The following is a 60,948-nucleotide window of genomic DNA, read 5'->3' on the forward strand; positions in this document are numbered from 1 at the left end:
GAAGTTGGGCAATTCAGGTGTAGCTTGTGAAAGCAACATACATGCACAATACACAGTATTTGTTTTTATCTCAAATCGGGATCTGGCCAGAAAAACTGAACTGGCTTTGTGGTCTCCCTGCACCAATTTGCAAAAGACTTTTAAGGGCAAATAGGCAGCACTTGAATGCACACATCTACTCCAAAATGTCATCTTTGAGTCCCCAGAATACAGACTTCAACAATTTAAAGGGGGATTAACCAGAATTCTCAGCAATCATCTGGGTGGGGTGACGAGGTATTCATTTTATTTAAATCTGACATTTAGAGATGTAGAAGATTGTTATTGTACCAAGCCAGCACCATGCTTTGGTGAATCTGTTGGATCCCCTATCTCCCCTTGATTTAGATTTATTTCCCATATATTAGTCAGGTTTCTGTAGGGCTTCACTGGTAACAACTTTCAACCTCAGTTCTATAAAATCCTAGTGTAGCTATGGCTCCCTCTAAGGGTAATTTGGCTTTTTAGCTTAAACAGATACAGATTTTTAAAAAAGAAACAAGAGCACTACACAGGTATAACCAGTTTATACTTCTTTCAACTACATGAATTGATTTCACTAAGTAGGTTAAATGCAAAATAGCCGCCAAGAAAATCAGGAAAACAGATTCAAATTCTATAAAGAGAGGCACCATGGCCCAGTGAAAACGGCATGGGACCGGGAAACCTAGATTCCAGTCCCAGTTGTTTCCTTGTGAATAGGCAAGTCCCAACCCCTGTGCCCGTTTCTTCAGATGTATAATGGGGACCCGACACCTATGTTAGTATTTGTTAAGCGCTTACTATGTGCCGAGCACTGTTCTAAGCGCTGGGGTAGACATAGGGGAATACTCTAACCGTCTCTCACAGCGAGACCCCATATGAAACAGCAACGAGGTCTGACTGTGCCAACGACCAGGGTAGATACAGGAAAATACAAAGTGAGTGCTTAATTCCCCAAAAGCAAGCACTTTGAAACTAGCAAATATGACTTTCTAACTTCCAAACTAGCAACGACATTCTTTAGGATGTTCACTACGATAAAATGTATTATTTTCCCAATGATAGCAAATGTGGTATTTAAGCGCTTACTATATGACGGGCACTGTACTAAGTACTGGGGTGGATACCAGCAAGTTGGGTTGGATTTATCTCACGTGGGGCTGAGTCTTAATCCCCACTTTGCAGAAGAGGGAACTGAGGCCCAGAAAAGTGAAGTGACTTGGTCAAGGTCACAGAGCAGACAAGACCTTCTGACTCCCAGGCCCATACGCTTTCCACTAGGCCATGCTGCTTCTCTAAGGGGAGGAAAAAAAAAAGTTACATTCCTATACAATCACTGGACTGTCAGAGGATCTCAAGCAGTTAACTGAGTGCCATATTACATTGCAATTTTAGGCCAGTTCATTTTGTCATGAGAAATTTCCTTTACCGAGATTAGATGCCTTCTGGAAAAAAACAAAAACAAAAAAACAACATTCTCTCATTTAAACCAACTTTGTGACTTTATTGATGGGCGACAACTTTATACCCCTGGATATCACTAAACTGTGTACAATTAGGAATTCAACATTATAGGAGAGCAGACAGCAAAATTAAACAAAGCAGACTTAGAGAAATATCAATCTTCATTATTTTGTCCATTTTAAAATCTTTTGTACACAGAAGCACAAATGCAATTTGAAATATTTTAATAGCGATAAAGTTACAATCACCCATCTATATAGACTACCATTTTAACTCCAAATATTTTTTCTGCAATGTGGGCTTAAGCAGCTTCCCTTCACACAATTATTAAAATCTGCTTCTCGCATTAGGAACCAGTAACTCTATTTTATACATTTTCTTTTGAAGTAGGACAGTTTCTTCTCTTGACAACTGGCTTACATTTTTCCATTTATGAAAAAAACTAAAGGGGAAGGTGAAGTGGAGAAGAGATATGGATTTTAAAAATTTATTTTTTAAGATAAAATTCACTTTCACAGAAATTTACAAGTTCAGTTGCTGGTGCAGGGTTCTACTATGCAATCAGACTGGGAATCAGATGCAAATACCTTTAATTATCTTGGGAATCAATTTTTTTTTCTTTTTCACGTAAAAGCTTGGTCTTTTAATTTTATAATCAAGTGACAGTCTTTTCCACCAAACGATTTCAATTTGGAAGTTAAAACAAACTAAACTGTGCACAAACCCCAAGAAGTTCCTTTTCACGCTATCCCAAAGTTGCAAAGGGGAAAAAAGTTTCACTCAAAGCGATTAGAGGAGGATAAAAAGTTAGTGAGAGGTGGCGTTCTACAAAGCGGGTATCTTGCACACACAGCGTATCGAAGGAGGTTTCACAGCAGATCGACTCGGCGGTAGTACAGGAGGTAGGCTGTGCGTTCGGCAGACGGCTTCACCACCTGGTATTGGTTGATCACTTTGACTGCCTGGTCATCAATGCGGAGCCAGCCATTCAGACCGATTTGGAAGACGTCTGTAGTGTAATGACCACCCGTTGCACTGTTTCCATGATGATAGACCACTGGAGTGACAGATAAATGATCAATCAGTAAAATGCAAATATGATCTCAAAGCACTCAAAGCTGAGTAAAGCACGGGAAAGAAGTCGACCTGATTAACGTGTTTGTCAAAGAAAGATGGAATAAGGACAATCAAATATGCGTTTCACAATACCATTCCTCACCAAAATAATAAAATAAAAATAAAGAGATCTCGGTGGATACACTAAGTTTCTGAATAAAAGATTAATATAATTAGAAAGCCAAAGGACTTTAATGGGCCAGAGTAAACAGATTTAATCAGCTTCAATTTTTAAACATATTTCTTCAGGGTTTATCTATTAGCTTGCTTTCCACCGAACACCAAAAATGATAAAAAGTTTTATTTTCATACATAAACATTTGGCTATAACTTGCACATAAGCCAAATACAGACAGGACCCCTTTTTTTTTAAAATGGTACTTATTAAACATTTCTTATGTGCCAGGTTCTGCATTAAGCACTGGGGTAGATACATGATATGCCTAAGATGTAGTAAACTCAATTTTTCCTCTTAAAGTTCTACCCAGTGTAAAGATTAAACACTGAAATGTACTGAAGTAATAAAAGGGAAATATATTGAGCTCATCTCCATTTTATAAACTAGGGAAAACATTATGCTGGTTTGGCCTGCTAATTTGTTGGGTTTTTTTTTCATTTGAAAGGCATAAGTTAATATTATCAATAAGAATAATTTCTTTAATTAATCTGATCAAGATAGAAACTAAAATACCTTCCTTAAAAATGTCAAATTATAAAACTATTTAAAATTATTTAAAAACAACAAAAGCACCCAGAAAAATAGAGTTGAAGACAAACTTTTTTGTTTATAGGAAGAAATACAATGTATACGTACCGGCAAAGAGACGGTAAGTTCTGTGGCCTTTAAAATTCTTACTTTTCACACCTGGAGAAAGTAGCTCTGAAAAATGAAATAGTGGTTTTTTGAGCTACTATTTTTTTTCATCACTAAACACAATTATAAGTCACTGACATAACCTCCTGAAGAATGAAACAAACAGAAAAAATACAAACTTTCTAACATAAAAGGCAGATAGGGAAGCCTTTGACTGGTACTTGAACTGAGGGAAAAATTTGCGACATTGCTTAATATTTTATAATTGCAGCACACAGTTTCTATTAACATCCAGAAGCTTAACAAAAATTCAGTTGATCAACAATCTTTACTCCTCCAAAATATATTTACTATCATAATCACAACAAAGCATCATAGCTACAACTTTTGCAGCACTATATATGTAGCAAAAGTTTCATGAAGTTGGTTGAATTTACATTTTACTTAAGTTCTGGAATGGCTGGTAAAGAAAAAAATAAGGTTTTACATCACACTGATTTAAAAAAAACCACACTGGTGTGGTTTAAAGGAAAGAAAACACTCTCCAAAGTTCACAGTTGCACAAAAAATGGGCTACATACATACACAGTGACTAAGTATTAAGCTTCTATATGGAAGAAAAGTATTAGAAAGCTTTAGAAACTTGGGAAAATAACCTCTCATCTTATTACCTTTGCTAATTTCCAAGTCAACTGGATAGTCAATATTCTTGATCAGTTTCTGACATCCACCAGTCTTCTCATATACGAATCGTTTAAGGTGTAGAACCAGAACAGGAGGAAGCTTTTCCAAGGTCACTCTCCGGCTAATCTCAACCTAAGATATGCACAACATATAGACACATCAGACACATATCAGAGGATAAACAGAACCTAGTTTTAAAAATATTTAATTGATAAATCTGCAATATTAACTAAATACCTAAAGACACCCAAGAGGTGATTCTAAATTAAGATGAGTCAAAGACCAAAAGTAATATAAAGTAGGAGTTGGAACACCTATTAACATACCTTTTTATAAAAGTGATTACAACTAATTCATGTTATGGACTTCATTAGGGGCCTAAGCTCCCTCATTCACTGCACACATCCAATCTGTCGCCAACACCTGCCGGTCTCGCCGTCACAATATCACCAAGATCTGCCCTTTCCTCTCCATCCAAACTGCTACTGTGCTAGTACAAGCTCTCATAATATCCCGACTGGATTACTATGTCATCCTCCTCTCTGATCTCCCCTCCTCCTGTCTCTCCCCACTCCAGTCTATTCTTCATTCTGTTGCCTGTATCATCTTCCTACAGATACGCTCTGGGCATGTCTCTCTCCTCAAAAACCTCCAGTGGTTGCCTATCAACCTTCGCCCAAAACAAAAACTCCTCACTCTTGGCTTCAAAGCTGTCCATCACCTTTCCGCCTCCTATCTCACCTCCCTTCTCTCTTTCTACTGCCCACCCCGTACACTCCGCTCCTCTGCCACTCACCTCCTCACGGTCCCCCATTCGCACCTGTCCCGCTGTCGACCCCTGGCCCACGTCCTACCGCTGACCTGGAGTGCCCTTCCTCCTCACATCTGCCAAACTAACTCTCTTCCCCTCTTCAAAGCCCTACTGAGAGCACACCTCCTCTAGGAGGCCTTCCCAGACTGAGCGCCCCCTTTCCCTCTGCTCCTCCTCCCCTCCCCAACCCCCCCCCCGCCCTCTGCTCTTACTCCCTCCCCTCAGCACTGTGCATATTTGTATATATTATTTATTACCTTATTTATTTTGTTAATGAGGTGTATATCTCTATGATTCTATTTATCTTGATGATGATGTTTTGCTTTGTTCTGTTCTGCTTTGCTGTCCACCTCTCCCGTTTAGACCGTGAGCCTGTTATTGGGCAGGGATTCTCTCTATCTGTTGCCGAATTGTACATTCCAAGCACTTAGTACAGTGCTCAGCACATAGTAAGCGCTCAATAAATACTAGTGAATGAATGAATCTATTAATAGCTAACCTTGGCTTCTGATACTGATACTGTTTTCTCATCTCTCTGGCCACTCATTCTCAATCTGTTCCAAGGGCTCCTTTTCTACCTCCCTCCTCCCTACTGTGAGAGTCTTTCAAGGCCCAGTTCTTTGTCCTCTTCTAATTCTCCATCTACACCCACTCCCCTGGAGAACTCAATAGCTCCCAAGGCTTCAACTACCATCATGTTCCCAAATCTACATCTCCAGGCCTGATTTCTCTTCTCTTCAGTTTTGTATTTCCTCCTGCCTTCAAGAATCTCTAACTGGATGTCCCACAGCCATCTTAAACTGAACATGTCCAAAATGGAACTTCTCATCCTCCCACCCAAATGCCAGCCTCCCAGTGATTTTCCCACTACTGTAGACAGCACCACCAACTTGTCTCACAAGCCCGTAGCCTTGCTATTATCCTCGACTCATCTCTCGTTCAACCCGCTTCTTCAATCGGTCACTAAATCCTGCCACTTCCTCCTTCACGAAGTGTCTAAAATCCACCCTTTCTTCTACATCCAAAATGCTACTACACTAATCCAAGTACTTATCCTATCCCACTTTGACAACTATAGCAGTCTCCTTGCTGACCTCCCTGCCTCTTGTCTCTCCTCACACCCATCCATACTTCATTCTGCTGCGTGAATCATTTTACTAAAAAAAGTTCAGCTCACCCCCACTCTTCAGGAACCTCCAGTAGTTTCCCATCCACTTCCTCATCCAACGGATGCTCCTTACCATAAGCTTTACAGCACTCAGTCATGCTGACCCCTCCTATCTCACCTCTCACCTCAGTGATTTCCTACTTCAATCCAGCAGGTTCACTTTGCTCCTCTAATGCCAACATACTCACTGTACCTAAGTCTTGTCTATCTCCTCACTGCTCACCCCTTGTCCATGACCTTACTCTAGCCTGGAATTCCCTCTCCCTTCATATCTGACAGATGATCACTCTGCCCACCTTCAAAGCTTATTAAAAACACACCTCCTCCAAGAGGTCTTCCCGACTAAGCCCTCATTTACTCATTTCCCCCACTCCCTCACCCTTCTGCAATGTTCTTGCACTTAGATTTGTATCCTTTATTCACCCCATACCACTTACGTACGTATCCGTAATTTATCTTAATGCCTGTCTCTCCCTCTTGATAGTAAGCTCCTTATGGGTGGGGAATGTGGCTACCAACTGTTATACTGCACTCTCCCAAGTGCTTAGCACAGTGCTCTGCACACAGTAAGCACTCAATAAATACAGTGGAATGATTCCAAAAGCCGATACCGAGAAAACCACCGCACCAGGCAGAACTCAATCTAGAGGCTCCCACTAAGCATCTCTACAGTGCTGGTTTTCCATTTTCAAGCTTTGGTTTGTCTCTCTTGAGATGAGCTAGGTCACCCAATAAAATCTTCAAGTATCTGCTTCAATCAGTTTTGATAAATGAGACTGGTCAAGATAAACACAATAATCCCAATTTGGTATTCTCATGTACATCACAGCGTGGCTCAGTGGAAAGAGCCCGGGCTTGGGAGTCAGAGGTCATGGGTTCGAATCCTGGCTCTGCCACTTGTCAGCTGTGTGACTGAGGACAAGTCAGTTAACTTCTCGGTGTCTCAGTTACCTCATCTGTAAAATGGGGATTAAGACTGTGAGCCCCACGTGGGACAAACCTGATTACCCTGTATCTACTCCAGCGCTTAGAACAGTGCTCTGCACATAGTAAGCGCTTAACAAGTACCAACATTATTATACAAAATTAACCTTAAAAAAAAATCAAGTAAATCATCACAAGCAGTGATAAATTGTTCCTTTTCTTACAATGAACCAAACACATGTTATGAATTACAAGCCCAAATCTTACTTCTGTAACAAGTGAATGGATAGGTGGTTGGTAGGGGTCAGCTAGAATCACATAGATCATCCAATTTTAATAATATTTTAGTCTTCTCCAAGTCTCAAACTCTTTCTGTCCTTCCACTTCTCTCCCCACCTGCTTCCCTCCTTTTTTAACCAGTTAGAAACCTGCATGACCCTGGTCCAGCTTACAAATCATATCTTTGCCTGGCATCTTCCAACTCTCTCCTAATTTCAGTGGTACGGTGAGTAGGTTGGTGTAAGAAGGGTGAAGTGAGGAAGCTGGGCAGTTGCAGGGAATCAATGATAGTGTCTGGAAATTCTGAAACTTTTTTCCCAACTTAAGGCGTACTATAGGGAAGAAAAACATCTGCAAAAAAAATACAATTGGCTGCAAAAGGTTTCCTAGGCCAGAAATTAACTCACCTCTTGCTTGGTTTTTGTGGTGTAGCCTTGGACAGACTCTCTCGCCACCAAGCTTTCCAACGCATCCTGGACTGTGCGTATTTTGTCAGACTGGATATCCAACTGCAGGGTGAAAAATGGTTGCAAAGTGGCAGATTCCTTAGAACTTTGCTGATAAACTACAGACCTAAAAAAATGGAAAAGGAGTGTAAAAAAGCTATCCTTGACTCATCGCTATCTCCTAAAATGAAATGCTTGTTCAACAATTTGTGAAAAAGCTGATTTTAAACCCATTTCATAAGTTTATATTACAACTAGTGAAAAATATGATCAAAAATAGTAATAATGACTGAACCTGTCCTTACGTCCTGCTCAAAAAAAAATGTGAATAGCAGGTGTTCAACTGAAAAAGCATTCACTGGCTCCATCTACTAAATTGCATCAATTTGGGCTAGACTGGTATCCTGACCTTCCGTCTAGGTAACCCCAACTTCAAATATTTAGGGAGGAAGCCAAACAGGCTGCTGACTTCTCAAATCTTTTTCCAGGTAACAAACACAGATCAGTCCAGGGTTCTAAGAAGAGTTTGATTTTTCCAAAATGGTTTCCCTAATCTAGACCCTGAAACTTGCCTTCCCACCCATAGATTGATTCTATATATTCACAGTACATGTACTTCCTCATGCCTAACAAACTATTTTGGGTGCTCACCTTGAATATAAGTCCAGCCTGTAATTCAATTTAAAATCATCCAGCTCCAGATTTTCACTTGAAATCAGGCCTCCTCTCAGCTTTTCAGGTTCAAGAATCCTAATCTTTTCAGTCCATTCTTCTACAGAACAAACAGGTCCGTATCCTGATCACTCTGATTACTTCATTTACTCACATTTCTTAACCATTGGAGAGATTTTAGAAAGCACCAATACGATTTTGCAATGCTTGGAAAGGTGCTCTTTAACTATCTTGAGGAAACCCTGACAATTCTGGCACATTCCTGTTTTCCCTATCTACTCAGGCATAAATACTGTTACCACTGACCCACTGGGGTAAAGAGAGACTGTTTCACTCAAAAGCAATTACACACTAGGATGATAGGTCATGGTAGGTTTTCTTTACTAAAGCTTTCCCTCTGGGTTTACCTGCCAGTGCACACCATCCTGGCACAAAGGAGCACCCCTTTGAGAGCCTAAGAAACTCCTAAATTCCTTTCTTTAGTTTCTGGTTCACCAAAGAGCCCTGCAAGATGAGCAATTTCCTCTTTTGCTTTGATGACAGCATGAAATTCCTCTTTTTGGAGATGCAAACAGACCTGGTTCCTCCTCCTTTTGAGAATGCCATACAAGAACCCTTTTTAAGAGATTCTTTGCTTCTATGATGGTAAGCCTAGAATTTTGAGGAAATTACTTCTCCTTGTGATGCAGAATCAGTTCCTGGAGGCCCTTCCTGGGTATGCCCCCCTTCCAAGAATATGCAGTTCCACCAGAGATGACCAAACCGTCTGTCCTGGACAGACTGACTGATTGACCAATGCAGGCCCGGGGTACCGCATTGCTGCTATTACTTACCCTGCAGCTGGCGGTGCCAGTGGCCCACTGGAAGCAACTACCAATTTTAGTGTTAGAGTAGGGCATGAAGCTTTTATTTTTTGAAATTGGATTTTTTCCAAATTATAAATTTAATTTTATAAAATGTGGTTGAACCTACAATGCAGGGGGGGCATTTAAACATCACATTATTTTGACAAAGTCATGGACAACTTAGATTTAAATAAGATGAATCTTAGAAATTTGCACCTTAGGTCTTTGTACCTTTGCTTAAAACAAATGTCACCCAAGTAACTTTTTAGGCTCCAACATAAAGTACATGTCTCATATCAGTATTTTTTGACCAACAAATTCAGTCATGATATATCCTCTAGACCGTAAGCTCCTCATGGGCAGGGAACATGTCTACTAACACTCTTATGATGTATTCTCCCCCAAGTGCTTAATTCAATGCTGTGCAGACGGTAAGCACTCAATGAACGCTATTGATTGATTCGCTTGCGCTTTACTGGACATTTAACATTAGGATTTAATTCTTGTCCAGAAAATTCCAAAGCAAGTTCTTTTAATTCAGGTACCTCAAAAACACTAGAGAATGCCTCTTTTCCCTATATTGACAAATGTACTACTCTTTATTATGACAGCAATCTGTCAAGAGGGAGCAATAGTATTCTCCATTTGTACCGACTCATTGGCATGCAATGAAGAAATCTTTAGCACAGGAAAATAATCATCGTTAAGCTCTATATGCCAGGCACTGTACTAAGCGCTGGGGTGGTTACAAGCAAATCGGGCTGGAAACAGTCCCAGGTCCATGTAGAAGAAAGAGACAAGAGAAGCAGCGTGGCTCAGTGGAAAGAGCCCTGGCTGGGGAGTCAGAGGTCACGGGTTCAAATCCCAGCTCAGCCTTTCGTCAGCTGTGTGACTCTGGGCAGGTTACTTAACTTCTTTGGGCCTCAATTACCCCATCTGTAAAATGGGGAGTAAGACTGTGAGCCCCATGAGGGCCAGGGACTGTGTCCAACCTGATTAACTTGTATCTACCCCAGCGTTTAGTACAATGCCTGGCACATGAGTGCTTAAATAATTTTTTTTTTTTAATTACCTCTCAGTGCATGCTTTTGGTGGCAAGAAGAACTACATTTGGCTAATGAAAGGTGCTCAGTCAATAAGAGCTTTACAGTACTCATTTCATCACCAATTCTACTCTTACTACTGATATTCTGGGGGCAGCATCATACTAAGTGCTCAGAAACATAGTACCAAAACAGAAGAAATAGTTCCTATCCTCAAGGATCTTAAGGGAAGCAGTGTGGCTTACTGGAAAGAGCACGGGTTTGGGAGTCGGAGGTCATGGGTTCTAATCCCGCCTCCGCCACTTGTCTGCTCTGTGACCTTGGACAAGTCACTTAGCTTCTCTGTGCCTCAGTTCCCTCATCTGTTAAATGGATATTAAGACTGTGAGCCCCACATGGGACAACCTGATTACATTGTATCTACCCCAGAGCTTAGAACAGTGCTTGGCAAATAGTGAGCGCTTAACAAATACTACGATCATCTTACAGTTTAACAGGTGAGGCAGGCAGACCTAAACTGTATACAAACAACATGATGAGTAGAGACAGAGACACAACAGTGAACAGTTGGAATGAAGCAATATGCCCCTACGCTTTAAGGGTGGTAGACAGGTGGGGAATCAATACGGAATGCCTCTTGAAAGGGAAGCAGCATGGCCTAATGGAAAGGGCCTGGGAGTCAAAGGACCTGAATCCTAATCCAGGCTCCACCACTTGCTTGTACGCAACCTTGGGCAAGTCTAACTTCTCTGTGCCTCACTTTCCTCCTTGATAAAATGGGATTCAATACCTGTTCTCCCTCCAGACTTCGAGCTCCATGTGGCACAGGGACGGTGTCCAACCTGATGAACTTGTATCTACCTCAGCATTCAGTACAGTGCTTAACATATAGTAAACATTTAACAAGTGCCACCATTATTTAGTATTCTTTTATTTCACTCCTAAGTGAAGCTTCAACTTTTTTCAATGTCCTAAATACATATGTGCCCTATTCAAGGCCCCCAAGGAGAAGACTCTAAAATAAAGGGAACCTCCTTCTTTGATTCTGATACGGAATTTTCTCCCCTTACAAAAATGACTTACAGAAAAGATCCTTAGAGGTGTATAGCAACCCAATTTAACATTCCAGGAGATAAGGCTAAAATCCCCCCAAACAACAGCATGACAATTCAATCCTGTTTTCTTAGCTGTTCTTTCCATTTCATTCTTCTATTTCTGATGCTTTCAGTTGGTGAACTTCTACCGGCAATTTTGTGCTCAGATCCTTTCTATCCTTCCCTTAGCCTCAGAGAAAGAACTGTTTCAACAGTTCAACGTGGGACGCTGTTTTCGCGGTCTGCTCGGTGACCTAGTTTGTCTGCCGAATACGATGGGTGTGGTGTAAGTAGACAACAGCTGTGAGAATGGACCTGCAGCCCTCTTGCTCGGAGCAAACATTTTCCCTATTATTCCATTTTTGTCTAATTAATGTGCACCAGTGCAAGCCACAAGATTCTGCAAATTCTCATGTTTACTTCAACAAAAAACTCAACGCAGCTCAATAAAGACCTAATGAACAGATGTTTTAAATATGCATAATAGTATTGGACAATCTTGACTCCTTGGTATGTATACAGTCTGTGTTTGCTGTATCTCCCAAACCCCTAGGGCAATCATCGAGTCTTCTATTTGTATCTCTCATATACCTACTACAGTACTCTACACACGAATAGCTACTAAATATTTACTGATGATTTGCAAGGGTTAAAAATCACCAAATCACACCAAGTCAGTGTGCCTTAGTTTCCTCATCTGTAAAATGGGGATTAAGACTGTGAGTTGAATGTGTAACAGGGACTATATCCAACCTGATGATCTTATATCTACCCCAGCGTTTAGAACAGTGTTTGACAAACAGTAATCACTTAATACCATCTTTTTTTTTTTAAAGTGGGGGGAGTCAGTGACTACTAATTTACCTGAATAAAGTTCCTCCTCTCTACTGATGAGAAAACTTTTATGGATACAATTTAGTCAGTTCTTTCTTAATATATGTTTTTACCATGTGTTTTGGATAGCGTGCTGTAGGGGAATTACGGAATGGTCTTCCAAGCATTGCACATCTGCCTGGATAGAATATGATGTGAAAGTGAAAAGGTGTGTGCATGCATGCAATATTGGTCAAGGAGTGTGTTAAAGGTATTTGTGTTTCCTTTCCAAAGATTTTCATAAAAAATGTAAGCCTGTGCATTACTGGCCAACTGACTGTACTTAGCTACTACCCAGAAATTAAGAGAATGAATTAGGCTGTTACCAAATTCTAATTAGCTAAAAAGCCATTTTGATACTCCTTGAAAGGTATATATTTTGTGTGCCTCTTTCCTGAACAGTAGACCATAAAGCGATTAAGTTACAATTGCAATTAAAATTGAAATTCTAAAAGCAATAATATGAGTTGCAAAACTCCTGAAATAGCTGAAACAACCACAGGGGAAAAAAATGCACTTGTTTGGGGAATGTCAGAAATCAATGGAGAGCACCCACTGCCTTCAAGGGATTAGGACACTGGACGTTTCTCCAAACCACTTGCGTTTCTGATCTACAATGATCAAGTAAAAGAGTCCTAAAGGGAATGGGACTAGATCCTGGGAAGAGAACCAAATTTCTGCTTTGTAATTGGCCAATTTCTTCTCTGACTTGAGAGAAATTTTAAGGTACTAACCTAAACTTACCAATTCTCAAAACAAAAGCTCTACTCCTTCCTTTTTCCCTTCACTAAACCGGCACCCACACATACGCTGATGGGGCTGGTTTCTGATAAGTTCAGCCTCCTTCTCGGCTGGTCTCTTTAGTAGCAGCTAAGTGGGAAGACGGGGAAAGAAAGAACCAGGCAACCATCCTTGCAAACACGGAAATCTTCGTTTCAGCTTCGGAACCGGGACACAGAATAATGCTGTGCAATGCAAATGGTACTGTACCTTATATGTCCACCAAAAATACCAGTAATCGGAGTCTGAACAAAATCAGCTTGTCGAGTGATTGAGGTTTTGTTCCGGGGACCCACTTGTTTCCATTCATCCTCACTACCATCCCCTTGATCGTCTTGTTCTTCATCTTCATTTGCAATTGGTGCTTCAGGTCCATTTGAGATGGAAAATTCTGAATAAATCCAATAATAAAAAGGAATTTATCTTAATCAAGTAAAATGAGAGAAATCTATTTATTCAACCCCCAGGGGAAATGGGTGAAGAGCAGGCTTCTCGGACAATAGCCTTCTTCCCAATTTTTCATTTTGAAAAATGTTTTAGATTCCCATCAAAATAAAATTACTATTTCAGAAAATATTTGTGTGCAGCTTTCAGAAATTATACCTATCATGTTAATCTTCAGTTAAATGCACATTTTTTTTTTTACAATATACAACTTTGAGGCTTGTATTACTTTTGGTGTGGAAACCAGTATTCACAAATGAGCTTAAAATGGTGCTACCTTATATTTGATGACAAAGCCAAAAACTATAATCATCTCTTTTAAATCTCATTGTTTAAGGGAACTACAGTTTTCACTGAAACATTTTTGAACAGCTCTGGAAATTATTATTTAGAATAATTTTCAGATCCTTACTATGTAACATTCCATAATAACAATGCTTGAACAGACGATTTACGGTGAATTTTGGAAGATGTGATTCCCTTTCATATCCTGCAGACTGTACGCTCCTTGTGGGAAGGGCTCTTGTCTATCAATTCTACCGTTTGTACTTTTCCAAGCACTTAGTACAGTGCTCTGAATATAGTAAGTGCTCAATAAATACCACTGACTGATTATAGATTAGCTGTGATAAAAAAGAATTGTGGACAGAAGAGATGCCTGTGTCCCATTTCTGACCCTGTAAATGAGGTCTAGGGAGAAAATGGCAATGTATCTAGAATTTAGAGGAATATTCATTTCTCCCAGATGACTCTGACTGGGAAATATACCTACCACAGAATTACAAAAGTTTCCCAAGTGTCAGAAGAGATTTTATGCCCGGTCACAGAAACTCCTGAGTACGACCATCTTACCCCCAGAGACAATACATCCTTTACGATCATTTGCCACAGGGCAAGGACCACTAGAGATCAAAAATTGGTATGTTAACCGAGTATACAAATAATCCCGCTAGGAGGGAAAAGCTGGCTTGATATTTGGGGTGGGGAGTTGGAAAAGCAGTAACTGAACCCCAAAATACCACATTATTTCATTGAAATACAAAGATTAATTGAGTTAGCCTACTTTCATTATTAGGTGAAAGAAGCTTCTTTAAGTTCAACATTTCTTCATGCAGCCCATTTAGGATGAAACCTAGATATTCCTCGGCATCTTCCTGTCGACCCTGAAAGAAAGGAAATCACATAAACCCTACTGAAACTCAAGTGGTTCTCCGACAACACGTGAGAGTCAAAAATATCCATTTTTCCAATAGCCAAAGTTAATGCATTAATTCTTCCATTCCAAAACCTTGACGACCAGAATCGAAAGAGTAGTCCTCTCAACGTATGAGCTGCCAAAGATCATTTCAACCCTCTAGTGGTGGTTTGCCTGGCTGCACAGCAGAATAATAATAATGTTGGTATTTGTTAAGCGCTTATTTTGTGCCAAGCACTGTTCTAAGCACTGGGGTAGATACAAGGTCCTCAGGTTGTCCCATGTAGGCTGACAGTCTTCATCCCCATTTTACAGATGAGGGAACTGAGGCACAGAGAAGTTAAGTGACTTGCCCAAAGTCACACAGCTGACAAGCAGCGGAGCCGGGATTAGAACCCGACTCCCAAGCCCGGGCTCTTTCCATTGAGCCACGCTGCTTCACTAGAACACCAGAACTCCACCCCACCGTCCTCCATTTATCAAACTTTGAAAAGCAGTCCTCAACCTCCCCATTCTAGATATGAACCCGAGAGTAAAGAAGCACTGTGCTCTCTATCTCAATCGATCATATTTTTTAAGCGCTTAATACGTGTAGAGCACTGTAATAAGCGCTTGAGAGAGTACAATACTACAGAATTAGCGGACACGTTCACTGCCCGTAACGAGCTTACGGGGAGACAGACATTAATATAATTACCTGCACCCAAACTGCTGCTGCCAGGTCCAACTTGAATCTGTTCACATACTTTTGCGTTTAAAAATAGCAATTCAAATTAAATTCAAAATGCTGCACATTGGATACATTAAAAAAAATATTCTAGATGATACCTTTTCTGACAGGCTTGACTTGATTACTGTCAGTAGTCTATAAATATAAGTAGGTTCAAAGGCAGCTCCTGGGCGGATGTCCCTCACAATTTTGTCCCCAAGAGCTGCAAGAAAAATATGGCAGAGGATTTTCAATATAGCCATGGAATAAGACAGCATGAACAAAACACGTCAACGATGCAAACATGATTCCTCAACCTTAATAAATAAGCTGACATGAAAATGTATTAGCCTGGAAAAGATATACCTGCCTGTATTGGGAGCTACAAGGTCACTGTCCATTTTGGTCACTGTCCTCTATGACAGCAGTGCCCACCTTTGGATGCCCAAACCTCACTCTTTGTAAGAGTGAGGTGTGTGAAGCCAGATGGTGCATTTCTAAAAAAACTTTTGGGATGCTGTGATAAACAGTGTAGGGGGGGCAGGGGTTGTACAGGTAGTCATGGGGAGTATGCTCCAACCTGGAAGATAGGCACCAGGCAATGTTTCTTATGTTTAATTCAATTTTTCAATAATGACCTGCTACCTATTTTTAAGTTTATCTTCGACTTTACATTGTGGGCATTCTGAGGGAAGGGACTGTGCGTAATTCATTTGACCTATAGGGAAATTCCCAACTGCTGAGTACAGTGTTCTGTGCAAAGAAGGTGCTCAAGAAATGTAAGTATCAACAGCATTTATTTAGCGCCTGTCTGCAGAGCCCCATTCATTGTGCTAAAGAAACACAGTACTAAGACAATATTATCCCTTCCCTCAATGAAGTTCCAAACTAATGGATAGGAGAAAATAGGCACAAAGTGTTTAATGTAAAATATTCAAATAATTACGAGTGAATTAAAAAAAAATGAACGGATAAAAGTAAAAAGTCATGTTGAAGTGCCTATTAAAATGACGACAGGGAAAGTGGATGGGAAATAATACGAGGAGGGAAGGGCCAAATTTTGGTGAAGCAGAAGGAGGAGGGTGTTCAATAACTAGTCAACATTATAGTCTTGAATGAACATTAATTTTCATATGTTCACACTAGCACTTTGGTCATTCCTTTTATCCAGAGGGAAAAAACTCTGTGTGTGTGTGTATGTTTGTTTGGTGGGGGGAGGGGTGTTGGGGGAGAGAAGCACACATCCTGTTAGCCTGGGTGCCGTGGAGTGAAAGAGTGCACAAGTGGAGGAAAATTACCCATTATTTAAGACACAGGATAAACTCTTCAACCCATTGTATCTCTCTGTTATGCAGAACTTCAGTTAAGAATAGAACAGAAAATTGACCAAGCCATCTCTCAATTATTCTAGCTAGAACCAAACCTACCTTCACTTACCAGAGTTTCCTTTTTCTACTACCGAAAGCTTACAACCTTGAAATACTTGATTTACTCATCTTCCCCCACCCTCTACATCCTAACCTTTCCCGAACCCCTTTAATTTTACGTTAGCCAGTTCCATCCCTCTTATTCTGTAGTCACAGCTCTAGTTGTTTCCAATATCTTATATCTTGCTTACACAATAGCTTCCTTTAGTTAAAGTTTCTCCTCACCTTCAACCCACAACATGAACAACCTTGCACAAGCATCATCCTCATCACGTCATCCCCGTTTTCGGGATCTTTTCCATGGCTTCCAAGTGACTCTTGCATGATACTGAAATTCCTGATCTTGGACTTTAAGGCTCTTACCCAACTGTCCTAGTCTCTATCTGCACCCTAGCCTGGATTCTCCTACACCTAAGCAAACATTAATCTCTCATCTCCCCAACAAATATCCCCCAATACCACTTCCACCATTTTGCACCACCTACAACTGAAGTACTCACAACCCCACATATTCTCCTATTTTCTCCTATATGTAATTGAAATGTCTGCCTCTCCTGCTAGACTGTAAACTCCTTGAGAACAGGGATTATTTTTACTAATTTCTAGTATTTTCTCCCAAGCATTTATTACAGTGCTGCACACACAGTATGCGTTCAATAAATGGTACTGACTGACATACCTCCCACCCCTTGCACATCCTTTACTCTTCTTTTCCGCTAAACCACACATCTTCCTACCTGTCAGATATTTACAAAGAAATAAAGCAAAACATGGCACTGATACTTCAAAAAGAAAAGCCAACTTCTTGACCAAGTCGATTCAGTATATCGAGTGCTAAATGTAGGAGCTGTAGGTACCTTGATGGGGATTTTATTGTCAGTGCTAATGAATGAGTAGTATAAAATTACATGACATTATTTTACCAATCTAGAGTTTCCCTAGGGTATTTACCAGTAATTACATATGGTCAATTCCCTTACGTGTATTTTCATTACTGGATTCGGAGGATGTACAAGAGAAAAATTATGGGAAAATTCCCAAACCATGTTTCTATCTGGATACAACAGAGCAGTGTTGGACAACATGGTTGTGCACAAGCATAACACTGGTCAAAGATTAGTACTACACAACTTGAGTCTTCTTTAATGACTTCTTCAAAAATGCATAAACGTACTTGAAATCATCTTTATGACTTTCCAAGTGCACACTTTTAATTGGTTTGGTCAGATCTTGGAAACAAGTTAGGCTGCATTCCCACATTAACTGCTTTTGAGTTCTTAAAACCATTGCTTTGTTCTCAGTTATAAGCGACAGATGCATCATCCAATATTTTCTGCTAGCTTTTTGCTCACCTTGCTTGGCTTTTGATGGTACGGGCATATTGGTAAATTCATTCATGAGGCGAACACTGAAAAAAAGTGAGAGAAAAATGTTGGGATACAGGTCACTTTTCAATCACAAAAAGTCAGACAGACTGGAGCTAAGGGACAATGTTCCTACAATTATTAAATAGGGATTCAATGAGACTGGTTTCCCCTTTCTGTGGAAGGGGAGGAGAGGATGTTAAAAAGTTTGGTTGGTCCCTCTTGTGTCCAAAGAAGAGTATACATTCAACTGAATTCTGGGGCGACTGTCATCGTCATTGCTCTGCTACTCGTTCATTGTCCCTCTTATTTAGGTTGGCTGGGAAGTCTTGGGACCTGCTTTAGGGGTGACGTACAGGTGCTGGAAACCTGGAAAGGGCCCCTGGTTGACCCCAAGGACAGATTTGACTCAAGAGAAAACTATGACTTGGAGGGAGAAGCACATATTGCCTTTGATGACTCCTGAAGCCATAGAGTTGTACCTTTGGTAACTACTGAGTGTAAATCATGGCAATTGGGTATTTTACTAGACTAAGTGGTTGAGTTCTTTTGGAGGGTGCTAGGAGTAGGTAGAGGCTAAAAGATTCTCCCTGGGTCTGATGTTCACAAGAAACTAAACAAAAAAAATCTCTGTTCCTTATTTAATTCTGTCAATTTGTTGGCCAAAGTCAATTCAATACGCTAAGGAGCTAACCCAAATCCTTACCAAATATATGTGTGTATAAGTACAAACATATCCATTTGCAAACACGTAATTCTAATAAACAATGAAATATACCTATCTGTGAGAGGAATTAGAGCCATAAAACAGAAAAGATGCTACTTACAAACTGTCTATCATTGGTGTTGATGTGCATGGCCGTTGCTCCTTTGTATACAATGGAACGAACTTCATCAGATGGTACATTGGAGGGCAAGCAACCAGTGCCTGCAATGTCTAAATAACAGCATTAAGGAATCAACCGGGAGATGAAACACTTAGGCATATTAAACGTTTTCTGGAAACAGTCTAGGAGTTTCTTGAGGCCAAGGACTCTTTTGTAATCGTCCCAGAAATCAATCACTGCAAGGATTTATTTTAAAAACAAGCACAAAATTAAGAAGTGGTTCCGGGATGTTTTCTGATTTATTTTCAGGCATTCATATTGACCTGCTTAACTAATGCCAAGAGATCTATACATCTTTCAGTCCAAAAACTTGAAACGTATCACTATTCAAACAGAGCAATGGTCTATCTAGCTCAGGGTTCTTTGTTTCCAACACTGACAACAGGCTGCTTGTATGAAGACTGAGATGGTTGTCCCTCTTAACATTCATCCACGACAGAAGTCAGACGTAAGAATATCTGGATTTTAAATACAGTAGGAAGCAGGCACCATAAAAAACAAAAACAAGATATTTTTTGAAGGCTTTAGGGAAGGATACAGCATTGATATAGCACCAGTTTCCCTTATTGATCAGTCCTCGCGGTTGCAAAGATACTGGTTTGTGTATTAGTGTTACATTCTCCAGTAACTCTGTAGATTTAAAGATAATATGTTTAGCAAATAAAGCCTTGTTTAGAGAGCAACACACGTAAATCAGTTCTCAAACCTGATACAAATATACGGTCCAGTGTTTTACCTTTATTAAACACACCCACAAAACTCAAGGCAAATATTAGATAAGAAGTTCAAATTTTACAGTTTCTTTAAAAGTTTTCTAATACTGACAATAAATTTGATAAGTGATTATTGTTTTCCATAACCTCTTTTGATATGAAAATAATTCTAAAGAGCAAGCTATTTAGATGGTACTGTATAAAATATTGTTTGATTTTTCCACATTTTGTTGGCAGTAAAAATGGAACAGACGCTACACATTCAGTGTCATTTCCAAACACTCACTGCCCCTCCCCCCCCCCCCACCATTTTGCTTATCTCAGAAACATATGATTTAGGACATGCAATCAGTAGCCAAGTACCAAACATTAATTATTGGCTCAAGGACTCTATCATCAAAATATATTTTTAAGAAAGAAAGCAGGCAACCATGACCTACTCAGAAACATTTCTGACTGTTCCATATACATAATACAAACTTTTTGGCATTAAAATAAACTTATCCTTCATTGAGGGCAGGGAACACATCTACCACCTATGTTACACTGGACTCTCCCAAGTGCTCAGTAAGTATCAATTGATTACAACTCCTTGATTCTTGCGTAAAGATGAAATCTGTAGATACGCATCTGTGCATTTTACAAAGCATTATTTAATAGTTATCATTATTTTCAGAAATTGTCCCTGCTTGATAAACCATGCCAGATTTTGCTAATTAATACATAAAGTTTACTATTACAAACGTTTATGCGTATCTTCCTTCACTAAGCTTATTGCCCTATTATTTTAATGGCTGCTTCAGAATATTTTAGATGAAAACATATATAGGTGACTCTTGCCTTAAAATTGAAGTGTATCCTAAGAATATACAATGAACGACAAATCTATGTGGCGTGAGCAATGTAATTATACTGTTGTCCAGATGCCGCTTATACTACAGAAAAGCAAAGCTAGATTCTATGACTCAAGTAGGAAATTCTGGTAAAATACTGCTGATCCAAATTTCCCTCCCACTTTCCCAAGATATGAGGATAACATGTGCATGGAAGAGATATGCTTTTACTTTCCTTTTCCACAAAGAAATTCTGAGAAGAGGGAACCCACAGCCAGTCTATGCAAAATGAACCCAGCTAAGGGAGCTGGATTCCAAATTACAAGAACTACGTATATGCGAATCTCTGTAAAAAGAAACAAGGAAGTGAGGATTTGAGTTTTAAACCCCTTTCCTTTTCTCCATCCCCAGCCTTTGGAGACAATACCATCACTCAGTCAGGATAAGGATGCACAGGGCATCCTTCAGTCCTCCTTATACCATCATGCCAACGGTCATTCCAAGGGGAAATCCTGCCCCGGCAGCCAAGGATGAGTGGGCAAAAGCCGACAAGTGGGTATGCCTTCAGGCAAGAAGTTCATAGTGTCCTGTGAAATTTTAAATTGCGAGCAGCTATGAAAAGGCTGTGGTAACACTTCCTTTTTTATTTAATCAATCAACAGAATTCATTGGGCACTCTGTGCATAACACTGAGCTTGGAAGAGCACAATAGAGGTTGCACAAACAATTCCCGACCCCAAAGAGTACGCACTAAAATAATTATGGGAAAGGGAAGTATTTGAGTATAAGGATGTTTACGTAAGTGCTGTGAGGGCAGGTGAGTGCCTAATGAAACTGAATCAAAACTGTCTGTATACAGGGTTGGCTTTAGAAACCTGCCCCAGCCTGAGGCGGGGAAAAAAAATGACCACTCCTTCCCATTCAGAATGACATCGTTATATGACACTGAATGTGCGCACAGCATAAGTCAGTGATGCACTGTATCATCTGTTTGGGTTTCTGAACGTAGAGGGGTTCTCTGCGGGGACCCCCGAACCACCCCGACTTGCTCCAGAGCCACTGCTTTCCGATCCTAGCTCCCTGTTCACACAGCTGCAGCTTCCGACCAGCGAATACTTCTGTATTTTTCACTAATGCTGCCCCCTCAGGCATCTGAAAGTGGCCCGTCTGCAAGTTTATCATCCCCTTGAAACTTGGTTCCCAAAGGGACGTACCTAATTTCTTAACATACATGCCCTGCATAAAATGGGGATTCAATAAAATTCTAATATTCAATTATTAACATACAGGAAGAGACCCTAGAGCTTGACATTTAATTTTAGCATTATCAATGGGTTGCCATTCCTTACACATTTCTATTCAAAGTACATCTTCTCCGGGAATATATACCTGCTAAGCATATTTTACCGGAAAAGAATTCTCAAGAAGCAATAAAGAGAGAAGAGCTAAAATACCTTACTTCTACAGCAGATCATAGTCTTAAGGAATAAAAGCAACAGAGATGATAGCAGGAGTGAATTACAGAGTTTCACAATCACAGAAGCATTAAGTTCTAGTGAATAGAGCACAGGACTGGGTGCTAATCTTGGCTCGGCATATGTCTGCTTTGTGACCTTGGGTAAGTCACAACTCCTCTGTGCCTCAGTTACCTCAGCTGTAAAATGGGGATTAAGACTGGGAGGCCTGTGAGGGGCAAGGACTCCGACCAACCTGACTGGCTTGTATCTACCCAGTGCTTAGAGAAGCAGCGTGGCTCAGTGGAAAGAGCACGGGCTTGGCAGTCAGAGGTCACGGGTTCTAATCCGGGATCCGCTGCTTGTCAGCTGTGTGACCTTGGGCAAGTCACTTCACTTCTCTGTGTCTCAGTTACCTCATCTGTAAAACGGGGATGAAGGCTGTGAGCCCTACTTGGGACAACCTGGTTTCCTTGCATCTACCCCAGTGCTTAGAACAGTGCTTGGCAAATAGTAAGCACTTAACAAATACCAATATTATTATTAGTACAGTCCCTGGCATAGTAAGCATTTAAATACCATTTTTTAAAATTACAGTAGAATACAAAACTGCTCGAACTGTGCATTAAAGTTGGCACTGACGAAGGAGAACACGTGAAGCCCTCTAGACTGTGAGCTCCTTGAGGGCAGGGAACGGGGCTACCATCTTTGTGTATTGCCCACTCCCAGGTGCTCAGTACAGTGCTCCGCACTTAGTAAGCATTCAATAAATACCACTAATGGATTAAAGTCAAACTGGTTTGCATACCAGTCTTTCTGGTTGTGGCTCCACACCAGTGTCGTGTCAAGTTGACCTGCTTCTTTGCCAGTTCCTGGTGTAATGCTGTCATTTGGGAGGCTGTGGAAGCTGCCCAGTTTTACGCTCCTAACCTGGACGTCACCTTGCAGCAATCCTGTATTCTCCCCGACCTCCACAGGGTTCGGGGCCTAAGAACAGCATTGAGGGCACTCAGCACGGCAACTGGAAAAGGCAGCAGAGGAAGCATTAGAGCTCAACTCCCACTGTGAGGCTCTAAGCAAGCACCTCTTCTGCATGACTTCTCCCTTTAGCTAGTCCATGACCCAAAATGGTCAATTTACACCTAAAGTAAAGGAAAAACCCATCAGCCACAAATGCTGATTTTCTGGCCCGTAAGAGATTGTTTTCGAGTTTCTCCTTTCTCCCGAAAATATAATAAATTAGAATGAGTGGCTTGATTACTTAGGCCTGGGAGAGTATAGGAATCAATTTTATTTCTCTTAAATAAAAATGAGAAAGACTGACTCCCTGTGGCCACTTTAATGACTGCAAACAAATATTCAGAACATTTCACACAAACGTTAACCCAAAACGGCACACGACGGGGTCAGGTTAGGAGAAATCCTGAGAGAGATTAGTCAGATCAGACCTTCGCATCTGTGAGCCGCTATGTGGTGCATCGGCACACCGTGGGGTAACGTGAACAGGTGAGTCGGTCTCCACTTACAGGGCCTCGCCTCTGCAGTCTGTCCTTCCCAGCCTTTGAGATGTGCTGAAATTCAACAAACTGATTTTTCTTAACAGGAGAGAGAGATGGTAGGAAATAGGAACTCGTGAGGAGGATGACCACGTATACGGAATCGGACGGTCATCTCACGGGCCTGATCCTGTTGCTTCCCAGAAGCCAGAACCCAGAGCAAACCCCCAGGGGTAGGAAGCCTAGCACCCGGATGGAAACTCTCTGGAGGGAACCAGAAAGCTTTAATTCCTCTACTGCCAGCCTCTCTCTGGTGGGCAGGAATTCATGGTGCCACATTCCAAATCTAAGTGCCAGCTCCACGGGTGTGGTTGAGATCACTGTTTTCATCCCCTCTGCTTTTTAAACTCGACTCGGAGACATATTCCTCTCAGGATTAGAGAAGATGGCACTCCTGAGCAGTGCTGGGAAGAGCTAAGCGTTTCCAAATGGAGCTGAAAAGACCTTAAAACCCATCTTTCTGACCCTCTAGGATTTCAAAGCCAATCCCTTTCCTTAGAGTGGCCATTCATCCACTTTAATACCCAACAGTCACTTTCAGCTGGCTTGTCCTCTTTCAGGTTTCAATGAGCTACTCAATTTAGTTCAGTATCTGTTTCCCCTCTAGACCGTAAACTCCTTGTGTGCAAGGAGTTATTGTCCCATCTCCCACGGAGAGTTCTCTACACCCGCTGTCTTGAGTTCCTCTCATCCAATTCTCTCCTTGATCCCCTCCAATCTGGCTTCTGCCCCCTTCGCTCCATGGAAACCGCCCTCTCAAAGGTCACCAATGATCTCCTCCTTGCCAAATCCAACGACCTCTATTCCATCCTAATCCTCCTCAACCTTCCAGGTGCCTTCGACACTGCCGACCACCCCTATTGAAAACATTATCCAACCTTGGCTTCACTTACACTGTCCTCTCTCTGGCCACTCACTTTCAGTCTTAGTGGTCTCCCCTTCCTCCCATCTCCTACCTGTTGATGTCCCTCATGGTTCAGTTATGAGCCCCTTTTATTCTCAATCTACACCCACTTCCTTGGAGAACTCATTCACCATGATTTCATCTACCACCTCTCTGTGGAAGATACCCAAATCTTCATCTCCATCCTAGAACTCTCTCCCTCTCTGTACTTTCGCATTTCTTCTGGCTTCGAGACATCTCTACTTGGATGTCCTCCCGTCACCTCAAACCGAATATGTATAAAATAGAACATCTTCCCACCCAAACTCTGTCCTCCCCATGGCTTTCCCATCACTGTACATGGCACCTCCATCCTTCCTGTGTCACAAGCCCATAACCTTGGCGTCTTCCTTGACTCCTCTCACTCAACCCACGTATGCAATCCATCACTAAATCTTGCCGGTTCCACCTTCACAACATCTCTAAAATCCACCCTTTCCTCTCCATCCAAACTGGTACCATGTTAATCCAATCACTTATCCTAAGCCACCCTGATTACTGTATCCGGCTCCTCAGTGACCTAGCTGAATTCTCTCTCTCCCCATTCCAGTCCATACTTAACTCTGCTGCCTGGATCATTTTTTTTTTTTTTTTTACAAAAACATTCAGTCCACATTTCCCCACTCCTCAAAAACCTCCAGTGCTTCCCTATTCACCTCTGCTTCAAACAGAAACTCTTCACTATTGTCTTTAAAGCACTGGATCACCTTGCCCCTCCTACTTCACCTCACTGCTCCTACTACAACCTGGTCGGCACACTTCGCTCCTCTGTTAACCTCCTCATTGTACCCAATCTCTTGCCCACGTACTGCCTCTGGCCTGAAACACCCTCCCTCTTCATATCCAAAAATTACTCTACCCCCTTCAAAGCCTCAATGACGGCACATCTCCTCCAAAAGGCCTTCCCCGACTAAGCCCTCATTTCTTTTTCTAGCTCTCCCTTCTGTGTCGCCCTCACCTGCCCCCTACTCCCCAACCCCACAGCACTTATGTACATATCTGTAATTAAATATCTGCCTCCTCCTTTAGACTGTAAGCTCGCTGTGGGCAGGGTTTGTGTCTATTGTTGTACTGTGCTCTCCCAAGCGTTTAATACAGTGGTCTGAACACAATAAGCGCTTAGTAAATACGACTGCCTAACTGCAAGAAGTTTGCAAACTCCAAACTTCTGGAATGAGCTGTTTTCACCAATGCTTCAAGCTCCTCTCATCCAACTGTCTCCTCGACCCCCTCCAATCTGGGTTCTGTCGCCTGCACTCTACACAAACAGCCCTCTCAAAGATCACCAATGATCTCCTTCCTGCCAAATCCGTAAGCCCTTACTCCTTCTTAATCCTCCTCAACCTCTCAGCTGCCTTCAACACTGTCGACCATCCCCTCATCCTGGAAACATTATCCATCTTCAGCTTCATGACGCTGTCCTCTCCTGGTTCTCCTTTTTCTCTGGATGCTCAGTCTCATCCTCCTCCTCCTCCTCTGCTTCCCAACTCTTAACTGTGGGTGTCCCTCAAGGTTCAGTTTTGGGCCCTCTTCTATTCTCTCTCTACATCCATTCTGCTGGAGAACTCATTTGCTCATATGGCTTTAACTACCAACTCAATGCGGATGATTCCCAAATTTACATCTCTGGCCCTAATTTCTCTCCCTTTCTGCAGTTTCACAATTTGTCCTGCCTTTAAGATTACTCTACTTGGATGTCCCATCGTCACCTCAAATTTAGCACGTCTAAAACAGAATTTCTTATCTTTCCACCCAAGTCCTGTCCTCCCCCTAACTTTTCCATCACTGTAGATGGCTCCACCATCCTTCCTGTCTCAGAAGCCCATAACCTTGGTGTTACCTTTTACTCCTCTCATTCAACCCACATATTCAGTCCAATGCTAAATCCTGTCAGTTTGACCTTCACAACATTGCTAAAATTCACCCTTTCCTCTCCAACTACATTACTACATTAGTCCAAGCACTTACCCTATCCTGCCATGATTACTGTATCAGCCTCCTTGCTGACTTTTCATCCTCCTGCTTCTCCCACTCCAGTCCATACTTCACTCTGTTGTCCAGATCATTTTTCTACAAAAACCTTCAGGCCATGTTTCCCCAGAAACTCCTGTGGTTGCCCATGCACCTCCACATCATGCAGAAACTTCTCGTCGGCTTTGAAGCACTCTATCACCTAGCTCCTCTCCTACTACAATCCAGCCCACACACTTTGCCCCTCTAATGCTAACCTTCTCACTCTACTTCGATCTTGTCTATCTCATCACCGACCTCTAGTCCACATCCTGTCTCTAGCCTGAAATGCTCTCTCTACTCATATCCGACATACAATTACTCTCCTAACTTCAAAGCCTAATTGAAGGCACATCTTCTCCAAGAGGCCTTCCCAAAGTCCAAATTTCCTCTTCTCCCACACTCTTCAGCACCGCCCTGACTTGCTCCCTTACATCACCCTCTCACACTGTACCTACGTACTATATGCTGTGTACTACAATCTTATTTTCTTCATATCTGTCTCACCCTCTAGACTTTTAGCTCATTGTGGGCAGGGAATGTGTCTCATATGGTACTCTTCCAAGCGTCTAGCACAGTGCTTTGCATACAGTAAGCTCTCAATATTGACTGATCGATCTGAAATGCCAAAACACTTACTGCCATTTATAATCGGCTCATCTTTTATCCATGCTCAATGGTATCCTCAAATCTATATTTTATCCGGTAATAAAAGACAAGCTAGATAACTTCTATTTTATTTGCATTAACTTATATCCACCCCAATGCTTAGTGCTTGACACATTTAGTAAGCACTTAAAATACCATAATACTAATACTACAATTATTAAAACCACATTAAGGGAAAATGAGAACATTAAAAGCCATGACCATTCTTAAATATTAGTTGACTGGTATTGGAGATGAGAACTGGGAGCATTTTGGACAGTCTCACTATATTATTCCCATCTATTCAAATAATTTTCATACTAGTGAGTTGAAACAATCTTATCCTGTTTTCCCACATCTGATGGAATAAAGATGCCGAGGTTTAAGAGGTTGGAAGTAGGTAACAGCTTTAGAAAGGGATGCTACTGTTAAGAAAAGGAAAATTTCTAGCCTACTAGATATGACAGTGTTAGCTATGAATTCAATGGGTGGCACATCTGGCAAAAGTAGTCTCGAGCCAGATGTGCTGATAGTGATACACATTCCTAGAAGTTTCCACATGAGTACAAGGTTTAAGGTGACTTGTGATGGCTCATGTGATTGAGAGTGGCTTGGTGGAGGCCTGAGGAGCAGGGGATGTGAGGGGACAGTGAGACCTGTATGACCAATTAAAACACTGCATGGGTACACGTGGGGAGGGAGGGGTACAGGACTAAGGAAGGAAGGAAGAAAGAGCCACCAATAATGAGGCATGGAGATTTGGGACGGGCACAAAAAACAGGAAAAATGGGATGGTAGCAGGGTAAGAGGAGGAGAGAACTGATTTGCCAGCTGACTGGATTTGGGGTAGGAGGGGGGGACATAATATTCTCAGGGCATGTAAGAAATCAGTGCTGGACATATCTCTGGGTTGCGTGCCCTTTGGAGTGCCCCTAACCTGGGGTTTGCCTGAATTGAATTTTATCTATTAAGCAACCACATAAAGAACTATATCTACTGCAAAACAAGAATGAGCACTTTAAAATTACTTTTCAACAGTAGAATCAAACTCAGTATATGCTAAAGTGGTTTTCAAATCCTAGAATTCAAAAATAATTTAACATGCTGAACCATTCTGAACTTTACAAACACCACTTAGTATTTGTGGAAAAAAGTCTTCAATGAAAGACAATCACACTCAATACCTGACTAAACCCAGAATGAGTAATGCACTTTGTACTAAATGATTTCAGGAATGTATTACAGAGGTTACAACCAAGCTTCTGAAATGACTTCCCCATAAGCATTATCTTAAATGAGCATGAAAAAAATTTAAGTTACACAAATACCTTTTCTACATATAAATTCACTTCTGACACCTGACAAAAGAATCCAGTTGATAACAGAGCTGAAGAGGAGGTGACATTTCTAAATATTTTTCTTCTGGCTAAATTCCTTAAAAGGTTCATTTCATAGTAATTTCAGAAGGACAAAAACACTTGCTCCATTTAAATTATCCACACATATCAAAAGACAACCATTTTCCATTTTTTAGGCTTTTCAGAAAGTGCATTGTGGGTCAATAAAAAAATTCTGCTTTAAAACACACCTCATAAAGATGGAAGTATAAGGAATGTACATTTTGCATTATTTGATGTGTGTGGCAAATTCTGGTAGTGATTCTACTCATTTCTATCAACAGAGAGCACTATTTGACTTCTAAAGTATCTAAAACCATCTTTATATTACTGTCTCTCCCTCTAAACTGTAAGCTCATTGTGGGCAGGGAACATTTCTACCAACTCCATTATGCTGTACTCTCCCAAGCGCTTAGTATAGAGTTCTGCACACAATAAGCACTCAATATGATTGATGGATTAAGAAAGGCTGGTTTTTTTACTTCACTCAAAATCCACTGACTAACCACCTTTTGATTACTCTAATACTTTTTCTCTGCTGATCCCGGTCCCACTACTAAAAAGCAAACAAATCAAGCCCTTTCACCCTATAGAAGTTATTCAAATCTAAATACTAATGGAAAACAAAGAGACCTTTAGATGAACTTTGGCAATCTCTTGTATACAATGGTAGGGTCAATGAGTCTGCTTTAAACAATACACTGCTCTTTTGGGATATGTTTAAAGGTACTGACTTCTGGGGTTATGGACCAGAGTCAACAGATCTCAACAGTATTAAGTCACTCTGCTAGTCTTTTTTGTAGGAGAAATGCTTAGGGGAAATAAATCTAACTCTGATCACAGAGAGTCCTGAGTTCAAGCCAATTACCATAGGCTGAATTTCCCTTCCAAAAACTGAAATCAACTGGTTAGAGGTCTGCTTCTTGCAGTTCTGCTGCTTTCAATTTTTTGGCTGATTACTAAGGCAATAGCCCTACATATGCTCGTATCAAAAATAATAGGCCTTGACCCAATAAAATAATGTTGCCAGAAAGTATCAAGTGCTGGTGACAGTTCTTCAGTAAAACAAAGTTTCAATTTTAGCTGAATAGGAATCAAACATTCTTTCACTTCATCATATATCTCTTGGTATTTTGCACTTTTTGACAGGTTTTATGTTTTAATTTAACTGCTACATGAAATACATGGGTTGTTTATCACTGCATTTAGCTATTTCCATGATGGCAAATTAAATTTACGATATAGCTGTATTCATTTTCTTGGACCTTTTGAAAAGCAAGTTCCTTACGGACCATAATATTTCATACATTTCTCCAGCCCGGAGCAGATCTGGAGGTGTGAAAATGGTGACGAAACTTGTTTTAGAGCTAGGTGTTACATCACAATTTCTTCTGTCCTTAAGATTAATAAAATTCCCTACATACAATATGGAGATCATAAAAAGACTAGTGTTGCAAAGACAAAGTTGATGCGACAGAAATCAGAAATTTGACCTATTCTCTATACCAACTATCGCCCTGTAAAACAAGGCTAGTTCATCACGTGGTAACATAATGAGTAGACAACCCATCATGTCATTTGACAAATAATGCAATAAGAGAAACTAGAATTCTCTCCACACCATTTCTCATTCAATTTGGCCTTTACCCTCTGTTTCATTTCCTTGGTCTCACAATGTACTTTATTTGGAAATAGTAATATTAAGTAGTAGCCTAAAAAGGAGAAGACTGGAGATTGTTGTGGTAAACACCTCAATCCTAGGATTACTCCAAATTCAGCCAGTTTCTACAAATTGCTGGTGTTAGGGGTTTGCGGGAATTCTAGCACTCCAAGCAATTTGAAATCAGTACTGAAAAGCCTACTGTATTTGCCCGTTTCTTCACTTTCAACTTCCATCTTTTTTAACTATACCTGCGATCTTTATGGCTACAGGATCCTCTGAAACTGGAACAAGCCCTTCTTTGACTTCAACCTGCTTTTCAGGGACCAGAGTAGAAGTGGGAGGAGGGGTGTATTTAGTTTCAACATAGGCCACAGGTGTGGAAGCAGAGGGCTTAGAATTGTGAAAAAGACTAGCCCAGGATTTAGGAGGTTGATTAACAGAGACTGATCCTGAAACGGGGGTCGCGGTCTCAGCAGTAGGTGAAGCATCCTCGTGCTTCGCTGGAACTGGGCCAGAACTTTCCACAGTGTGTAATTCAATCCCATTGGCAGCTGGGCCCTCACCGGAGGATTCAAGTGTTTGTCCATTAGTAACTCTGAGAGTTTCAGTAGTATCAGTACCAGGAAAAGGCTGGGCAACAGCTGTCCTTAACGGGCTACCTCTGCCAGCCTCTGAAGAGATGCAACATTGTTCGGAATTAGTAACACCGCCTAGCTCAGGCTGCCCTGCAGTCCTAGCGTTATCTAGTGCACTAGAAACAGAATCATCAGACACAACTTCACTGATGAAGTCCATGGAATTCTCAGGGCTGTTACAAGTCCTCGGGGTGGCTGACGAAGGTATATCGCCTGTAAATTCCGTATCCTCTGTGCTCATACTGTTCAGAACTGATGAATTTGAATGACCGTTCACAAGGGTCTCTGAAGGAAGCAGACCGTCGCTACCATCTTTCAAGTAACTGTAGTACCCAGGAGGTCTTTTTTTCTTCTTTTTACGCTCTTTTTGTCCAAGCCCCCCAGAAAGGCCGTCATTTTCGGCGTTTTCAGCTTCGACATTAGAATTACTATCCAAAGCCACAGCCGGGCCTGGGAACTGGCAGTCAACAGAGTTAAAGTTGCTTTCGTTACGTAAGTCATCATGGGATTTAGGAGAAGGTGTGCAACCAAGAATAAATTCCGGAGCCTGAGGATTCAGTGTACTTGAAATACTGTAGTTAGTGTTATTCAGCACAGAGGCATCTGGCTCAATAACTTCATTAACACCAAATTCAATTCTTTGATATTCTTCCCCTATTAAAAACAGACAAAGATGCTCCATTAGTTGAGTTACAAAGCTTACAAAGCAAATAACCAAATTGCTCTTAAAGTTATACCTGACCAGAGCTCATTCTCCACAAATTTCCTATCCAATTAGTGATGGACTTATTTTTATATCAGAATTGCTCTTCCAACATATACTTACTGAATACGTTTCCAAAAAGTGGCATTTTTTTTTCCAAAACACAGCCTCATTTATTAGTTTGCTGTGACAATTAAAAAAAAGTTGTAGTGATGCATCATACCACAAAAATGTACTTTGCGGTATGACAAAATTATGCTCATGTGACACACCAAAACCTAAAATTATATTTACTCAGAATTACCATTAAGTACAAGTAAGCAAAATATAATTTTCCATGTTTCCTGAAGTGTGAATTCACTAAAGTTGCAAATAGGATGCTAGTTCTCTAATTTTCAATGAATTTCTATCTTCATCATAGCATCCTGCGTCTCAAGTCTTGGATAGGTATTTTAGCAATCCGAAGACAAGTATTCGCAATCCATACCTTAAGAAACTTCACAATCTCAAATGTGAGATGCTTATGGGAATTCTCCCCAAAACACTGCTAAACACAGTTATTTATACAGTTAAGAGAACATTGATAACTGTGTGGCAGTCGAACCTAGATGGGGAAACCAAGAAATCAATGCCTTTTTGCCTTTTATATATAACTGATTTCAATGATTTAACAATATGAAATTAGAGACTATTACTTTAATGTGAAATAAATTCATTTCAAAAGCATTACTTCAAATATGCTTTTTATATCCATACCGACACGTCTCACAATCCATATATTGGATTGAGGATTCAGACACAAAAACCTTGTCTCCAAGGCATCGTAAACGACTGGACCTCTCAGCAACTGGGAAGCTCCACTTATATGTGGGACTACTTTGATAGGTGCCAGAGTCATGTTATCATCAAATCTTGTATTCTGCTGCATTCAGATAATTTGGGAAACATCCATAAAATTCTCCCATGGCGTTTATGTAGTGACTGAATGTGGAAATACACTAATTGCTTCTTAAGCTCCCATATCCTGTATAAATTTTCCCATCCCTTCCAATCTCACACACAGCACACAGAAAATCGAACTTGCTGTATTTTAATACCATTTCACTTCACCACTCCAAAAAAATTCACTTCTCCCAATTCCTATACCCTTGAAAATCCTAACAAAAAGATCACAGGTCCATCAGCATCATTCTCCTTGGTGGTATTTGAGCACTGCAATCCAGATCATGATCAGTCAAAGGTATTTGGGCACTTCGGTCATCTATCATTTAAAATCTTTAGCAAGCTCCAATTCCTCAAACCTCAGAGGTGTTTCAAAGTTACTAGTAATCAAGATTGATTTATTCTTCCATTTATTTTTTTCTGTAATGTTTATTTAGATCTGTTTTCCTGCATATTAAAACAGAAAAATTAAAATAATAGAACAGCATACTAATGACCAAGTATAATCTGAATATGCACTGGAAACCTTTATCACATTCTTCCCATGTGATACTTCTTGTTCCTCAGTTTTAATGGTAGGATATTGCTTCTCATTTGACCTTGAAGACCTGTCTAGAAAAATGGCGTAAACTGCCAAATTTTAGAATGACAGAATCAGAGTGGTCACTGAGGAGTTCAGGTACAGTGAGTTAGGAATCATGACTTCTCTCACAGAGGATCCAAGAAGCACCCCTGCAGGAGCCTGGCTCATGTAAAAACCCCTAGAGTACTCCATGCATGGGGTATCTAAAGAAAGTATTCTCGGGGTGCCAATACAAGTTAAAAGACAGATCAAATCATTTGACATTTAGAGGAGAGAAGGAACAGGAAACCCATGAAATCCTAGGCAAAGGAAACCAGCAAGGATATTTGATGGGAAATCTGAGGCATTTGGTCACCTGCCTAACCTAGAATGGGGAATATTAAAGTACCCAGATAAACAAGCCCAGGGGAATTTTAAACATCAGGCAAGGGATATTTGGTCTCTTAAAATTTGAGAGATTTTATCTGTATTTTGAACATACTACTGAAGAATTTATTTAAAAGTTGAGGTGAAGCAGGTCATTTATTCTATTAAGCATATCTGTTTTATATTGCACCTGACTATAAAAGTCTCCTCATTAATGCCACTGACTCTTCAGTCTTTATCTCTACAAAATATCAGGGAAGGCCCTTGCCTTTATATCTTTTCTTCCTTCCTCCTCCAGAATTCAAGGTTCAGTGGACCTTTGAAAAGTGAACAGGCTATTTATAAAATAGGATAACATAAAAGCAAAAATGATTCTTTAAGTGGGCTGCAATTTATTGTAAACAGTAATTTTACTATTTGTGGAAATCCCTACTTCCAGAAAAACCAATCTATCTAAAGTGCCATGCAATTAATTTTCAGAATAAAAGTGTCTATTAAAAAGTATTTGGGTAGGCTCTATTTTTTCCCTCTGTCATTGTCTATAATATCTCTATTTAGTTCCCTTTATAAAAGAATACAAAAGAAACCAACTCTTTCAAAGAAATCAACTTTTCATCATTGTACCTAGAAGGTGACAGTCCACTTTGCTTCCAGGCATCTTTGTTTCAACCCATTCCGTGATGTTTCGAGGATGCAATGTTGTATGGATTGAAATGGATGCACCTGAAGGTATGAAGAATACTACACATTGACAAGATACTCTTTCAAAATGTTATAATGTATCGTGTCAATGCGTTATGTGTATGCTGTAAATGCGTATTAAGAATTAGTATGCATTGTGTACCATGCAGCTTGAGCAAGATTTTGATTATTCATAATAGGCATAGACAGCTCCTTCAGTGTCTTTCCATCTTACTTTTAAACTTGGACATCATGTAGCAGTTACAGATTGGGGAAGTAGTCTGACCTTAATGGCCTTTTTCAGGACTATTTCGGCATGATGCTTATTAAAAATATTTCACAGGGGCTAATAGCATTATAGGCACAGCTCACATCAGAGAACTTCTGCCCGATCTAGCTTGAATTGTTCATTATGTAGCCATCACAATGGACATCCACATGCATAATGCAGGGCAGGGCAGGTCAGTCAAGACATAAAGCCCAATTTATTAGCTTAATCTGAAGTCGAAAAAGGAAAAAAAAAACTAACCTCAGAATGTTTCTCACAAACCCACACTTCATATGGACCAAAATGTCATACAGGGCAGTTGGATTTGCTTGAAAAACTAAGTCATGACTTCAGTGGAGTCAACAGTAATTGATTTCTCAAATAGTAACACCATTTAAATATTCTTAAATTTTTAAATTAACTGACTGTATTCTAGGCAGGCAAAATTTAATTGGAAAGCATATATGTCAAGTGCTAGGGTTAAAAAGCACAAAAGGGAATTTGAAATAACTGACATCTTTATTCCTTTTTTAAAAATATACGGAGGTTGCACTGACTGACTAGGACCTTGTAAGATATTTTATACTGCATTTATTTTTATACTTTATTTTTTAAAATTAAAAAAAGTTACCAATTAGTAGGGAATCACAAGAAGTTACCTTGGGTATAACGAAGGACCCCTGAGCTGTAGGCACTTTAAAACTGTACTTAGAAGCTTATCCACTTCCACCTACTGTCTAGCGTAATAAACCCTTGCCAGGGTAGACCACTTTAAGGAAGTGGATGGTGAACCTGTTTTTCAGACAACATTTATTTCTTCCTTCGAGAAAATCCAATGGAAAACTAACAACCAATGATCAACACCAAAGGCGAGTGGGAAACCTAAGGTTGGATGACCCAGGCTCTAAAGTCTTCGCAAACAGACTGGAAGCACAGTTTAAATCCAGCCCGTACTACAAGAATATTAATTTCAGGACTACTTTAACCACCAGGTAACTTGTAGCAACAAAATGGAACAAAATCTTCCTTTCCCAGCTCCCCACCTCAGGAACAAACACTGTGGATATAAACTATGTTTTGCTGCAAAAGCAGGAGAGTTGGATTCATGGCAGTACAGCGGCAATTTGAGCAGGCCAACAGAACGCCAAGAGAACTCCCAAAGGAACCGCAAGAGACTCAACAAGAATGTATACAGCTATAACAGTTCACCAAAGCTGGCACTCATCCACATCTGGAAAACATGCTCCCAAACTAGCAAGCTTAGATGACTGTTTACCAGCAACAGGATCAATGCAAGAAGCCCTATGGCAAACTTGTTTTTTGAAAAAGGAGAGAAATAATGAAAAGTGATACATACCTGTTGCTTTGAGAACTGTTATGAAAAAAAAATTATGCTTCCCTGTACCAGAGTTTATACAATCCTTACTTCAGAGCAACCAATTTAGTTCACTTAGAAACCCCCTTTATATCAGAACAAAAATGTATAATATAATGAATATCTTAAATTTGTAAGAAGAAAGTGTCAGTTACAATAAATGTTTGCTCAAAATATACTAACATTCTCAAAAATGACAGTAAAGTAGCAAATGTGTATGAAGCAGCCTACCATACACAAGCGTCTGCTCATGTTTGTAAAGCAAGAAGTGAAGACTTTAAAATATTCTGCCATACCATCATAAAAGCCAGAGTACTTTTTGGAGACATTCTTCCCGCTCCACGCCCCAACACCCCTCTACCCCCTAATTAAGAGGGAAAAACACATTAAGGATCAACTTACCATCACGGAGTTCACCTGTGGACTGAGTGCCACATAAAATTGGTTCATTGTATGGAGGAAGCTGCAGGGGGAAAAGTGTTTAAAGTAATTTAATAAACAGCATTTGATCTCTTCATTAGAACTACCTGGAGTGCTTTTTTAAAAAAACTTGAATTATTTCAACGTAGAACATTTTTTCAAAAGGCATAAATCAGATTTGATTAAAGCAATTTATGTAGATCTGCAGTTTGGTGTGAGTGATCTCATGAATACTAACAGAAATGCCAGTGAAGTCGGAGTGTCAATAACGCTGTTTAACTGATCAAGCAAAGAACTTAAAAGAATAGCCTTTGGGAAATGTTGTGTTCATACCAAGAGAAATATACCCTTTGCTATCTTGTGAAACAGGCAAAATGAAAAGGCTCCAGAAAGCACTCAGTCAAGTATCTACTTTGTCACCAAACTACTCAATGACGATCATCACAAATTTGTAGAGGAACACAACTTTGGTAAATGAATCCAAACTTTTCTAAGTCTATCACTGGTAATGCTCTGAGGAGAAGATTAAGGGGAGAATACTTGGAGAGGCAAGACCCTGACAATAACATGTTTCATTCATTTATTCAATCGTATTTATTGAGCACTTACTGTGTGCAGAGCACTGTCCTAAGCACTTGGAAAGTACAATACAGCAATAAAGAGAGACAATCTCTGCCCACCACGGGCTTATAGTCTAGAGGGAGGGAGACACACATCGAAATAAGTAAACAGGCAACAATATAAATAGAATTATATATACATATGTACAAAAGTGCTGTAGAATTACTGCAAAGTATCTGTCATTTATTTATATTAATGACTGCCTCCCTGCCTCTAGACTGTAAACTCGTTGTGGGTGGGGAATGTATCTGTTTACTGTTGTACTGTACTTTCCCAAGCTCTTATTACAGTGTTCTCACAGAATGTACTCAATAAATATGACAATGAATGAATCAACCATAGAACTATAGAACCACAATATTCATTTATTTATATTAGTGTCTGTCCCCCTCTAAACATAAGCTTGTTGTGGGCAGGGAATGTTTCTAGCAATTCTGTTATATTGTTATAGTGAACTTTCCCAAGTACATACTAAGTGCTTAATAAATACCATTAATTGATTATAACAAATATTTCTTGTGCATTCATCATACCCGGATATTTATCTCCATTCTGGTATTAAACCACCAAAACTTTGAAAGACCCTTCTGTTTCAAAGTACAGGGAGGCCAAGGTGGAAAGGATTCCAAGTCAAATCGAAGCATGAGAAAATGTATCACTGTTCTTTTTGAGAGTTGAGGCAAAGTGATGGAGGAAAAAAAATCAAGAAGGAAAAATGCAGTGTCTTTCCAAAGTTCTCTTGAATAAGAAAACACAGTACAAAAGATATGCACAGTCAAGTAACTAAATGTGTGAACCAAAATTCTATTTATTCTATAAATATTGGTAAATCCTTCTTTCCTCAAAGTATGGCTTCAAAACTTCCTGGGGAAAAGTTACCTAAAGATCTGTGGGTAATTATGTTGAATGTAAGCAGATGACTCAGGCATACTGAGCCTCTGACATAACCACAGGGCAGTTTTCAAGGGAAAAAATTCTAGGAGCTTACATAAGAATAGGATGGCAGCTCTTTATTAGATGGCTTGGATTAACTGACTAAAATAGTCAAGAATTAATAGACGACCAATTCCTACTAACCTAAGCAGAAATACTAAATGATAACTTTTGGGAGGCAGATGTGATAATAGGCCTTCCTGGAAATTGAACTTATTTTCACTCCAAGAAGGAATATTCTAATCCACTAATTACGGTTTTTGAAATAGGGTTTTTCGTAACCATCTAAGCAGGGATGGCCAAAATCTGTCCCAACAATCTATGCACAGAAGGGAATCGAATCCATCTACACTGGCTGCAGTGCCAGACAAAGATACGATTAGCAGTTCTGGCATACCGCAATCTCAAGGGCAACAGAATGAGTGGGTTAACAAATGAATCCATGACAGACTCAGAGAAAATAGAGCAATATAACTTCTGTAGTTGAAGCAAACACTAAAAATTAAAAATACAGCAGAAGATCAGCATGGTAAACCTGATTTTCTGTATTCATTTTTTTTTTTGTAGAGAAGTAAATTTCAGCTATGCCACACTACCTGTGCCCTTTGCCTTAGGACAGTTTGCCACTCTGGACCTCAGTTTCCCTATCAGGTCTAACATCTGTTCTTCTCTATTCCAAAAGCAAGTTGAAAGAGCTTAAGTTCTTAGAAAAGCAGCATGGCTTAGTGGATAGGCCACAGGCTTGGGAGTCAGAAAGATCTGGGATCTAATCCCAGCTCCATTACATCTGCTGTGTGACCTTGGGCAAGTCACTTAGGCATCCATCAATTACCTCATCTGTAAACTGGGGATTAAGAGTATGAGTCCCATGTGGAACAGGAACTATATACAACCTGGTTGATTTGTACCTGCCCCAGTATTTAGAACAGCGCTTGGCACATAGTAAGTGCCTAACAAGTACCACAATTACTATTAATATTATTAGGAGGATTAATATTAAATATTATTATTTTTACTCATTACCAATTAATTTCACCTTCTCTTTTGATTTGCTCCACGTACGTCTCCGCCAAAGATTTAAATCAAATGAAGACAATCTATTGAATCGATAATATAATATCTGGCCCAACTACATATATAACACTCTCAATCTCCCCACCTCCCCTCCTCCTCCACCTCCATTGTGAAAGTAAAACAACTCCTTTGGCTGCTTTTAGCTGCCAAAAAGCTTAGATATCTAGTTAGAAGGTATACGGATCTGCAGCCTTCCATGGGCATCATAATACCCGACTAGAGTCACATAAAAAAGAAAAGAGTAACTTCAAGCAAGTCTGAACTATTATGGTATTTTACAATATATTATCATTTGTACTGTGTTGGACATTTTTCTGAGAAAACATTCAGTCCATATCTCTCCAATCCTTAAAAACTTCCAATGGCTACTCATCAAGCCCCATTAACTCCTCACCATATAGGCTCTGAGGTACCCAATTTTCTCCCTCTGACCTCACCTCACTTATCGCCTGCTACAATCCAATCTACTCTTCTAAGGCCAACCTACTCTCTGTACCCTGAGCTCATCTATCTTGCCACCAACCCCTTACCCACGTCCTCCCTGGACTCCCTCCCCCTTCAGATTTGACAGTCCACCATCCTCCCCACCTTCAAAACATCTTAAAATCACATTTCTTCCAAGAGGCCTTCCCCGATTAAGCCTTCATTTACCCTACTCACCCTCCCTTCTGAGTCGCCTATGCACTTAAGGATTGTGTGTCCCTTAGGCACTTTGATATTCACCTCATGCCCACAGCACTTATGTACACATTGTTATTATTATTACTAAACTTGTTAAATGCTTACTATGTATCAAGTCTGTTCTAAGCACTGGGGTAGGTACAGGTTAATCAGTCAGACACAGTCCCTGTCCCAAATGTGGCTCACAGTTTATGTAGGAGAAGCAGCGTGGCTCAGTGGCAAGAGCCTGGGCTTTGGAGTCAGAAGTCATGGGTTCAAATCCCGGCTGTGGACAAGTCACTTAACTTCTCTGTGCCTCAGTTACCTCATCTGTAAAACGGGGATTAAGACTGTGAGCCCCACATGGGACAACCTGATTGCCCTGTCTACTCCAGTGCTTAGAACAGTGCTCTGCACATAGTGACCGCTTAACAAATACCAACATTATTATTATTATTAGGAGAGATAATGGGCAGAAATCCCCATTTTACAAATAAGGAAACTGAGGCATGGAGAAGTGGCTTGCCCAAGGTTACAAAGCAAGCAACTAACTAGCAGAGCCAGGATTAGAACCCAGATCCCCTTACTCCCAGGCCAGTGATCCTCCTTCCACTAGGCCATGTTAATGGTAGGGTTCATGACTACTTAGGCTATTATATAGTACTTTCCCAAGCACTTAGTTTAGTAGGCTGCACACACTAAGCACTCAATAAATACCATTGATTGATGTCAGTCACCCAAGATGACTCTATATAGTTCAGGATTTTAAGCTAAGTCTGATTAAAAAGTTACAATATCTAAATATAAAATGGTAGTCTTACCTCAACAGAGCAACGTGGTGTCACAAAGAACTGTTTAACCTCATCGGGACTAAAATCTCCAAAAATATACTGGGAGGAAAGAAAGAGAGTAAATGGTTATACAAAATATACAAATTGTCCGTCATTGGTAAAAACAAAAGTCACTGAACATCTTAACAATTCACTGAACATAAAGTAGTGATAGAATCAGTGAGATAGGCAGCCTCTCCATAATCTTAATGTCAGCTTAATTCATCAAAATACTAAATCCTTTTCAACTATAAAATAAGCTTTCCTATCCCGCAAAGTTGTTGACAGAATGTTGACAGTTGGTGAAGAATTCACTGAAGATGAAAGGCTTTCACCTCTAACTAGTAATTAAAAAGTAATTTAAAAAACAAAACCAAAAAATTCTGAAATCTCACACATGAAAAACACATTCAAATACAGGTTACACCACAGTTCTTTTTATAAATTTCCTTATAGTAAGTACACAACAGACTTGTATATCTTCTGAAACCCAAAAAAGATTTACGACGGGCCTCTATGTCTATTTCTGACCCTCCTCTCAGGCTGTGAGTCTTCATCTTTCTCTGCTATTCATTTCAGGAATAGGAAGCCATGGGGTTTGGACAAAGAGGAATTAAGGAAAAAAGAAGAATGCTTAAGGGTTGAAAGAATCGAAATAATAGTGGTGGTGGAGATATTTATTTAGTACTTACTATATGCAAAGCATTCAACAAGAAAAATAAATGAAACCGGCAGGACCCCGAACCTCAAGGGGCCCACAATCTAAGAATGAGGAATGAATGGAGAGTGGCAGGAAGGAATGTTGGATGTCTGAAATGCAGAAATATTACCATTTCTACCTGTGGCAGTTTCTATCCTGCTTTGTAGGTACCATCAATAACCTCCAGACTGCAGCTCTTGGGGTTGTGGTTTGTCGAGTAGCCTACCCAGGTAGGAGTTAATCAGACAGCCAGAAAGAGCTGTTCGGAGTCAAGCCAGTTCAAATCTCTGGACAATTGACACCTGACCTGAGGGCTGTATTTTGCCAGCACAGGTTTAAGGGACCTTGAGATGAAAGGAATACTTTGAATTCAACAATAGATCAAGTTAAATGACAAATACCTATTAGAGCTATCCTGTTTTATTAATTCAGGACTGTAATCTAGAGAAGATTAGTTTTTTTCTATTCTAGTTTTAGATAACACAAGTGATATGGCCAATTAAATTGAGAAGCTGATAGATTTAATTAGAAAGTATTCCATACTATTCAATTTCATTGCATTACTTCCATATGCTGTAGTGGCAGAGGATATCATTTATAAACAGTGATGGGGGGTGGGGAATGACAAAGGCCATGGGTTTAAAGAAAACAGACAACAAATAGCATTTTAAATTCCTCAAGAACACACATTCATTCATTCATTCCTATTTATTGAGCGCTTACTATGTGCAGAGCACTGTACCAAGCGCTTGGAATGTACAATTCGGCAACAGATAGAGACAATCCCTGCCCATTGACGGGCTTACAGTCTAATACTTAAAATCAAATTGCTATAAGTACTTCTAAAACTGTTGGCATTTGGCCACTATACTAGGCACCTGAAAATAAGCAAAAAGTAAATAGTAATGGTATTTATTAGTAGTAGTAGTATTTACAATGATAGTACTATGTGTTAAGCACTTAATGTGGCAAGCACTATATTAAGAACTGGTGTAGATACATGATGATAAGGTCCCACATAGGGGTCACAGACTAAGCAGGAAGGAGAGCATGTATTGAGAAGCCCTATTTTGCAGATGAGGGAATTGACGCAGAGAGACGTGAAGTGACTAGCCCAAGGTCATAGCAGACGAAAGGCGGATGTAGGATGAGAACCTAGGTCTGCTGACTCCCAAGCCTGTGCTCTTTCCCTTAAGTCACGCTGCTTCTCGAGTAAACACATGAAGTGCTTACTACTTCCCAAGGACTGTTCTAACCACTGGGACACAAGATATTCAGATCAGACACAGTCTCTGTCCCACATGAGGCTCTCTGTCTGTATAGAAATATATAAATCGTTAAAGGTTCCTGCCTATAACAAATTTACAATGGGGAAGGGGGGAGAGAGAAACAAACACATTACACTGTAAGTACGTAGAGTACTTGTGAAGCAGCATGATGTAGTGGACAGAGCACGGGCCTGGGACTCAGAAGGTCATGGGTTCTAATCCCAGCTTGGCCACTTTGCTGTGTGACCTTGGGCAAGTCACTTCTCTGGGCCTCAGTTACCTCATCTGCAAAATGGGGATTAAGACTGTGTTACTCACATGGGACAGGGACTTTGTCCAGCCCCATCTGCTTGTATCAAATCAACCCCCTGTGTCTGGCACATAGTTAAGCGCTTAACAAAATACCATCATTATTATTAGAGGGCAGAAACACCGTTCTTGACTTAAGTTGCATTCTCCCGAAGCACTTAGTCCAAAACTACATAATAACAGTGGTGTTCTGTAAGCGTTTACTATGTTTCAAGCACTGCCATTACATGCTGAGGTAGACATAAGGTAAGTCCAGGGTCTAAAGGAAGAACAGGCATCAAACCCCCATTTTATACATGAGGAAACTAAGATGCAAAGAAGTTAAGTGACTTACCCATGGTCACACAGCAGTCAAGTGGCAGAGGTGGGATCATTACTCAGGTCCACCAAGTCCCAGGCCCATGTTCTTTCCACTAGGCCATTCAGCATCTCATAAAAAAGTCTCAAACTTTTATAATCCACAACTAGCTTTAATTTCCCCATGGGGCTATAAAATCTAGGTCCTACCAAGGCTTCCCTTCTTAGCAAGAAGAGCAAGAGGGACAGAAATAATGGAGAAAAATGAAGCGCAAGTAGGGAGAGGAATCGTTGCTATCTCAGTAGATTGCTGCCATAGTTCCATCATGCCAACCTCCACAACCCTTTAGGAACTACCCCATGGGGTTGTAATTCCAAATTTATGGAACAATGTTATAGAGGAAATACAGCAGAACTAAACATTACTGATGCAAGGCAGTTTATCAATATTATGTGAGGACAGATACAAAGATTTGCCATGTGTTTATCCTAGGAGGGAAAACGGATTGAAGTATGAGATCTAACACTCTGGAGGAAAACCCAAAGGGGCTTATTCAAAAGCTCATGACAAAAGAAATGACTAATTTAAAGGCATAGTATTTGGCTATGAATGAAAACTGCAAAAAAATATACAAGGCAGGCTGGTGTTTCTCTGAAGGCCAAAGAAAAGGTTCTTACTAACTGGATATTCATTCATTCAATATTTATTGAGAGCTTAATGTGTACAGAGCTCTGTACTAAGTGCTTGAAAAGTACAATTCAGCTATAAAGCTAAATTCAGCTACAAACCCTGCCCACAATGGACTTACAGTCTAGAAGACAGGCTAAAGACTGTAAATTGCCTATCATTATTCTAGAGCTATGTTAAGTCACTGTTAATAATAATAATGTTGGTATTTGTTAAGCGCTTATAAGGAGGTCTAATCCTCCTTGACCTCTCTGCTGCCTTTGACACTGTCGACCATCCCCTCCTCCTCCATACCTTATCTCACCTTGGCTTCACGGACTCTGTCCTCTCCCGGTTCTCCTCTTACCTCTCTGGCCGGTCATTCTCGGTCTCCTTCGCTGGAGCCTCCTCCCCCTCCCATCCTTTAACTGTTGGAGTTCCTCAAGGGTCGGTTCTTGGCCCTCTTCTGTTCTCCATTTACACTCACTCTCTCGGTGAACTCATCCGCTCTCACGGCTTTGACTACCATCTCTACGTAGATGACACGCAGATCTACATCTCCGCCCGTCCTCTCCCCCTCCCTTCAGGCTCGCGTCTCCTCCCGCCTCCGGGACGTCTCCACCTGGATGTCGGCCCGCCACCTAAAACTCAACATGAGCGAGACTGAGCTCCTCATCTTCCCTCCCGAACCCGGTCCTCTCCCAGACTTCTCTATCACCGTCGATGGCACGACCGTCCTTCCCACCTCTTGGGCCCGCGATCTCGGTGTCATCCTTGACTCGTCTCTCTCGTTCACCCCACGCATCCTATCTGTTACCGAGACCTGCCGGTTTCACCTCTACAGTATCGCCAAGATCCGCCCTTTCCTCTCCACCCAAACGGCTACCTTACCGTTACGGGCTCTCGTTATATCCCGGCTAGACTACCGTGTCAGCCTTCTCTCTGACCTCCCTTCCTCCTCTCTCGCCCCGCTCCGGTCTATTCTTCACTCCGCTGCCCGGCTCATCTTCCCGCAGAAACTATCTGGGCATGTCACTCCCCTTCTTAAACAACTCCAGGGGTTGCCTATCGACCTCCGCTCCAAACAAAAACTCCTCACTCTAGGCTTCGAGGCTCTCCGTCACCTTGCCCCTTCCTACCTCTCCTCCCTTCTCTCTTTCCACCGCCCACCCCGCACGCTCGGCTCCTCCGCCGCCCACCTCCTCGCCGTCCCTCGGTCTCGCCCATCCCGCCGTCGACCCCCGGGTCGCGTCCTCCCGCGGTCCCGGAACGCCCTCCCTCCTCACCTCCGCCAAACCGATTCTCTTTCCCTATTCAAAACCCTACTTAAAACTCACCTCCTCCAAGAGGCGTTCCCAGACTGAGCTCCTCTTCTCCCTCTTCTCCCTCTGCCATCCCCCCTTTACCTCTCCGCAGCTAAATCCTCTTTTTCCCCTTTTCCCTCTGCTCCTCCACCTCTCCCTTCCCATCCCCACAGCACTGTACTCCTCCGCTCAACTGTATATATTTTCGTTACCCTATTTATTTTGTTAATGAATTGTACATCGCCTCGATTCCATTTAGTTGCCATTGTTTTTACGAGATGTTCTTCCCCTCGACTCTATCTATCGCCATCGTTCTCGTCTGTCCGTCTCCCCCGATTAGACCGTAAGCCCGTCAAACGGCAGGGACTGTCTCTATCTGTTGCCGACTTGTTCATCCCAAGCGCTTAGTAGAGTGCTCTGCACATAGTAAGCGCTCAATAAATACTATTGAATGAATGAATCCAGTAAAAAGTATGGAGTATCCTTGGAGAACTTGGATCACCATTCTCAACCTACAACACAAAACCCTTACCTCAAAACTAACTTTTGGAAATTATAAAATTCTGGATTGGCACTGAAATCTAAGAAATAAATCTGACAAATGGCCAGGTCTTCCAATATCTACCTGCTTATGTTAACTGGTCATTTAGTCACTTGCAAAGATGTGAAGAAGTAAAATAGCTAAAAAATACCTGCTTTGCTAATGTTGTATGTATGTGACTCAAAAATAAAAAATATAGTAAAACTTATGCAAATTAAGAATAAAAGCAGATTACCTCCCCAAATCAAAGTTTTAAAGCAGAAAAGCCCATACCTTTCATATAAGCATACCCTCTATTGGATACTTTTAATGGAGAAATTATAATTGGTATTGTAGTATGACACCTTAGGTTTAAAATGAGGATGAAGTAGCATGACCTACTGGATAAACGCAGGCTTGGAAATCGGAAGGACCTGAATTCTCAACTCTGCCACTTGTTTGCTGTGTGACCCTGGGCCAGTCACTGTTCCTCAGGTTCCTCCCTGGTAGAATGGGGGCTGAGACTGCAAAGCCCACAAGGGACATGGACTGTGTCCAATCAGATTAGTTTGTACCTACCTCAGCGCTTAGTACAGAGCCTGGCACATAGAAAGTCTCAACAACAACCACTAAAAAAAATTTTGTCTAACATGATTAGAATTCTTTACAAAATGACAATTCTTCTACATGGATATCTTTACACCAAAATAAAACTAGTTTTGAGAAAGAGAATGTTTGAACAGTAACAAATGATTACAATATTGCCAATGCGACACAGCACTGGAGTCCAATCTAGACAATACAGAATCAGTCACACTTTCCAGAAACAAGCAAGGGGAAAGGATATTGACTAATCCCAAACCTTCCCACCAAGTTTACCTTTCCTATGTCACCTAAACCCTCTTAGGTGCTCACCTCACCCTCTCCCAAAGCATTGAGGTACACAGCTTTATACTGGGTTGTTTCCCCTAACTGCAATTTATTGTACTGCCTGCTACTCCCACTAAATTGCTAAAAAGCAGGGTCACCCCGTGAAAAGAGCATCGACCTGGGAGTCAGAGGACCTGAGTTCTAGTTCCAGCTCTGCCACCTACTACTGAGTGACCTTAGACATAATGTAATTCAAAGTAACATCTCAAGAATTTGATTCAAAATAGCCAGCTAAGTATTCTTATGATGACCACCTTACTTTTAACCTTGCCAATAAATGATTTTGCATGTGTATTATGATCTCAAGATCACTATGCGAACAGATTAAGGCTTGATGAAAACACTTGATCCTTTATAAAGTATTTAAGCAGCTGTTAACTATCAGCTACTTAACACTTAAAAACATCACTTAACACATAACAAGTACTATCACTCCTGTTTTCATGCATCACCCAAATTTTCTTGACAAGTGGAATTCTAAACCTATGCTTCTGCAACTTGTCTTCTTGGAAGTCAGGAGGCAAAAACTTCACTACACACATATTTGCCATATCCGTATTTTGAGAGACTTTTTTAAAAAAATGCTTAAGCCAAATACTTAGGGAGATGAAAAAGGGAAGGCAAATGGAAGGGAAATGAGGCTTAGTCATGGAAGACTTTCTGGGAGGAGATGTGATTTTAGTAGGTTTTTGTGACAATGGGAGAATGATGACAGAGGAGCAGCATGGCATAGTGGATAGAACATAGGCCTGGGAGTCAGAGGGTCATGGGTTCTAAATCCGGCTCTGCCACTTGTTTGTTGTGAGGCCTTGGGCAAGCCAATTCACTTCTCTTACCTCACACTTACCTCATCTGTAAAATAGGGATGAAGACTGTGAGCCCTTGTGGGACAGTGACTGTGACCAACTCGATTTGCTTCTATGCACCCCAGCACTTAGTATAGTGCCTGGCTCATAGCTTAACAAATATCATAATTATTATCTGCTGGATATGAAGGGGGCGGGAGATCCATGCCAAAGGGATCAAATGGGTGAGCAAGGGACCAGGCAAGTAAGAGGAATGAGGTACATGTACTTAAACTCTGTTGCTTTCCCTTATAGTTTATTTTAGTGTCCATTTCCCCTACTAGATTGAAAGATTCTTGAGAACATAAGAGAAGTTGCGTGAATGAATAGAAAGGGCTCAGGCCTGGGAGTCAGAGGAACTGAGTTTTAATCCCAGCTTTGCCACTTGCCTGTTGTGACCTAACTTCTTTGTGCCTCAGTTTCCTCACACGAAAATGAGGATTCCCCTTAGACGGTGAACCCTATGGAAGACAGGGACTGTGTCCAACCTTAGTACCTTGAATCTAATCCAATGTTTAGTTCAGTGCTTGTCATACAGTGAATGCTTAACAAATTCCATAGTTAGTACTATAGTGTGGCTGAAACATAGGAACACTTCACCCCTGCCTCTCCTCTCAATCAATGATATTTACTAAGTGCTTACTGTGTGCAGAGCATTGAACTAAGCACCTGGGGAGAGTATGATATAAAAGAGTTGGTAGACACATTACCTGCACCCAAACTTGCAGTCCAGGAGAGGCAGGCAACTAATATAAATTTATATAAATACCATAGGGCGGGGTGAAGAAAGGATGCAAATCGAAGTGCAAAGGTGATGCAGAAGAGAGTGGGAAAGGAGGAAATGAGAGCTTATCCGGGAAAGCCACCTGGAGGAGATGTGGTTTTAATAAGCCTTTGAAGGTAGGGAGAGTGATCTCTCTTTCCCACCGAAGACAAAGCAGATTTGAGCAGAGGCAGCTGTGTAAACCCTGCTGAATCAGTTCACACAGGCACCATGCCACTTCCAAGCCTGGTACCACCATCCTGTGCCACGGCTCCCACTTCCCAAACACAGCAGCTGCAAAGGAAATGGTGCAAAAATGGATGGCAACTGCCTTTTCCATTCCTCTCCCACCTCTTTTCCCCCACTCCTCCCCCCATCCCCTTTATGCCCTACCTATCTCCATTTGCTTCCCTTCTTCAATGTTCTACCACAAGTTTGCTCCAAATCCAAAATGAAAAGCTGGCATTTCTGCTACTGTGTGCTCAGCAGCAGCTCTGGTCTAGTGAAAAGAACAAAGGTCTGGGGAGTCTGGAGACTTAGGTTTTAATTCCAGCTCTGCCACTGGCCCACTGTGTGATCTTGGGCAAGTCACTTAACCTCTCTGAGCTTCAATTTCCTCATAATGGAAAATGGGAAGAAGATGCTCACTCTTTCTACCTCTTAGACTGAAAGCCCCACATGGGGAAGGGACTGTGCCTGATCAGTTTATTTAGGTACCTACCCTAGCACCAGCAGAGTGCATGACTCGTTGCAAGGGCTTAATTCAGTTGGAATTATAAATGAAATTAAGGCAGTAAAAGCAAAGAAAATTAGCAATCACTTCTAAATCATTTTGACCAGAGGCGTGAATCCAAACTATGTCCTGTCAGCCAAATATGGCCCAACTTTATGCCACAAAATCCATCACTCCCAGCAACAGCAGAGCCGTTTGGTGTGGGATCTACTTGGATTATTTCCAGGGGCTTGCTTCAGGGACCAGAAAGTGATATTAAGGAAGTCATTCTCAAACTGGCAAGTAGTTCTGATCTTTAACCCACTTCTCTTCCTGCTAATAGTGGACTAACAACTGTGGCTATTTACGTGGCCAGCTCAGCTATTGGTTTTATTTACTCTGTTTGTTGGGGGGGGGGGGGGGGGTGGACACACTAGATATTGACTTATTACTGGAATGATTTTCCCCTAATACTGACCCAACCTTAGGAAACTGCTTCCAAACTAAAGGGACCTTATTATAACTACAAATGGGCATCCCTCTTTCAATACTCACTCTTATGTGGAAAGAACTCACTTATAAAACTCAAAGTTTCAGTGCTGCCCTTGCGACTCAAATTGCTGTTGGAGAGTACACGTTTTCCAAAAGTATGACAAAATGATTTTATTTAAATTAATGTGTTTATGCACAGGAATTTTGTTGAAGTAACTTCTACCCACATTGCAGAATAGGGAGTGTTTTGAATGGTTTGTCCCTTTCTTTCCAGGTTATTGTTTGATATTCTACTGTATGCTGCTTCTGTGTTTAGGGCACCCTTAGAAATCACTTTAAAACCATCCAGATCCACCACACTTGGCCCTCCGTAAAGTACAACAGAAGACCAAATTGAGATGGTCACCTCTTCTTTTGGGAGATTAAGTGTCAGGACATCATGGCATCAGGCTTCAGCTTGAAGCAAAGCACCTATAGAGACAGAGTAAAGTTCAAATTTCTTATAGCTGCAAGACCTAAATATTCCTGAGACTTTTACGTTCAGCTTCTGACGCAGTTTCAGTACTATTACCTACATGCCAAGCTTTTCATTGAATGACAATGCAGTCCGTCTCCAGGCAATGAAGCACAGCACATCTCGAAATATCTTTGCTGGGGAGTAGTTGTGGAGAGGTGAAATGTAAAATGTCCAAAGCAGCTGCTCAATGGTGAACTGAAATGAGTCTACTATAAGCAGGGAGGGTAGAGTGTTTTAAAGACACAATGAAGTTACAACCTCAAATTATGCAGCACAGCAACAAACTGTTGAGACACAAATGACCCAGACAGACCAACCCGGCGTTAGGCAATCCAGTGGGGAGTGGCCTCCCTCAAACAGAGGGTTTGGGGAAGACGATGACTCTAAGAGGGAAAACTGAAAACTGCAGCAGATGCTGCAAATGGCAAATACAATAGCCAAGGACAATCTTGTTCACAGTGCAGAAGGGTCTTCTCAGCCACCACCGCACACGTGGACAAAAATTCAGCAGCCGCACCAGCGCCACCATCCTCAAAAGCAAAATAAACTAGAGAGTCATATATTCCAAGCTGGAAACGAGGAGCCTGTGAGCACCAAGCGAAGGCGGCCACCAAGTTATATTTTATGGTGCCCAAGATGGGCACTATTCCTGGACTAAAAAGTCGTGTGACCACATTTCCCCATTTGTAAAATAATTCCTGCCTTCCACTGATTAAAAGTAGAATTGTGAGGAAGAATTTTGGCCTGAACAGCAAAATTATTTTCCCAAACAGATTTTCCCAACATCAACAATAGTTGTACATTTATTACTGTGGGCAGAGCCCCCAGTACTAGGTGTGTGGGAACAGTCAAAACAAATTAAAGACATAGTTCCCGCCCTCAAGGAACTAACGGGAGTGTCATCCTCAGAGACCAAGACTATGTTTCTCAACTTGAGCTCGGGCAGCACCCAGAAAAACTCTGAGTACACTCCCCTTTCTAGAGTAAATGCTCCCTATAGCTCCTCCGCATAAACCCATGCACTGAAGACCAGACCAAGAAAACTTCCTTGGAGCTACTTGTAGAGGTTCGAGCCACAGAGACATTTAGCATTGCTTGGAAACTGTGGTCAAGGACTTCAAATAAATTGCTCTTGTGGCTGGATCGAGGAAGCGGTGTAACAGTGGAAAGAGCACAGGCTTGGGAGTCAGAGGTCGTGTGTTCTAACCCCGGCTCCGCCACTTAACTGTGTGACTATGGGCAAGTCACTTAACTTCTCTGTGCCTCAGTTACCTCATCTGTAAAATGGAGATTAAGACTGTGAGCCTCACGCTGGATAACCTGATAACCTGGTATCTACCCCAGCACTTAGAACAGTGCTTGACACAGAGTAAGCGCTTAAAAATACCATTATTATTTCTAAACTGTGAGCCTGTTGTTGCGTAGGGATTGTCTCTATCTGTTGCCAAATTGTACTTTCCATGTGCTTAGTACAGTGCTCTGCACACAGTAAGCGCTCAATAAATACGACTGAATAAATGAATGGATCCTTACCTAGTAACCTTAAAAATAATAATTATTGGATTTGTTAGGCACTTACTACGCATCAAGCACTGGGTTAGATACAAGTTAATCAGGTCAGACATAGTCCCTGTCCTGCAGGGGGGCTCATGGTTTAACTAGGAGGGAGAACAGTTACTGAATCCCCATTTCACAGATGAGGAAACAGAGGCACAATGAAGTTGTGACTTGCCTAAGGTCACCCAGAAGGCAAGTGGCAGAGTTGGGATTAGAACCCAGGTCCTCTGACTCCCAGGCCCTTGTTCTTGTCACTAGACCACACTGCTCCTCAACAGGCCATGCAAATTACTGGCTCAACCTGGGGATTCCTCCACAGAGCCTAAACTTGCAATTAATGCAGAATATATACATACAGAGAGAGAAAGGTCAAAAAGCAGAATTTAGATGACTAAAATAAAATGTGTTCCAATAGTCATTAGAAGTCAAATTTATTTTACATAAACAGTTTGTGTTCTGTCTTTTCTTTTTCACTTTCCATATTTCAAGCAAGTGCTACAACCCATGCAGCAAGACTGTCCTCAGTGAAATTTCTCAAGACCCTCCTCAAGAACAGAGCTACCATGCTGTTCCAAGGCACTAAGTTTAGATGGAAATGACAGTAGTGTAGCTGGTGAACTGGAAAATTGCCCAATACATTACAAATGCCACATGATCCACTAACAGTCAGTAAATGAAGATCAACAGTCCATTCCCATTTCCCCAACAGCTTAAGTTATTACTGAACTCCTGGTGAGTATCTAAACTTCCACAGAATTCAATGATGGGTCATCGTCAACCATAGCAACTTGGTAGAAAACACTATTGTGAGAGGAGGAACCTCAAGAAAACAGTACAATATCAGAAGTACCGAATGCTTAGCACTTGGACATTCCTGCATGTTTGACTTTTATTTTTTAAATGGTATTTGTTAAATGCTTATTATGTACCAGGCACTGTATTAATTCCTGGGGTAGATATAAGATGGTAAGGTTGGGTTAAGACCATTTTATAGATGAGGTTACTGAGGCACAGAAGTGACTTGCCCAAGGTCACATCGCACACAAGCGGCAGGGCTAAGCTAAGAACCCAAGTCTTTCTGCCTCCCAGGACTGTGCTCTAATATACTCTGGTCGGTCTTTTCCCCTTACCTTGCCACAAATGCACTCAAACCCCTTCCTAAGCACCCCCTGGATGTCCTTGCCCACTGCTGCTGCCAGAGCGCAAGTCACATTGGACAAGTATAGCCACAGGCTCTAAGGGTCCTTTTGAGAGGCAGCATGGTCTAGTTAAAAAAAACCAAAAAACACATATGTGGGAATCAGAAGCTTCACTTTAGCTTTGCCAATAATTTATACTATGGTCTTGTGCAAATCAGTTGCTCTGGGCCTCGGTTTCAGTATCTGTAAAATGGAAATAGTACCCTGGTCTTCCTACCTCACAGTGATATTCTGAAAACAAAATGAGGTGGGAAGTGAAAACACTTTGGACTACAAGAAATTTATGTTGGTAACCAGGTTGTTTTATCCAGTTTGTTCTGGGGTCTATGCTTCAGACCGCAAAACTGAGAAGCAGCATGGCTCAGTGGAAAGAGCACGGGCTTTGGAGTCAGGGGTCATGAATTCGAATCCCAGCTCTGCCACTTGTCAGCTGGGTGACTGTGGGCAAGTCACTTAACTTCCCTGGGCCTCAGTTACCTCATCTGTAAAATGGGGATTAAGACTGTGAGCCCCACGTGGGACAACCTGATTCCCCTGTGTCTACCCCAGTGCTTAGAACAGTGCTCTGCACATAGTAAGCGCTTAACAAATACCAACATTATTAAGACACTTTCAATGAGTTCTGATTCCCTAGAGGTCAGAGGAGCACTTCTATTTTAAGCTGTACTCACCCAAGAGCTAGCCAATGTTTCTTGGTAAAGATTTTTTTTAGTTGGAGCAAAGGTCAGGTTAGGTGGCAGCAGATAGTGGCAAAAAGTTTGGTAGGCAATGCATGAACAAATAAAACAAGTCTGGTGTCTTGCTGGTGAAATATTCAAGATTTTTGAAATCAGATTTTTTTTTTAATGTCATAATGAACAGAGCATGTCCTCCTCCACTTCAAGACTAGTCTAGTCTCTAAATTCCCTGTAGGCAGAAATCATGTCTACCTACTGTATTGTTCTTTCCCAAGCTTTTAGTCCAGTGCTCTGCTCAGGGTATGCACTCAAATACCACTGATTGATTGACTGCTTAAATCACTTACTTTATACTGCTATGTCCTTTCATTTTATCTGCCCTCCCTAACAGAGGTACTGAATGAGAAGGTCAAAAGAGCCGAAGAACTAATGAGTTGGAGAGAGGACCATGACCCAGGCCCTGGCAGAAAGACTGTGAGGGGTGAAAAGGCAGTGGAGAAAGAAGAAAAAGTATACTGGTTTTACTTGGCCTACTTCAGGCAAGTTGGTAGATAGACTGGAAATCAGTCTTTAGTAACAAAACAGAGTAATAATGATGATAACAGTAATAATAGTATTTGTTAAGTGCTATGTCCCAGTGGTTTATTAAGCCTTCTACATCCCAGCCCGCACACTCTGCTCCTCTGGTGCTAACCTTCTCACTGTGCCTCCATCTCGCCTGTCCCGCTGTCGACCCCTTGCCCACGTCCTACTCTGGCTTGGAATGCCCTCCCTGCTCAAATCCGCCAATCACACTTCCCTCCTTCAAAGCCCTACTGAAGGCTCACCTCCTCCAGGAGGCCTTCCCAGACTAAGTCCCCCTTTTCCTCAGCTCCCTCTCCCCATCGCCCCAACTTGCCCCCTTTGCTCTACCCACCCACCCCCCCCCGCCCCACAGCACTTGTGTATATATGTAAACATCTATAATTCTACTTATGTTAATTCCTGTTTACTTGTTGTGAAATGTATATAATTGTATTTATTTATATCGACGCTACTGATGCCTATTTACTTGTTTTGATGCCTGTCTCCCCCCTTGTAGACTGTGAGCCCGTTGTGGGCAGGGATTGTCTCTCTTTGTTGCTGAATTGTACTTTTCAAGCACTCAGTACAGTGCTCTGCACACAGTAAGCACTCAATAAACAGGATTGAATGCCTGAATACAAACAAATCAAGGTGAACACAGTCCCTGTCTCATATGGGACTCAGTCTCAATCCTCACTTTACAGATTAATGTTGGTATTTGTTAAGCGCTTACTATTTGCCAAGCACTGTTCTAAGCGCTGGGGTAGACATAGGGGAATCAGGTTGTCCCACGTGGGGCTCACAGTCTTAATCCCCATTTTACAGATGAGGGAACTGAGGCACAGAGAAGTTAAGTGACTTGCCCACAGTCACACAGCTGACAAGTGGCAGAGCTGGGATTCGAACTCATGAGCCCTGACTCCAAAGCCCGTGCTCTTTCCACTGAGCCACGCAGGCACAGAGAAGTGTAGTGACTTCCCCAAGGTCACACAGCACACAAGCGGCAGAACGGGATTAGAACCCATGACCTTCTGACTCCCAGGCTCATGCTCTATCCACTATGCCTTAGGTCTGCTGGCTGGAGCCCAGGTGAAGCTCCATTTGGGACAGAGGAGGGGTCAGGTGACTACCTCGGACTGGAAAAATCCCTTCCTTTAGCTGTCCACTGCAAAAGCTGGAAATGATCTAGAGAAAAGCAGCGTGGTTCAGTGGAAAGAGCCCGGCTTTGGGGGTCAGAGGTCATGGGTTCGAAACTCGGCTCTGCCCCTTGTCAGCTGTGGGACTGTGGGCAAGTCACTTCACTTCTCTGTGCCTCAGTTCCCTCATCTGTAAAACAGGGATTAACTGTGAGCCTCACGTGGGACAACCTTATTACCCTGTATCTACCCCAGCGCTTACAACAGTTCTCTGCACATAGTAAGCACTTAACAAATACCAACATTTATTTTTTTGTATCCCGCCAGTGCTTAGGACAGCGCTTTGCACATAGTAAGCACTTAAATACCATGTTATTATTATTAAGATTGATCTCACTGTTGTGATAACCTGGTGGCTACCCTCTTTTGGAAAAACAAAATGATCAGCTCTTAAATACTCAGAAGCTGATAGAAGTGAATGATGTACAATATTAAAATAACATGCCCAAATCACAGTATTAACACTTAAATAACTACAATTTGTCATTATGAGCTTTGTTAGTAATCTGTAGAAGAAAGACTTCAAACATACAAAAAGGTAGTTGAATTGCTAATGAAGTAGTTTTGACACTGTTGAATGAAACAAATCCAGACGTTTTCTAAACAAGTCTTTTGTCTGTGAATCCATCAATATTCAGCGACAAAGATGTAGTTAAATTGATTTTTAGCAAACAGTATGCTCTATCAGAAGTGCTCAAATAGGCAGGTATCTGACCACATGACCAACTGACTGGAGGCAAAATCTTCATGGAAGCAATCACGCTCTTCCTTCAAGAATGATATTCTTGCTTTAATTAGAAGGGAGGGGGCAACAAGCAAAAAAAGAAAGGAAAACTGGACATCTTTTTTCTCAAAGACAACAATTAGGATGCCAAATCAAATGGCTTTCATCTTCAATTAAGAGATCCCTAAATTAAAACGAACATCGTTGTAAAATAATTCTTCAAACTACAGCAGTCATGTATTTGCCCAAGTGCTTAGTACAGTGCTTTGCATACAATAAGCACTCAATAAATACCACTGATTAATTGATCACTACACAAGACAGATAACAAAGCAAAATGTAAAAGACCTGCAACAATATATTCAAAAGTGTTAAAACTCCGCATTCAGAAAAGATAGTCCCATTTATTGCGAGATCGGCTTAGTTCTAATTGTGCTACTAAGCATACCTACAAATCTTTCAGAACCATTAGGTTTGTGACAATCATCACCTTCCCCATCTTTATAACTCCATTACTATTTGCAAAATCAAAATAATGGTCTGCCATCTGAGTTTATTACAGCTACATGGATTTCTGACCAATGAAACAAATGATGCAACTGCACAATATTCCTTAATCCGGATCTGAATGTTAGGTGGTCATACAAAAGTTTCGCTGAAAAAGAAAACTGCAGCACAGGCATGTGTAATTCTTTGGAAATGAACATCTACATTGCTGAAGTGGCACTAAAGTGACAAATGACTGTAATCCCATGGCCCACGGCCAGCAAATTCTATTACAACAAACAGATTGATCTGTTTTGCACAATACGGAATGCTGCATTATGGTGTCAAACATCTAAAAGTATAGTTCCAAAACACTTTCCTGTATTTTAATCACTCGTGTTAGAAAGGAGAGATGATTCTTCTCAACCATTTCTTAAAAATAATGGATTACATACATCTGAAGTCCATTCCAGGTTCTAAAAATTAATCAGGGATTTAAAGGCAGAATGATAATGAAGTTAAGTCAGAAGACAAGGATAGCCATTCAATTACTTATGTTTGTCGTATTTAGGGAGACATAATTAAATCCATCACCAAATTTGGCATTAAATCAAAAACAAGCAGGCATAAGTAAAGCTGGGCCTTACACTTTCCTACAGTAAATTTTTAATTCAATTTACAAGGTGGCAAAAAAATAAGATGCGCATATTTCTACCACTATGTAGGATTGAGTGAAGTACGCCACTACAAAAAATTTTGCAGAGGCTAAGCCCTGACTTTTTAGGAGTCAAAACTTTTCACAGCAAATGTTGCAACTTCAACCATTCAAGGTTTTAGAGAGAGGGTGGGAAATGAGGGCAAAAATGCCGTACAGAAACCCTACAATCAAAACAAAATACATACAATTGCAAACTTTTTACATTAAAGGTAGTACTGATCTCAAAAATTATAAAATTTTATGCTGTACACATGTAAAAATGGCCAGAATGAATGAAATGAGAATGAAGGATCATTAAGATCTACCAATTTAAAGCTATGTTTTCATAAGGAGCAAAATAAAAGAGAATAGCCTGGAATTAAACTAGTCCAATATTTCAGTGTCAAAATAGGTGTAGCAAACGTAATATGCCAAACCAGGAATGAAATCCCATGAACCCATGACAAATATACCTACACACATAATTCTATATTACATCTTCTATATTACAAACTTTCTATTAGGCTGCTGCTTTTGAACCCTTTCCTCAAGGAAAGGTAATCATGTAAAACTTCCTAAACTTTTTCCTCTTGCGCCCTTCTCTACTACACCTTATTGACGTTTTCCGTTCTCTTAAAACACAAACAACCCAAAGCAGAAAACTCTGAAATCCAAGGTCGTTACCATTAAAAAAATCTGTAGTGGACTTAATTCAAATGAAACTCAGAGAATCAGATTACTTTTCTTTAACCATCCATATTTCATTTCCTATAAAATCAATGATGTCTACAAATATCTCCCCCATTATTAGATCTCGATGTTAATATGAGAGTGTCTGAAAATGAACAATACTGGTCTAGAACAAAATTCAAAGGCACTACTGAACTCATTTCAAAAGTCAAAATTCACTCAGAGTGCTGATTTTCTTTTTTCTCTGAAGTTTACAATCAAGGTAAACTGAATTCAAAATTAGAAATTAGGAGGAGGGAGATTATAAACGCAAAGTGGCAAACCTTAGAAAAAACAAATTTATTTTTGAAAGATGAGATGCTAATGAAGCGTCCAAGTGGACAAAGTAAAAGAGGGGAACTGATAATTCAATCATGTTTCCTTAAAAGTTGTGTATTTGATATCTGGCGTAAAATAATATCAAAAACGTTAAAAAAAAAAGCCCATAAGAAACGCAGTGAAGAAAATACAGTTTTCACCTTTACCAACCATTTCTGGGGATTTACCTGCATGCTCTGAAAGTCAAAATAACACAGTGAGTTTTGAAAACAGTCTGTAAGGTGTTCAATCATTCCAACACTGACTCTCAAATTTGATTACCCTTTTGGGGCTTCCTTATCTGTTCACTATTTCATTATGTCACTCTATTTCATAACTATTGACATTTGAATTTTTTTGAAGTTTCCAAGCTTAAAAAAGCATATTAAGATATTTTAGCAACTATATAATCACTTCCAAGAGTCACATGTCGGCAAATCAACTGCCTCATTGGAACTGACAATCATTTAGATTTTGATCCAGTGTGAAGGAACATCTTTTTCCCGGAATAAAGGCCAAGGGAAGCGACGTGGCCCAGTAGGTGGAGAAGGGGCCTGGGAATCAGAAGGACCTGGGTTCTAATCCCCAGTCCGCCATTCATTGGCCGTGTGACCTTGGGCCAGTCACTTCACCTCTCTGTGACTCAGTTACCTCATCTGCAAGATGGGGATTAAGACCGCGAACCCCAAGTGAGACACGGACTGTGTCCAACACGAATATTCTGCATCTACCCCAGCGCTCGGAACAGCACCCGACGCATGGAGCCCAGGGTTGGGAGTCAGAGATCACAGGTTCGAATCCCAGCTCTGCCACTTGTCAGCTGGGTGACTGTGGGCAAATCACTTCACTTCTCTGGGCCTCAGTTCCCTCATCTGTAAAATGGGGATGAAGACAGGGAGCCTCACATGGGACAACCTGATTACCCTTTATCTATCCCAGCGCTTAGAACAGTGCTCTGCACATAGTAAGCGCTTAACAAATGCCATTCTTCTTCTTCATAGTAAGCGCTTAAAAAATACCTGGAAAAAAGGCACCATTTCTGTGTTTTTTCTTCCACCCATTTGAATGGATTGCCCCAGATCTAAAAGAGGAAATATTGGAATTCTCTCTCTTTTCCCAATATTTAACTGCTTTACCGGATTCACTAAAGGAGCTTAAAGACCGGGGGAGGGTCTGTGCGAAATTCACACCTGAGTCGGATCAAAGGACTCTACCGAAACCCAAATTATTCAATAGTATTTATTAAGCCCTTACTATATGCAGAGCACTGTACGAAGCACTTGGAATGTACAATCCGGCAACAGATAGAGACAATCCCTGCCCATTGACGGGCTTACAGCCTAATTGACTGTATTAGAGTATCTAATCGACTATAATTACAGTCTAATTATCCTACAGCACTGGGACTTGGGTTTTGCAGGGCATTCAAGCTATGAGAGCCCTCTTCCCAGTGAGGGTATCCAGTTTCTCCCCTGCATTCTACCGAATCCTACCAACCCCACCAACCGCTCGGGGCATCACAATAATAATGTTGGTATTTGTTAAGCGCTTACTACGTGCAGAGCACTGTTCTAAGCACTGGGGGAGATACAGGGTCATCAGGTTGTCCCACGTGAGGCTCCCCGTCTTCATCCCCATTTTTACAGATGAGGGAACTGAAGCATAGAGAAGTAAAGTGACTTGCCCACAGTCACACAGCTTCCAACTTCAGCCGGCAGGTAAGAGCTAAGAAGGCTGAGAAAGAGCACTTTGGGGGGGGGAAGAGGAAGGGATGTCGGGGATAGTGGGGAGGAAGACCCAGGGGGTCACGTCCTTCCTCCCCTCCCTATCCTGCTTTAATAATGTCATAATAATAATAATATGGGCATTTGTTAAGCGCTTACTATATGTGCAGAGCACTGTTCTAAGCGCTGGGGTAGATCCAGGGTCATCAGGTTGTCCCATGTGCGGCTCACGGTTTTCCTCCCCATTTTCCCGATGAGGTCACTGAGGCCCAGAGAATAATAATGCTGGTATCCGTTAGGCGCTTAGTATGTGCAGAGCACTGTTCTAAGCGCTGGGGGAGATCCAGGGTCATCAGCTTGTCCCCCGTGAGGCTCCCAGTCTTCACCCCCATTTTCCAGATGAGGCCCAGAGGAGTGAAGTGACCGGCCCACAGTCACCCAGCCGACAGGTGGCAGGGCCAGGATTCGAACCCATGACCACGTGCGGAGCACTGTTCTAAGCGCCGGGGCAGATCCAGGGTCATGAGGTGGTCCCCCGGGGGGCTCCCAGTCTTCCTCCCCATTTTCCAGATGAGGCCCCTGAGGCCCCGAGGCGCGAAGTGACCGGCCCACAGTCACCCCGCCGCCAAGTGGCGGCGCCGGGATTGGAACCCCTGACCCGTGAGTCCGCAGCCCGGGCTCTGGCCACCGAGCCCCGCTGTTTCGGAGGAGAAGCGGAGGTCCGGGGACCGGCCGGGCCGCCCCTGGCTCCGCCGCGGGGAGGAGGCCCGGTGGCCCGCAGCCCTTGAGGGAAGCCCTGAGCGCGGCTGGGCCCGGTCCTCAGGATTCCCTCGGTGAGGCGGCAGAAATGGGTCCGGGCCTAGTGGGGCGCGGGGAGCCGGTCCCGGCCGCGCCGCTCGGGCCCGCGCTCCCTCCCCGGGGGCCGGCGGCGGCTCTGCCTCGCCCCGACAAACACGGCCCCTCCCCTCCGGCCGCCCCCGCCAGGCCCGGCCTCGGAGGTGGTCGACCTTACCCGGGGGCGGCGGAGGGCCATGGTGCCCCGTTTCGACGCGCCTCCGGCCTCCTCCCGTGCGCCTCACGCCGCCTTGCCCGCCGCCGCCATCTTCTCGCTCCGCCCGACCCACACACGGCCCCGCCGCCGCCGCCGCCGCGCATGCGCGCCGGGGGAGAAGAGCGCGGGAAGGGAGGCAGGGCGGAGGGGGGCGCGTCTGCGCAGGCGCGGCCGGGAGGCGTGAAGAGCCGCCCTCGGCCCTGCCCGGGGCCGCGCTTCGACGCCAGGCCGGCCCGCCGAAAACACCCTCCCCCCGGCCTCCTCTGGGGATGCCAGGAGGAGAAAGGGCACACGGATAATAATAATAATGATGTTGCTATTTGTTAGGCACTTA

At 41.6% G+C, this 60,948-nt stretch overlaps 1 protein-coding gene across 2 annotated transcripts; it reads right to left on the reverse strand.

Moving 5' to 3' along the window:
• Positions 1 to 1,499: 1,499 nt before the first annotated feature.
• Positions 1,500 to 60,680, reverse strand: USP10 (ubiquitin specific peptidase 10). Of its 2 annotated transcripts, XM_007671652.3 has the most exons (15): positions 60,576 to 60,680; positions 40,360 to 40,428; positions 36,233 to 36,293; positions 34,131 to 34,229; positions 30,526 to 31,566; positions 19,599 to 19,690; positions 19,001 to 19,110; positions 18,162 to 18,217; positions 15,502 to 15,605; positions 14,542 to 14,641; positions 13,245 to 13,425; positions 7,689 to 7,854; positions 4,087 to 4,231; positions 3,416 to 3,481; positions 1,500 to 2,542 (listed from the first exon to the last, which is right to left on the reverse strand). In XM_007671652.3, exons 1-15 carry the CDS (start codon positions 60,594 to 60,596, stop codon positions 2,355 to 2,357), a joined length of 2,499 nt encoding a protein of 832 aa, XP_007669842.2. In that variant the 5' UTR covers positions 60,597 to 60,680; the 3' UTR covers positions 1,500 to 2,354. The 2 variants fall into 2 exon arrangements, with proteins under 2 accessions (XP_007669842.2, XP_001510486.3); XM_001510436.4 differs by lacking the exon at positions 34,131 to 34,229.
• Between the last annotated feature and the right edge of the window lie 268 nt (positions 60,681 to 60,948).

The sequence above is a fragment of the Ornithorhynchus anatinus genome, chromosome 11 (assembly GCF_004115215.2).
Source record: "Ornithorhynchus anatinus isolate Pmale09 chromosome 11, mOrnAna1.pri.v4, whole genome shotgun sequence".
Taxonomy (NCBI): Eukaryota; Metazoa; Chordata; class Mammalia; order Monotremata; family Ornithorhynchidae; genus Ornithorhynchus; species Ornithorhynchus anatinus.

What these genes read in the sequence shown, in the direction of transcription:
- USP10 (XM_007671652.3), bottom strand. Translation starts at nt 60,596, where the DNA reads ATGGCCCTCCGCCGCCCCCGG. An exon ending in TGGCCCTCCGCCGCCCCCGG is followed by an intron (nt 40,429 to 60,575) that starts GTAAGGTCGACC and finishes CTTTCCTCCCAG; the next exon opens with TATATTTTTGGAGATTTTAG. An exon ending in CACAGGTGAACTCCGTGATG is followed by an intron (nt 34,230 to 36,232) that starts GTAAGTTGATCC and finishes TCATACCTTCAG; the next exon opens with GTGCATCCATTTCAATCCAT.